Genomic DNA, 60,948 nt, shown 5'->3' with positions numbered 1-60,948 from the left:
ACGTTTCACCGCTTGGTGGCCGTCCTCGGTGAAGCTTGGAAGCACATGTAGAGGCAAACGGCGAAGTGGATGTCCAGTCTTGTCACCGTCAGGTACAGGAGAGAACCAATCATGCCCCTGAACTCCCACTGGTCCACTGCTTCACCATCTTCATCCAAATCAAGCACAATCAAGGTAGTTATCGGTGTCGCCAAGGGCTTCGCGTCGCTCATGTCGAACTTCTTCAGTAGCTCTTTGGTGTACTTCATCTGGTGGACGAATGTATCCTGCTTGCATTGTTTGATTTGAAGTCTAAGGAAGAAGTTGAGCTCGCTCATCATCGACATCTCAAACTCCATGCTCATAGTTTCTATAAATTTGGCCACAAGTGTATGGGAAGAGCCAAAAAGATGATATCATCCACATATATTTGAACAAATAGGAAATCTTTGCCATGCCTGAGAGTGAATAAAGTTTTATCAACTAACCACATGACATACCTATGCTCTAACAAAAAAGACTTAAGCCTATCATACCAAACCCTATGTGCTTGCTTAAGCCCATACAAAGCTTTCTGAAGCTTGTATACTCTATGTGCGTATTTGGTGTATTCAAAACCTGAAAGTTGCTTGACATAGACCTCTTCCTATATGAAACCATTTAGAAAGTACTCTTGACATCTATTTGATACAGCTTAAAATCCTGGGATGCCGCAAAAGCAAGAAGGATCCTAATGGCTTCTAGCCTAGATACAGGTGCAAAGGTCTTTTCAAAGTCTATCTTCTCTATTTGAGTGAAACCCTGAGCCACCAGTTTTGCCTTATTTCTCACTACAAACCCATACTCCTCCTATTTATTTTTGAAAACTCATTTTATGCCTATAATGTGAACATTGAGAAGTGGCTCTACAAGGACCCAAACTTGTTTCTCTCAAAGTTTTTTTTAACTCTTCATGCATGGTATTGACCGAATTTGAATCAAATAAAGCATGTCCAACATCATAGGGCTCAAAAGAAGCAAAGAATGCAGAATCAGAAAAATAAATATGAGAAGCGGACTTGGACCTAGTTACCTTCTCATCGAGATCTCCGATCATCATGTGCGAGGGATGTCACCACTGAATATGTTGAGGGGCCTCACGCCATGAGAGAACCTCCCCCTCAAACATTTCCACATAGTACGCGTGCAAACAGAATACAAAACCATTTGCATTACGAACCCAACCACTAGTACGCGTGCAAACAGAATACAGCGTTACATGGCAGGGTACAACTTATTCAATTACTAACAACATGGTACAATGAAATATTACATAAGGTTAGACAATACATTGGGATACATTGCTTCTAGTCATACTAAATTGACAATACGCTCATAAACTATAACAGCGATAGTACGATACACGTAGCATACGACACATGAATACCTTATGTGGAATATATTGGCGGTAACAAACTTAATGGTCTGCACTAGTTAAATCACCCTTCTCACGAGAGGCAATAATAACTCCTTCCCGAACTTTTGCAAAATAAAATAATCACACCAAGCAATAGATTTCACAGGGAATCAATGTCAAACATCAATGCTACAACTTTTCTAGTTTTCACAGGGAATCCCATGCTCCAACTCCCAGCCATGCCCATGCACTCAGTCCATGCACTAGCTCTTAGCCACCATAAATAGCTCCACCCTCAACCATGGATAGACCACTCATTCCTCCGCTCTCTCGACTGCAATATCTTTCTCAATACTGCCAAACCCACCTAAGAAACATTGGACGATTTTCATGCCCCAAGATGTTGAACCATCAATGTGCTTCTGTGGCGACCCTTGTAGGCTTCACGAGTCCCAAGACATCTACACCTATAGCCTACGCTTCTTCATGTGTGTCAATTACCAGTATGGCATACCTCGACATAGACCGTATGAGTACCCACCGATATAGCGACATAGATCACTCATGTGATACTTTTCATACGATTTCATACATTATCTTACTAATCTCCTCTCTTGTTTCTTTTGTCCAGTCTCTTCCACCTATTTGTGACTTCATGGAATAGCACGACATGGAGCAAAATGAGCCATAGAAGTGGTGGGTCGACATGAGCATACGGTGGAGGAGGGAAGCGTACGAACGCCGGAAGTATGAGCAACAATGGAAGGAACTACGACTGAAACATCAGAAGGATGAGCGTATGAGGAAGGCAGTGGAGTAGTGCACCATGGCTGAAGCATGCGAAGCATAGAGGGAAAGGAAGCAACAGAGGGTCCGTCACACTAAAGCGGAGGGCCCTGATGCCCTGTAAAAGAGCATCTATTGTAACCCGACCTATTTTTATTCCCTAAGGCATTTTAAGTTTAGCAGCAGCACACTATTAGCCCAGTCTTTACGCGTACCATACATACCAATGTTTTTTGTCATCATCTTTTTATGGTTAAGGTCCATTCGCGCAGTGATGATAAGCCTAATGTCTCATGTAATATTTATCACCATATGTAACCTTCGTGTTGTATTATATGATAATTGTGCTTCACAACTACTATAGTTCGACAAATTAGATTTTGTATCCTCACAACATTACTTCACTAAAAAAATTAATTCACACACTTTTACATCAGTTAAATAAAGAAATATCGTCAAAATGACATCGAACCAAAAATAAGGATAGAATGAACCACTCTATGATGTCGTTTGGACAACTATTTATGCAACTAGCATTTTTGCTGAATGAATATGTAATATTTTTCAAATTATTGTATATAAAAGTTATATTAGAAAATAACAATTATACAATACAACACGAAGGTGAGATGAGCTAGACCAAGTTCTTGCTAACTGAATGGGCAAGATGTTCATCTCTCTGGTTATTTAATGCACTAAGCACCGAGATCCATAGATTCTCGCTCATTCAACAGACGAGATTTTCAACGGACGATGATAACCTATATATATTAAAATAAATCTATATTCTTTAATATATATATATATATATATATAGGAAAACTAGTATGTACTCCTGGGTGTATGTACTCCCACCTCTCATATACCACTTTTACACATGAGTTATACTTCTTTATCAGTTTAAATATACTTCATTAGTAATTATAAGATACTACAATACAAATCCCACGAAATTTTTTATGAAATTCCATGATTTTTATCTTAATTTGCGTATATACTTCTTTTATGTATAAAAAAGAGTATATAGCAAAAATGAAAGGCTAACATTGAATTTTTTTTCATACAACTCATATTGGAGTATCTTAGAATTAGTATTAGAGTATACTAAAAATGATAAAAGAGTATAAAGTGTTTGTTTAGGTGGTATATTGCATGTGGGAGTACATACTCCTAGGAGTATAGAATAGGTGTCCTATATATATATATATATATTATATATATATATATATATATATATATATATTCGAGTGGCAGAGTCCCCTCTCCTCTCCATCTCCTCCCCTTCTCATCTGGGTCTAGCCTTCCTCCCCCACCTCCTACCCCAGATCTCCAAGGGCAGGAACTTCCGACCCTCCTACGCCCGCAGCCATGTCGGCAAGCAGCACGCCGGTGGACGCCTCGGGGGAGCCGATACCGACGTCGTCGGTGCTGATGGCGGCGTCCAAGCACATCGCAGTCCGGTGCCGCCCAGAGAACGTCGCCTTCCTCAACTGCAAGAAGAAGGACCCCAACCCGGAGAAGTGCCTCGAGAAGGGCCGCCAGGTCACGCGCTGCGTCCTCAGCCTGTGAGTTCGTGTTCCCAGCCCGCGCGCTCTCTCGCTCTCCTCCCTGCCCGCTTTCCGTCCGATCCCCCTCCTCCGATTGGACTCCGGGCTCGTGGAATGTTGCTTCTGTAGCGCTGTTCGTGAGGGTTTTGATTCGTTCGAGAAGGTGCGTTCGGTGTGGTTTATTGTGTGTCCGATTTTGTTTAATTGGAAGTGAAATGGTCTGGGTTTGTGATGTTTAGTGGGCGCTATCAGAGATAAGTTGATGATTTTGTCAGGCTTCAGCGATTAGACTGCTGAGCTTGGGATGGATCGGTAGTCGCATTTTCCTGGGTCAGGTTATGCACAGGTATAGCAGTGATGGTGCAGGTGAACAGCTAATTGGCAATGGGTATATAGAAACAGAGTGTACTCTTTGGTTATCACTTATCAGGTTGCTTTGCAAGTGGAGTGACTATGCAATCTTATGCTGAGGTTGGGATAATCAGTAGTTTTAGTGAGTGCTGAGTAGCATTTCCTGAGAAACATGTGAAGAAACTTTGCATCCTGTGCAAATATGCTATGCAGAGCTGATATGAGCGGTGATTTGGTAACTGTTGATGAAGATAGAAAGTTGTGGATTATGATCACATCATACAATGATAGAGAGTCCTGATTGCATTACACTGTTGGGAATAAATTGGTGAGGCCGAACTGTTGCATTGTTTAGCTAGCGCTTTGATAAATTGGTATTGGTGCACGCATTAGATAGTTCATTTAGGCATTACAGCCAGCTATAAAAATTGAAAAAAATGTTTCATATCTTTATTCTTTAGGTTAGCTTTATCCAAACAAGAATCACTGTCTTATTTGCAGGCTATAAATACTATGACTCTCTTAGTTGCTTCCCAATAAATCCTAAGATAGGAAGGGTACACTTACATGAAACCCATTAAGTGTCTAATTTTAGTTTTGTCTCTGTTTCTGGTCTTCTAATTTCTAACATTTATCTGTATAAAGTTGTTCTGTATAGGCCGATAGCTTTTGATTCTGCTACTCTCATTTACTACAGCAAGCTTGCATGCACCATATTTTTTGTAGCTTCTACTATATCGCATTCTCCGACCAGTATGCTTAAGTGACTGTACTATGCTTAAGTTGGTACTAGGTAGAAATACGGATACTTGTTATCCGCCATAGATCATATGTTGTGGACGCCTTTGTGGGCCAAACCTACTAGAGCAAGCGGCGCAAGAAGGCCAGCCCTGCGCCTGCAACCATAGCAGAGGCTTAGAGATAAGCCTCTCATATATCCTTTTGTTAGTTCAGATCATTAGCTTAAGCATCAAGTTAATTTAGTCAGTCAAGATTGTGTTAGTTAAGATCAGGTTGTTAGCATCTGTTTGTTAGGGCCGGCTCTATAGAATGAGACACGGTGCAGTCATTGAGATTAAGCAAGAATTACACCCTAGTTCCACCTAAACTGGCTGCTCAGAGCCTCCTTGAGAGGGCGAGTATGCTTCCATCTCTTGCTAATCCTTCCCTCAATCTACTAGCCATATCATCATATTACAGTGCAACTAACCCGAATTGGAAGCGCGAGTAGTGAGCACCAACTGCTGAAAGTTGTGTGCACAAGGCATTCTCTTCCACTCTACTTTGCTACAGAACCACTCTACTTTGTAGGTCATCCTTGTAACTGCGATCCACATTGCTTTTGAGTAAGTTGAATCGAACCAACCAGTTAGCATGATAATGTTTGCTGTTTGCAGCAAAGACTACATTTCTCCCCACTTGTTGATGTGGGTTGCATTTGTTAAATTTTTATCCACCATAGGTACTCGTTCTGCGATTAAAATGTGTGGTCAAGGCCAGAGGACTGAAATCACCATGAATATGGAATGACAAGTCCATAAATTAATCAACTGAATTTAAATATAATGTCAACAAGTGATTCAGGGAAGAAAACAAGTAACAAATTCAATATATATCCACGTCAGCCTACTGGGATGCATGCCTGCTCTGAGATATGATACAAATACAAGTTTATGACATTGGAGTGTTAGCAGCGATGATGGCGATAACACCTCTTCAATAGTAGTGCTAATGTGCATGGTTGTATCTCCCGGGATGCAAGAGGACATGTTTCTCACTAGTATCCAGTAGGGTAACATGATGTGGGATGAAGGAATCATTTTTATTTTGCCTGACTTTCTTTTGTACACTACATTGGTCAGCAATTTAGTGAGAGCAAATGAATTAAGGAAAGATGTTTGGATGTTTTGGTGTATTGCGTGAACATTCAGCCTTGCCACATGACATGTTCTATAGTACGCCACTCACTGAGGCTGACATGTGTGTCAGCAGGTCTTGGGCCCACATGTCAGCAGACATGACATGATGAAAGCAATTCGAATTGGTAACATATAAACATATTTTTTACCTCAAAAACCACCCAGGATTTTTTTTTCTATTGTTTTCTGGGTGGGGATTAGGACAGAGGGAGATCCATTAAGGGGTTGTGCGTCCTATTTTCCCTTGTAATCCTGAATTAAGTACAGATTGCTTTCCAGAGTCTTAAGTTGTTTTTTTAGTAGAGTTACATGTTGTAGGACCCTACATTTCTTTCTCTGCATTGCTTATTTGAATAATATGGTTTCCATTAAGCTTACCACTTCTGTTGAGTTGCATGTTGTAGGACCCTGCACTTCTTGCTCGACATTGTTTACTTGAGCAGTGTGGTTTCCATTAAGCTTATTACTTCTGTCCTTCCTATGCCATCTTGACTAATTCTGTTTCCATTCCCAGGTTGAAAGAACTTCACCAAAAGTGCCCCAAGGAGATGGATGCCTATGCCGGTTGCATGTATTACTACACCAACGAATTTGATTTCTGTCGTAAGGAGCAGCAAGCTTTTGAGGAAGCCTGCTCCGTATCTGAGTAGATCCTTCAGAGTTTTACTTCCAGTGATCTTCACAAATAAGGGGAAAACGCCGACAAACCATCATGATCTCCCATGTTTGTTGCCCTCATGGATTTTTTATGGGTGAACAGCACGGCCCTGAGCTATTCACCCCACTAGTCTTTCTCCCTCAAGATTTTCACCAATCAACAGAACTGTTTGAGTTGGATGCCAAACTTGAATTGACTCAGCCGTAGGCTCTAAGATGATGATGATGACTTTTCTCTCGTTGTGGTTTTACATTGCGCGGACTTGTCATTATTTCAGTCCGAGTGTGTTAACCTGCTGATCTGAACTCACCAGTTCTCAAAATAAGGCCACAGCTACACCACTATACTGCAGCACATTGCCTCAAATATCCGTGGTCTGTACCGATGACTGAGTATCATCGTCTTCTTTGTACAGAGTACAGATGATGAGGCGCTGCACCAGCCTGCCGTTTTTATAGTACGTTGGTGGTTGCAGTTGCTGCTGCCAACGCACGGGTGGAGGCATGGGCGCCAAGAAGAACGGCGTAAATGCGTTTCAGCGAGAGCTGCGTGAGGATATGATGGCCGCAGAAAATATATGATTCCAAGGTACTTCTGACTGGTGCATGAATCACCCATCACAGTTGAGCCTTTTATTGCTTCCTAATAATATCTGTAGCTTCTCCAGATCTAGCCTGTGTGACTTCCTTGGTGACTGAACCTGCCTGTCCATTTTAATTCGACAGGAAAGGAGTAAATTGGAATCATGGTAGGTTCAAGTTCAACGTCGAGGTCTGATTGGAGATTTGGATGTGGTAATTTTCGTAAGAGTTTCTCATGCAAAAAATTCGATTTCGTAGAAATCGTAATGGTTCGTGAAAACAGTTTCTCTGATACGTGAATAATCTCGTCAGAAAGAAGTGCATTGCACATGCGAACTCCCTAACACTAGAGTACTAGACCGTGTATCACGGAAGCAGAGATGGTGCGATCAATGCCCCAGTCGGGCAAGAAGTTTACGCAGAGCTGCACGTCAAGATGGACCGGACTGCCATTGCGTGGCCGCCGCGCCATCGGTCATCGGATGCCCCTGCGCCGGCCGATCCAGCTGCCCGTTCAACAACGAGCCCAGCCATCGACAGCGTCCGGCTCCATGTGAGCAAAGCGCGCCCCCTGCGCTCCGTGTCGGGACCGCCGCCCGCGCCCTGTTGTGCAGCAAGCAGCGGACGGCGTGGATCGACGCGACAAGGCGCGCCGTACGGCGCCGTTCGTGACGGGCCATCCCTCGCATCTTGGCCCCGAGCGGTCACAGTCCTGGCTCGTGGCCCTCACATCGCGGAAGAACATTTTACGAGATTCGGACTCAGGGAAACATTTCCTTTTTTTTTTTTTTCTTTTAGTTATATTTACTAGCTATTGAATCAAATCTTGTAGAGATCTTTCGATAAAAGATCTCATGTAACTTCCTTCCTCACGTCGCTGTTGCCAAACAACGGCGGTTACCTCAGCTGCCGACGCCCTGCTATTGCGCCAGGATGGTTTTTTTTTTCGCCGGCCTTGATCCACGCAGCGACCCGATCAATGGCGAAAAGCAGAAAGCATCAAGGAAGAAAGGGTTACTCCACTTTGGCCATTTTGACCGCTGTTTGGTCTGGAACGACCGTCGGTCATAGCATACTTTGGTGCTAAATTGGTCGCGGTGCACTGATTCTTTTTCGCTTGACTTTGAACATTTCGGTCTGATGGTCCGTCGAACTGAACATCTGGAATGGATTCAACAGTGAGCTCCGGTTCTTCTCTTTACACTCCTCTCCCAACATGGATTCAGCAAATTACTGTGCCTACTCTTCCCAAGTGTGGACACAGATCTACACTACACACCGTATTCAGCTGGCTGTTGAATCAACGGCGGTACAGACGAAATTACTGAGTGACAATCATTCATGCCATTGTTTTTGGCAATCAACACACGTTGTTCAAGGACTTGGGTAGGAGCCCCCAAATCGAGAGCATATCATCAGAGAAAAGAAGCATCTGATGCACATTAAGGCTGACAAAGTCGTAGGTGAGCACTGTTCCATGAAAATGAGACGCCAATGGTGGTGGCCATGGAAGCACATGGCGAGATCACAGGCACGAAGAAACAGATGTGGACACGAGGAGCTGTTGCTCAGTTCTGACCCAAATTGCCAAATCACAATCTTGAGCAGGTCAAAAAGAATCTCAGCAGATCTTGACCTGTCCCAAAGACCAGCCCCAGTAGATCCAACATTGTCTATACTACTACCATATAGCAATATGTATCCAGATGTACCAAAGCATTGGTTTTCTTGGGAGCTTTTAATAAGCACTGTGCAGTTTGTTGCAGAGGATAGGGCAAAACAAATGTCATCCACCCCCCTAGATCCTTCTATTAAATCCCCCATGTTGTTTCCTTTTCATGTCACTTTCTGTGAACCAATTCAAGATACCCAGATATTTTAGGGGAGAAGAAATGTGAGCAATGTAACAAGCCTTTGCATATATATTATATTTTCTCATATGCAGTTTCCTGCATGATTAGGCAAACAGCCAAGCCAAACTGATATATAGCATATTAGCATAAGAAAAGGAAAACAAAACTATCTGACATTCTGCCTTTGTAGGATGGATATGATCTCGGAAAACTGAGGGCGCTTCAGAGGGGAATTCTCCCAACACCTGTTCATCAGTGACCTCAAGAAATGAGGACAGTCTCTTGGGATCTCTGGCCTCAGCCCGCAGGCGGCAATTCCCACCGCTGCTTGCACCGGTGAGTATGTGGAGTACGCCTCCTCTCCGGTGACCATCTCCCAGAGCACCATTCCGTAGCTGTAAATGTTGCTCATCCAGGTCTCAGCAACGGTTTCAGGATCTCCTGCAATGATCTGTAGACATCATAGTAGTAAATTCTCAGCAAAGACAATTTGGGTATAAAATGAGGTACAGTAGAAAACTTATTTCGGGGTATTGTCGATTTTATGATTTTCTTTTATGGCCTGTCTGTTTTGTGAGTGAGTGACAAACAAGGAAGAAGAAAACAATACAAGCGCAGAATTCGTTTCTCACGGTTACAGAACTGAACTACAAAATGGACATGAAATAGTAACTGACTGGCTGATCTACTACAAGGAAACGTGAACTTGGAAAGAAAAAGCAACACTTCTTCACACTTCTCCGCCATGAACACAAAATAGTTTGATCCAACTAATGTACCTGTGAACACACCTAACTGCTACAGAGATCTTAACACAAACCTCTCCTAACTGTTAGCGTTGAATTCTGGGTCATTTCATAATCACAGATGAAGACAAGTTTAAAACGGAGCAACTACACCCAGCAAGAACCTCTAGTACGTTAGAACTGAGCATCTCACTTCCAGAAAGAGTGCTTCTGGACAACAATACGAATTTTCAGTAAATTAAGTCAAGAAAACTAACCTCTGGAGCCAGCCACCGATATCCAGACGTCTCATACTCAGTGACCTCACCAACATTATTACAAGGGGTAACAATGCCCATATCCCCAAGGCAAGCATTCCCTTGCCTGTCCAGAAGGATCTTTCGAGCATTGAGATCACGGTACGCAATGCCATAGCTGTTCATAAAGGCCAAACCATCAGCGATATCAAGAGCAATCCTAACAGTGTCTCGGAGTGACAGTCTTTTGTTTCTCTGCATAATAATATCATGAACCGATCCCCCTTCCATCATCCTAGTCACTACGCAGAGCCCATGGCTTTCATTAAAGCAAATGCCATGGAATTGGAGGATGTTCCTCTGGCCACAGCTCATCAACTGCAGCAAGTCCTGACGGATCTCGACATCGTAAGCACTTCCCATGTCACAGCCCCTCAATTTGTTGACCCAAACCTTCTTTCCTCTATATACCCCCTTGAATGAATTTGCACCAACCCAATCGATGAACTCAATCTCCTCAGAACGCAGCATCCAGCGGCCAAGCTCCTCGCCACCAGATCGAATGGTCTGCCATTCATCTACTGAGACAAAGACTGATGATTGTGGTAGGGGAGTGGGAAGCTGTGGTCTGCGAGTTGGCTCACTCTCAAGTACCTGACCATCATCTGGATCAAACATAGACTCCTCATCAAAGTTCCTTGATCCTTCTTCTTGACAACCACAAAGCCCAAATGGTAGCTTCACACCGCCACTGTTCTTCCTCTGCTTCTTTACGGCAGATTTCAGTGCAGACTCAACCCGGTTCTTGAAGAGCGCCTCATTCCCGGACTGCACAAGTATCATGACAACGCCAAGTGTCAATCCTCTCTTCTCAAAGATCTGGATCTTCTTGCAGCAGAGCACAGGGCTATCAAGTGAGCCTGACATTGACTGCCATGAAAGCGGGGCAATGCAAGCAAAAGTGAGCTGAAAAGCAGTGCCTTCATCACCACCTCCTCTGCCATGAACTTCCTCAATGTTCACTGCAGGCTGATCCTCGCCTGTCGCCTGCTCTACAAGGCGGGCATGCAAGAGGACATCTTTCATGTCAAATCCTGCCTGTGCATAGCTGCGAAATCGAAACTTCTGCTTGTCAGCAACCATTCAGAAAATTCAAGGAGAAATGCACTGCCATCTCAGCTTACATATCAAATTGTGCTTGATTTAATCATAAACACAGTAACAGTTCTTTTGCCAGTCTTGAAATTGACTGGGCAAATTTGTAATCCCTGGAAATTAAACACAAGAAGTTTTCTAAGTGGCCGCTGGATGGCTAAATACTGATGTGGACACCAACTAATCTTGGATCGCAGCAAATTTTTGCCACCCAAAAAGGCACTGGCAAGTCTGACCTCTCTATATAGTTGCAGAATTTCACCAAAAGAGGCAAAAAAAAATTGTGCTGATTAATGCCTCTTGCATTGTTGTAAATTTGGACGCTAAAAAAATGTGCAAAAGGTGGCAACTTTGTGACACTGACCTGTTGGGGAGAGCGTCGAAGTGGCGGCGGAGGTCGGCAACGAGCTTCTCCGGCAGCTGCTGGTTGACGGCGCCGCGGGAGTAGAGCTGCGCGAGGCCTCGGAGGAGGAGAGGTGGCGGCTTCTCTGCGCGCGGCGAGGGGTCGCGGGGAAGGCCGCCGCCATCCAGGTTCAGCGTGTTCTTGAACGCCGCGATGGCGCTGGCGAAGTTGCGACCCAGCCGCTGCCACTTCTTGGGCGCTGCCGGCACCGAAGTCGGCTGGCCGGCGCAGGCAGAGTCGGCGCAGGTCGGGAGGGAGTCGTCTGAGCGACTGTGGGGCTTCATGAGAACCTGCTCCACCATCTCCTCGTCGGTACTCGGCCGCCCCGACCAGCACTCCAGCGCCGCCGCCATCGTCGGAGACTTGGCTTCTTCAGCGGTTGAATCTTCGCTTCCCTCAGGAAAGATGCGAATCTTGCGGCAACCGAAGGTGGATCGTTTGAGTAGATTTCTTGTTTCTACACGGCTGAATTGATGCAAATGGAACAGAACCAAGATCTTGCTATGGTAGTTCTTGGTTCTCTAACTTCTGCTTTGGAAGATTGGGCCGAATGACCAGAGAAAAAAAGGAGGATTTTTTCTGGATTTCTTAGTTCTGAATTTACTATCTGCAGGAGAACACTGAAGGAAGAAGTGTTTACAGAATGACAAGAAAAGCAGCAATAAAGCTAGATCGAGTACCAAGAGAAACAACTTGAAAAATGTTGTTTTTTTCTGCTGATTTGTGGGGAATCTCTGGGCCAGGGAAGATATTCTTCTTTTTGAAAGATCAAAGAAGAGATTTTTCTGGTTACGATGTTTGCTCTACATAAAACTAGTCTTGCTCCGAACCTCTCAGCTCATATGGGGGAGAAAGGAAGGAGCAGACAAGGAGGAGCGGGAGGCAAAGAAAAAAATGATGCCATCTTTTGTAGTACCAGGCTACCAGCGCGCTATGAGTGAGGGCCCTCTGGACCATGGCAGGAAGGGAGAGAGATAACATGTATCATGGAGAGAGGTGGGGCTGGTGTACTGCGAATAATTTATGGAGGTGTTTGGTCTGTTCATGTGATCTTGCTGCCATGCACAGGGCACAAAAAATGAATTAAGATGCAGTGCACAAGAGCAAAAATGAACTAAGGATGCTTTGCAGCTTGCAAATGGCAGCCTTTCTTTGCATGGACCATGCACACTGCGTACACTCTGTAAGCTGGGATTTTTGGTCCAAATGTTAAATGTGAAAGCATGTAGATCCTCACAGTTTTATTGTATTTTCTTACTTCGAAGAAATTACTAGATAAGCCATTGCTTCTGCACTATTTTCTACAAAAACATTGCAACCAGTACAACTTGTGATGATACTCTTCGGAGTTCAGAGTAGCATTTCTGCAGAGGTCTTACCCTTACCGGCAGAGCAGTGACAGCAGCAAATGATACTATACTGCCAGCATGGAAATTTCGGACTACGGTAAATTCGCTTCATCTCCTGATCCTTTATGGTATCACGAGAAAGGAAAAGCCTCTCTGCCGCAGCGGCTGTACATTGCCATTTGACCTTTTTCCGCTGCAGCTGGCGCTGCTGCCACTGCCGTTATGCCGACTTGGACGCTGCGTGAACCAAAATTTTCTGTGTCTTTTTTTTTCTCATTCACTCTCCGGGAGTAGCGTATAGACTGTAAATTGCAGCACGACGTGACACGATTGCTCAGTATCGTGGTATGCTTGTCTGCAGATCTTGGAACGAATGAGAAGGGTCACATTGCTTGGAACCGGAAGAATAAAATCATGTCACATACAGTAAGGCCTATGTCGCTACGTCATTTTGCTGCTTATGGAAAGCTCTGGCTGGGAACCCTAAATTATGGAGAGCTATACCACCAGAAATTTCGCATGGAGGGGGAGAGCTACTATTATAGACTAGTCAGCATGCCCCGCAGGCATGGGATCAGCAGCAAGATTCCGTGTCCAATACCTGCGAAAATGCCAATTGCAAAGCTCTGTCATCTTAGCTCCAAGGAATCGTTTTAATACTGAACTCAAATTAGGATGAAACCATACAAACTTATGGTCAATCAGGCATGCTGATGGGGTACCAGATACATCGGACTTGGATCAAGGGGCTACAGTGTCTGCATTTATGCTGGTGGTGTTTGGCCCTTTAGACCATGTCAAATTATATTTTCTTCATTTCGTTATCTTTCTGAGAATCCTGTTTTGAAGAAAATAATTGAAGAATTCATTCGATAGAAACTGTAAAGAGAAATCGTTAAAATACTAAATAAAAAAATACTTTTGTAAAAAAAATTTAGTTGTAAGAAAAATCATTGGAGATACTCTTAGGGAGACTCAATGGATTGACGTTCCACGATATGACCACGCTTGTGATAAGGAGCATTTCCCTTCACCTGTCCATTCGCTGCCGCGACACTGTTCCCAGCTGCCACTTGTCTCCGTGCTCTCATCTCACCAGAAACATGTGTCCCGGGCTCCCGGCCCCAACCGAACCATCAGATGTTGTTTGCTCTGCCTGCCCCGCCCAGTCGCGATCTATCTGGAATTTGGCTACCATGCATGTCGGCCTAAGATCACTAATGGAGAAGTGCTTACCAAAAAAGAAAAAAAGAAACGTTGGTGAGAGGAGTACTGATCAGTGTGGTGTTTGAGGAGTTAGCGAGCTGATTATGCCTGGTGAGGCCAGATTAGCAATTGTTTTTACCAAACCCATCATGCTAATCGGATGATGGAACGATGCCTTTTTGTGCTCTTGTGGACTGGCCCCCATCCGAACCAATCCGCCTGACGGGGTGTGAATGGCCTGTACTGAGATGCCAAATTTATCGGCCTAATTAAACCCCAGAATCCTTCTGCATGCTGAAGAGCGCGCGGTTGGTTCTTTATGCAGCAACAGTACAAGCAATAAGAACCGTACTGGATGGCCGGATCATCACACCATAGATGGTAGCGTCTCCAGACACCTCCACTGCCTGTAGAACGTACTGGCTAGTGTGATCTCCACACGCTAGCTATCATATCCAAGTAAGAAATGCAGCAGCTAGCTCGCTGCTAAACTAGCAATTAGTACTTGCGAAGACGAAAGATTTAGTTTAAGGCCGTCTCTGGTCGCGTCTGACACGCTCTTACGCCGCCAATAGAATACGTTCTCGATAGACGGAGAACGGGACGGTGTGCCTGACGTCTGTAGCTGCTCGCAACTAAGATCCCGTTAAGTAAAGCTCCGGCTTCCAGCTCCTCATCACCATATTTTAAGGTTATATAGATTATAATAAAATAGTTTAAATTACTAATTTTATTTAAAATACAAATAAAATGACTCACTCAAATACTCTTAATATACTCATAACTCTAATTTCATAAATCATATAGATTCTATAGTTTTTGCGGTCAGCTACTGTTACCTGTTCATCCTACAGTGCACATGTCTCGCCCGAGCCGTTAGATGCCATCTCAACCATCCAAGACTTTTCGCGACCCTTCCACGCACAGCCAGCTGGACGCCATTCCCCATCGATGCTTCCCGAGACCTACCTCGCCTCTCCTCCTCCTCTGCGCACCAACCCAGCTTCGAAACCTCACTACAACGCCCAGATGTCGCACCTCCCCCGCGCAGTGCCGGAGCTCAGCGCTCGAAGGCCACGCACCGCCTGCCTTCGGGAAAGATCAAGCGACCCCCCTCCCCCCCCCCCCCCGGTCCTCATCCATCCAGTAGGAGGAGCACTGTACTTCCGGTCCGGTCCAGCGGTTGAAATGACGAGATCTGACGGTGTGGCACGGGCCGGTGCTGCTAAAGGCGGGGAGAAGGACGAATCCAATGGCGGGGAGCTAATTTGGCTAGCGGGAGACGAGGAACCGGCGCCGGCCGTCGGTAGATGTCGAATCGGCGGCGGCAGGCAGGAGCTCATCCCTGGTGCGCAGCAGGAAAGGGGCGGAGAAAAAAATATAGGGCACCCCGGTCGTCTTATATACCCGTCGCTGCAAGCTCGACGCGGCGTTCCCCGCGCCTAGGCGGCCGCCCAGCGCGCGCAGCCCGCCTACGCGCGCTTAATCGCGCCTAGGACCGCCTAATCCCGTCGCCTTGGGTGTAGGCGACGCGGTCACCGGGCGCTTAGCGCGTAGGCGGGCTAGGCGGCCGCTTTTTTAAACACTGGGTGCTCATGGCCAAATTTGGCCCCGCTCAAGCTGTGGAGAGGCAGCCTCATTTGATGGCGACGAAGAGAAGCCTGATGGTAGCGGGTCTACTGTGGCTTCATTTGGTGTGTGGCGATTGTAAATCTGAGAGGATGAGGGTAGATGATGGGGGTGTCGGGAAAAGAATTTTGACAGGGAGGAGATTAGGACAATAAAATGTAAGGTTATTGTTCGTTCGTGATTTTTTATCTAGTTTTATGTTAAGAGTTGTTTAGAGAGATAGATGGGGGAGGTAGGAGGGGGTGATGTACAATCAGTCACCAATTCAGCCTTTTATACCAGAAAGATCCATTCAATATTCATGCTGTTACTCTAGCGAGGTAAATAATCTCATGGATTTTTCACTTGTTTCTGCAAGCTGCTTTTTGTAGAATGATTCAACTATTTTTTAGCCACCTCTTTCTTATGTCACAGACTGGCATTAAGAAGCTACCTGTTAGTCATTTTATGAGCAGAGTTTTGACAAAGATTACCGTATTTTTAATACTTGGTCCTTTTTTGGGGCATCCTGTTTTTGCCAGTATATCTAAATAATTTTGCCTTTTGCTTTTGCTCCTTGTAAGCCCACGATATGCATTGAGAGAAAGAAATCACTGAATCGTGATAAAGGTGCCGACCACAAATATGAGACTTCAAATACGACGGTAATATACAGTCATTCAATGTGTATATTTGAAACTAAAAACAGTTTGATGCTAACTCTTATAGTATAAGAACAGGCAGTGAACAAAACTCGTAAAGGATCAGCTGGTGTCGTGCCTTCAATGATGCTCCTGAATACATTTTAGGAAATGCATGTTTCATATACTCAGGTTCTGCTTGGCCTCTTCTTCATATTTAATATTGAGATCTGCATGCAGCCCCTTATGTTTCCATCAGTTCCTTAGGATGCACCTTTGATGACTGAAGATATGCATGAAGAAAGGCTCCATGCAGCTGAATCTTTTGGTAATGCCATTGTAAGTTCTTGAACTTGCCGTTGTATGCATGAATGATCATCTAGTAGTCTACCTAAATCATATCAAAGTCTGGAAAATTACATAGCATCCCTCTATTCCTGCAGGGTCTATCAGGTCAATTGGAAAGGGATATATTATCGTCCGGTAAGATTTTCTGGGAACAGCATGACATATTTATCAATTACATAATTGCTTGTTATTTCCATCTTCAAAACAATTATTTTACTTCATCTTATTTATGAGCAATGACTAGAGCCTCTTTCAAAGACAAAAATACTACTTTTCCTTTTTATTACTTGTATCAACTTCTTCATCTGCTACTGATTAGGAAGCTCTGCTCCATACTTAGATATGTCTGCTTTTAAAGCTGCAAACCCAGACGCTGTCTTTGAAGATTTTATTCGGTGGCATTCACCCGGTGACTGGGTGGGTGAGGACAAAGCTGATGGTAACTCAGGCTGGCCTCCCAAAGGATAGCTTTCTCAACGTATGTCTGAACATGGGAATGTGTGGCACAAAATCTGGAATGATGCTCCAGCATTGCCTGTCTCCGAACAGAAGTTTCTGCTTGATCCCGTTCAGGAAGGAGAGAAGGTAATTTGCTTGGTTACTAAGGGCCTACTTGGTTGGGCTTTTGGTTTTTCTGGCTTTTGGCTTCTGACGTTTTGCTATTGGCTTTTGCAATAAATTTTTAGCTTATCAGTATACTAAAAGCCAGAAAAGCTCGTCTCAATTGGTTTCTCAGTTTTTAGTTCATTTCCTCGTAAATCAGCTTTTCAACTTTCCAAAAGCCAGCTCATAGCTGGAATGTTTGGTTCGGCTTTTGGCTTATGAGAAGCAGAACCTTAGAAAAGACGAACCAAACAGGTCCTAAATATGTTGGAGCAGGAGTTTTTGCGTCAAAAAGTCTCTCTTCAATTGTAAATGACCAATATAATTGCTAATAGTGTGCAAGTTTATGTTACATTGATGAATAAAAAAAGAGCAATTACAAATTTATCGGCACATGTTTTTTTAGATCAAAGATGGAGTTTTGAACTACATCGGTAGGGCTGGACAAAAAGCTCGCGGCTCACGAGCTAGCTCGGCTCGTAGTCCAAACGGGCTGAGTCTGAGCCACATTGCTGGCTCATTTGTGAATTGAGTCGAGCCTTTGTTTGCTTTGCTTGCTATGCGCAGCCTTTGTTTCTTTTTTTGGGCAAATTTTCTGAGGCCATGTTCCTGATTTCTTTTTAATCTCCTATGTTAGGAATTCACAACTAAGGAAAAGGTGGGGATGCATGAGAGAGAGAGATGCTGTATCAAACCTGTTTCCTCCCCCTACTGCTAATCAGTCATGGAGGGAAGTTTTGAGCATGAGAAATCTTTTGAACGGCCATGAACCCATGCAAAGGGAAATCATATTCTCGGTCCAGGAGAGAATAAGCAATGGTCACTATTCGAGCCCAACCCCATTATGTACAGATGATGAACAAATCCAGACACATAGGATGTATATATCTGGGACATCTAATGATATTTGGGCTGCATTGTCTGACATCCTGGGATTGACCTTCACATATGTATAGGGTGCAATGGTGCAGAGATCTACCAATTTATAGGTGCATTGTTTTTTGGATGTACCGGAGCATTGTATCAGGACACAGCAACGATGAACAATACTCTGGTGGTGGCTTGCGGGTAAGCACAATGTTGACATCAAACCAAAGTATCAATTCCTCATTCATAAAACTAGTACTGGGATCTACATGAAGGCAGGGATGGATTGACGTCTTGTGGCAATCAGAAGTTTCTTGAGAGTTTACAAGCGCTGTGCCGGGAGCATTGGGTGAATTCTTTGATTTGGCTTTGGTGTGAATGGTGGACTTGCAAGTGGCAATTTACATGAAGATGATGAACTTGATACTTGTTTTACTTGTGTAAGACCATCTCCAATAGCTACCTTAAATTTTCATCCTTAAAATACTATTACAGCATCTCCTATCACTATTACAGCATCTTCTATCATCAACACTGTAGCAGTACTGCATCACTGGATACAAGATCTGTTGGAGATGAATTTCTAGTGCTACAGTGCACCGTAAAGTACTGTAGTACTGGAATTTGCAGATTTGGAGACTCCGTTGGAGATGGCCTAATGTGATACCGATGAAGATGTACTAGGAACCCATTGGTTGTCTTGTTTTCCTTGTGTAGTGTGACATGGGGCGTGGGATACCAATTTTCATCTCGGTGGCTCATTACGCGAAGACTTGTGTTCATACTTCATACAAAAGAGAGAACTCTGCCGTCCCTAGTAAATTTTGCCCATGACAAACAAACGTCTCTTCCAATTTGCCATGCCCTTGGGCCTTGGCAATGCAGATTTGTCCCTTTGAGGCTTTAAGGGACTTCCTACTGAACAAAAGAACTTCAGAATTTCTAAGCAAAATACTTTGCTCCAAACGAAGCCTCACGTTCCAGGCACAGTTTAGGGCTCCAAGCACGCGGTGGTACCACCACTCAACAATGGGAAAGCATAGCAAGTGCAGCAGCCGGCAGTCAATTGATACTCGCCTCCAAGCAAAGAGTAAAGCAGATCAGAATGTAATTAGGCGGCAAAACAACTTAGTTTGTTATCACTACCTGGGCAGGCATGGATGGATCTACAACCCCCCATAATATGTATCAATCTACAGCAGGGTTCGAAAATTCGTTGAGAACTGTTCGGTATTCGCGATATTCGGCCAATGCGCTGCAGTCCGCATTCAGAAGTCAAACAATACTTGAATTTGAATTAAGAAAATAAAAATTCTATAAAAATTAGAGACAATTCTAAAAATATCTGTGAAAAAAATTCAAAAAAAATGTTGTTTGTATTAGGAAATATGTGGTCAAACATTGAAATTTCGAAAAAAGACCAAAAATACAGAAAAGTTCAAAATGGGTCAAATGTATAGTGCAAACGACCCATTTCGGTCTAGCTCAATGGATAAGGGCAGGAGATCCTTATTCTCTTCCCTCAGTCCCCTCGCGTCGGCCAACAGCAAAAATCGCACGAACTCCACGAGCCCAGCTAGATCCACCACGGAGCTGAAGAAATCCGGTGGAGAAAGCAAAGAAGTCGGTCGGTACGAGACGTTTACCGACCGCATTGACGTGGTTTTCGTGATTTGCAGGGGGAGTCGCGAGCACCTGAATCCGAGAGATTTTTTTGCGTAATGTGGTAGATTTGGTGGAGCCGAACGATTTAGTGCTCGATGCGGTCGGTTTTAGCTCTTGTGCACTCGGTGTATTATTAATTTCTTTTTATATTGCAATGACCGCGTGTTTTTTCACAAGTCCGTAGATGCGACTGGCTATAGCTAAGATGCCAAGTATTTGAATAAGGTATATTATTTTGTCGAATTGATAACTTAGTATCGTAATTGTTGCATATTTATTTGATTGATTCGTTTATGTAGGATATAAAATCAATGGTGAATGATGTGAGAGTACAAAATATTATACAGATCATGACCGATAACAGATCTAACTATAACAAGGCATGTCAGGTTCTCAGAAGGGAGTATCCCGCTATCATGTGGCAGCTTTATGTGGCGTATACAATAAATTTAATATTGAAATCAATTGGTGAATTTAGAGACCATAATATTGTCATTGAAAATGCAAGGTCTATACCACGATGACTTTATAACCATTCAAAGCTCCATGAAATGATGAAGACCGTGATTGGTGGAGAGTTGGTGAAATGGAATGCAACAAGGTTTGGCATAAACTATGTATTTCTTAAAAGCTTTCTACGTCAAAGGGATAGGTTCATACAATGGAGGACATCTAGTGAGCTGTAGCAGTCCTGCTATATTGTTTCTGACATTAAGAGATATACACATTCTTGCCTATCCAGCGTAACATGGTGGGACAACCTTAAAATAGTTGTCGGTTCCATTTAGTCATTGTATGCCTTCCTCTGATTTGCTGATCAAGATAAGATACTGACATTGAGTGAGGTACTCTTGAGATACAACATTATCAAGCAAGAGCTCATATTGAATAAGGAGAACAATCCACTCTGAGATTGGATGGAGACCGGCAGATCAAATGCTACCACAGAGCTTGATGAGGAGGACACATATAGTGACATACCCTTGCCAACTCACCTGGTGACAGACATCGTGAACTCACATAATTTGTAATGGTAGATTGGGGAACATACACTATCACAATGGATTGCTAAAGTGGTAGGTGACACACACACACACAAGAAAGAGGAAGAAGCAAATTACGCATCCAATGTGCACCTTCACGCCCATCCTCTATCGTTGTTCACGTGCAATTCACTTTTGAGAGTCAGGTTACGCATGCCACACAGGACCAGGACCACGGTGTCCCATCCTCACGAAGGCATGTCATACAGGGTGGCCATGATGGACCACAAGATAATGCAAGCTCTTGCAGCAACTATGGTATGAAGAGTAGTTCTGGATCATATCCGTACCACTATCATGTCCCCGATGCTCAGTCAGAGCCTCCTATTCAGTGGGTCTATGAGTGGCAAGATCCTAAGTTTTATGCCATATTGCAAGGACAATGGTCAACCACTTCTGCATGGTCTGAGCAAAGTTGGGTAGAGTTTAAGGCAGACTTGCTATCTACATGATAAATAATGCTCATGTCCACCGAGGATTACAATACAACTGAATTTAATTGGCCCGTTAGAAGCTAGTGGTACTGAAGGTGATGCTTACATTCTGAAACAATTTTCTAATTTTCTATACATAACAAAATATTTGATAATTTTTTCCATCTCATAGGTTGCACATGGCGTTGATGCAATGAAAACTACAGATCATCACTTTTGGTAAGTGTGGATGGCAATATGCTAGTATAAAGTGAGCTCATGAGGCATGCGATTGTGTTTTTAGCTTTGTACGAACAATTCGATATATTCGTTAACTTGATGTGCTACTTATGTAATGTTTGAATATATTGGATGAAACAATCGTATGGCTATGCTCGCTCTTGTAGCACTCCGTCACAGGTTTGTGTTGGTGTTGATCTCAGGCTAATCGAGAGACCGAATCTAATGAGAGTCAAACTCCACGATGTGTCCTGATCGGGGGCGCCTAACTGACAATTGGTTAAGGTCCCTTGTGGCCTAGCGCTATAAAAAGGAAGGGATGAGCCGATGTCTAGGTGTGGTCCAATGATCTCCTAGTCTCCTTCTCACCCCAACAAACTCGATCCCGATCGATCTCTCGCTGGTGCCCACGGGAAGGCCGACGCCCTTTGCAGGACGACAACACCGCCAGTTTTCTCCCAACGTCCACAACATCAACCTCATAGTCAAGCCGGCGATCGACCACACACCGGCCACATCTACACCGACTACGTGAAGACCCGATGGCCTCCTCTTCCAATGATGGTAAGTTGAGCCATAATCTCTTTGACCTTTGGTGTTCATGCGTTGGGCAATTCATATTAGATTTAACATGGTATCGAAGCCTAATTGCTCTAATTCATGAACCCTAAGCTTGATCAAGTTAGAATTAGCCCCTGTTTTACCCTTAATTAAGGTCGAATTATTCATGTTTAGTCTCGAGTTAATCCGCATTACACATGTTTAGCTGCAAATTGATGATCTCTAGATTTAGATTAGTGCATTCTTCATATGTATCCCTATTAGATATCCTTTTTTATGCTCATGTGCCTACGGCTCTCAAATAGCTCATGTTATCACGTTGGATTCACCTCGGTTAGCAATTAGAAGGAGGGGATCAAGCAATTCAGTCAAACCCTAATGAAGATCACCTCCTAAAAACCTAATTTTTCCCCAAATCACTCCCAAACTCTAACCCTAGAAGATGCAATTGGGACCCTTACCTTTCGAATCTTTTAGTTGTCGTCGCTGCCTCACGGTTAGCTCCTGCCATCTTCCCCGCGGCAAGAGACCCACTTGTCGTCGTCGCCCTCATGCGCATCAGCAAATAGAAGAAGCTCAGTAGCACCGCGCCGTGCACCTCGACGTCAGGGACTCCCTCGCCCCATCGACAATGGCATCCCGTGCCGCCGCTCTCTATCGCTCACGTGTTACTCGGGGAGAGAACGAGTGAATGAGCTGGGGTTAGGGTTATGGTGGTGTTCCAGCCGGTTTTGTTCTACCAAAAAGCTTGCTCGTCCGTCGGATGACGATCAACGGCTGGCATCTCTCCAGAGACATAGTCGGGCCGCTGGGGAAATGGGTCGCTCGCGGGGGAGATAACGGGCCAAGCCAATTTCAGATAAGTTTGGGTAGTGTCCTGACCCGTAAATAATTGGGTTGGCTTTATGTTTTTGGGCAGATTAGCATTTTTTCAATGCTTTTCAATTAAGTTTTATTTCATATTAATTAATGTTTATTGCCCAAAATAATGATGTTTCCGCTGCAAATTAAGTGATGTCTCTAATTAAATGGAACCAATGCGAAGTCTAATTAGAGCATTTTATGATGGCATTTAATTATATTCTGACCAACGTTGTTTATAATTATGTGTCATTAAGTTAATCTATTGTTCTTATTTCATTTTCTGCCCAACGGTAATACGGATTAGAACAATAAATTTGCATGTTGTTAATCACAACAACATAGGGTTAATTACATGCATTATATTATGTTTTTCACTAATGTTTCATGTTTTAACTTCAACATTGTCAGCATTATCAGTGGCATTGAGTAGCTGAATGGGAACAATTTCCCATCTTGGAAAGAAAGAATTGAAGTTGTGCTCGGCATTCTCGATCTCGATTATGCCTTTAGGATGGACGTTCCCCATTGCTCCCACCATAGGTGAGGACAATTATGATGACAAAAAGAAAGAGTATGATGTCATATCTGCTAAGTGGGAGCGTTCATATTGTCTATCCTTAATGATTATTAAAAGCTCAATCTTAGAAGGGATAAGAGGAGCAATCCCTAATGCTACAAATGCTAAGGAGTACTTAAAGAAAATTGAGGATCAATTCAAAGGGCCTCAAAAGTCTATGCAAGTACACTCATTAAGAGGCTTGTAAATGACAAATATGATGGATCAGGAAGTATTAGAGAGCACATAATGAAGATGACCAATATGGCTGCTAAGATTAAGAAAATGGAGATGGAAATTTCTGATAGTTTCCTTGTCCATTTTATTATGACCTCTTTACCTCCTGAGTTTGCACCATTTATGATTAATTATAATGCTATGAAGGTAAAGTGGTCTATTGATGAACTAATGGCCATGTGTGCCCAAGAGAAGAAAAGGCTAAAGGCTGAAGAGTTCATCACATCAATCAATTCAGTCCTGGCAAAAGAAAGTTCTAAGGAGATCACAAGCCTAAGAAGAAACTACAATTTTCCCCTAAGCCAAACAAGATAGGGGGCAAGGGGCCCAAGACTCCTGCTGCTCCTGTTCCTCCTAAGGAAGCTGATCCAAATGGGTGCTTCTTCTGTGGGAAAGGTGGACACCTCTAGAAGGAATATGTCGGCTTCTTAAAGTGGCTCAACAAGAAAGGTAATGATGAAGTTGCATTCATAGATGAATCTCTTTATGCTGATTATGCTATTAATTCTTGGTGGATTGATTCTGGTGCAATTGTGCATGTTACCAATTCACTGTAGGGATTCGTTACGAGGAGGACCCTAAGAAGAGGGGAAAGAAGAATTAGAGTTGCCAACGACATAAAGGCTGAAGTTGAAGTAGTGGGATCATTTCCATTAACACTAGATAGTGGCTTTATTCTTCAGCTTAATAATGTAAGTTATGTCCCTTCTATAAGGCAAAACTTGATTTCCATTTCTATGTTAGATGATGATTGTTTTCATTGTAATTTTGGGAACAAGAAGTGTGTTATTCAGTTAAATAATGTTAATATTGGTCTTGCCATCTAACAAGACAAGCTTTATTTGCTATCTCTCAGTGATTCCTCTGTATCTATGAACATTTGTGATGTAATTACTAAGCGTAAGAGAAGTGATAATGAGACTTCATCGAAATTGTGGCACTATCATTTATGCCGCATTTCGAGGGGGGGGGGGGTGAAGCGTCTCATTAAAGAAGAGATCATCCACCACTTAGACTTCTCTGACTCAGACCAGTGCATTGATTGCATTAAAGGAAAATATGTTAAGCAAATCAAGAAAGAAGCCACACGAAGCACATGAATCTTAGAATTAGTTCACACTGATATATGCGGTCCTTTTCTTGTGACGTCAGTAGATGGTTTTGATTCTTTCATAACATTTACTGATGATTTCTCACATTATAGATACATCTATCCCATTAAGGATCGATCTGAGTCACTAGATAAATTTAAGATATTTAAAGCTGAAGTTGAAAATCAGCACAATTTAAAAATTGAAGTAGTAAGATCAGATTGTGGGCGAGAATATTATGGGAGACATGCTCCTTATGGCCAAATTCCTGGACCTTTTGCTAAGTACCTTCGGGAAAATGACATAGTAGCCTAATATTCAACACCGGGTGAACCTCAGCAAAATAGAGTAGCTAAAAGACGTAACCGTACTCTTATGGATATGGTATGAAGTATGCTAAGTTACTCCAGTGTGTCGGTCAATTTATGGATGAAACCTTTAAAGATAGCCGCACATATAATTATTCGAGTTTCTAGTAAATCGGTACCTAAGACACCTTATAAATTATAAACTAGGAGGAAACCAATCTTAATTATTTACGTATGTGGGGCTGTCCAGCTGAAGTTAAAATTTTCAATCCAAGTATTGGGAAATTAGACACTAAGACTGTTAGTTGCCATTTTAATTGGTTACCCTGACAGATCAAAGGGGTGTCGTTTTTATTGTCCAAATAAGTTTACTAAGTTTGTTGAGACAAGACATGTTGTGTTCTTGGAAAGCGATGATATCAAGGGAGTACCGAGCCCAGGGAAATAAATCTTGAGGAGAAATGGGTTTATGTTCCGTCACCTATTTTCCAAGAGACTATTTTTTTCCTGTGTCTTTGGTGGTTGCACCTTCAGTTGAGAATACTGTTGTTGCACCTCCAATTAAGGTGGTTGCACCTTCAGTAGACAACACTGTTGCTGCTACTCCAGTGGAGGACTCTGTAATTTCCAATACAACACCTAATGAAGAGCCTCAGCAACCCCCTTTAGTAACTAATGAACCTATTAAAAGACCACAGCGGGAAAGAAGATCAGCCGTATCGAGCGACTATGTTGTTTACAATAGTGACGATGTGAATGACACAGGAAAGGTTGATGATCCTACCTCATATAAGGAAGCCCTAAAAAGTGAACATTCATCTAAGTAGCTTGATGCCATGAATGATGAAATAAAGTCTATGAGCACTAACAATGTATGAGACTTAGTAGAGATTCCTGATGGAGCCAAAACAGTAGGCTGTAAATGGGTCTACGAAACTAAATATGACTCTAAGGAAAATATCGAGAAGTTCAAAGCAAGGCTCGTAGTAAATGGCTACACACAAAGAGAAGGCATTGATTACAATGATACTTTCTCTTCTGTCTCAACTAAAGATTTGTTTAGAATAATTATGACGTTTGTAGCTCATTATGATTTAGAGTTGCATCAGATGGATCTTAAAACTGCATTCCTTAATGGTGACTTGCATGAAAGTGTTTACATGACTCAATTGGAAGGTTTTATTGTGGAACCCAAGGAACATATAGGATGTCGACTTAAGAAATCTATTTATGGATTAAAGCAAACGTCTAGACAATGGTACCTTAAGTTTGACCAAATAATAAGAAAATTTGACTTTACGGAAAATGATGTGGACAATTGCATATATGTTAAGTTTAAGGGGAGCAAGTTCACTATCTTAGTTCTCTATGTGGATGACATCTTATTGGCCAGCAGCGATAAGGACATGCTATATGAGACCAAATGATTTCTTTCTACTAATTTTGATATGAAGTATCTCGGTGAAGCCTCTTATGTTTTGAGCATTGAAATTCATCGAGATAGGTCCAAATGAGTATTATGATTATCACAAAAGGTATACATAGATAGAGTACTAAAGAAATACAATATACATAAGTGCTCTGCCTCACCTGCTCCTGTTGTTAAGGGTGATAAGTTTGGAACATTCCAATGTTCTAGGGACCAATATGAAGATGATCAGATGAAGGCGGTTCCTTACGCTTCTGCTGTCGAAAGCATTATTTATGCTCAAGTTTGCATGTGTCCTGACTTAGCTTTTGTAACTGGGATGCTTGGCAGATATCAGTCTAATCTAGGACCAGATCACTGTAAAGGAGTTAAGAAAGCTTGGCGTTATATGCAAGGTACTAAGCACTTCATGCTCACATATAGAAAATATGATAATCTTGAAGTTGTGGGCTATTCAGATGCAGACTTCATGGGATGTATAGATACTAAGAAATCCACGTCAGATATATATTCACCCTTGCTGGAGGAGCTATATCGTGAAAAAGCTCCAAACAGACACTTATTGCATCATCGACAATGCAGGCTGAGTTTGTGGCATGTTATGATGCTACATTGTAGGTTGCATGGCTTAAGAACTTTATTCTCGGACTTAGAGTGGTAGACAACATTGCTAAACCACTTATGTTATATTGCAATAATGAACTAGCAATTTTCTATACGAGTAACAACAAGTCAAGTGACGCTACCAAACATATTGATATTAAGTATCACGTTGCGAAAGATAGAATCCAAGATCAAATAATTAAGGTTGAGCATATAAGCACTAAGTCAATGCTCACGAATCCGCTAACTAAAGTCTTACCACCCAATGATTTTAGAGATCATGTTGGCAGCATGAGTTTATTTGAAAGCGTTTGATTCTAGAATTAGAGGACCATTATACAAACCAATTTCTTAAGTATAAAGTTTTCCATATCAAGATAGAATAGTGCACTATAGGTACTGGGGTTTCAAAGGTATTTCATTAGCCATTGTAACACATTGTCTTGGTATACAGTTGTATTAAGAATGGGCTTATGAGATTAGTCTTATGATCAAGAGGGAGAATGTTGGTGTTGATCTCGGGTAACCGAGAGACCGAACCTAAGGGGAGTCGAACTCCACGATGCGCTTGATCGGGGGCGCCTAACCGATAATTGGTTAAGGTCCCCTGTGGCCCATCGCTATAAAAAGGAAAGGGTGAGCCGACGTCTAGGTGTGGTCCAACGATCTCTTAGTCTCTCTCTCACCCCAACAAACTCGATCCCGATCGATCTCTCGCTGGTGCCCACGGGAAGGCCGACGCCCTTTGCAGGATGACGACACCGCTAACTTTCTCCTAGCATCCACTACATCAACCTCATCGTCAAGTCGGCGATCGACCACATGCCGGCCACATCTACATCGACTACGTGAAGACCCCGCGGCCTCCTCTTCCAATGATGGTAAGTTGAGCCATAATCTCTTTGATCTTTAAGTGTTCATGAGTTAGACAATTCATATTAGATCTAACAGTTTGGAGTCAAGCCATAGATCCGGAAGCAGGACTCCCACTCCCGGTATTGGCGCTTCACCACCAGGTCCTCAACGCAGTAGATGAAACGGAAATGCACATCCTGCAACCATCAACAGAGAGGTTGTGTATGTTTGAGCCGGAATCTTTCTGTACAGGGTATGATGTTGGTGGTAGCTCATTTTATCTGATCTGTTTATAATAACAGAAGTGTAGTTTTATAATATTCACTCTAGATAATTTTATTCTAGAAGAAGCAGCATCACTAAGATTGATCAGTTGATCAGTTCCGGTTTTCCCAACAAACACAATGCCACAAGCAATTTAATTCATCGATGATATGATCATCGATTATTAATGGTACCACCAACCAATTAACTAGAAAAAAAAGCATGGTCTCGTAAAAGGAAAAAGAAAAAGGAAATTACATGAAGCAGTTCAGTGCATGCATGCATATAATCATACAAATGAATGAGCTCTGCAGGTGCAGGATCGAATGGATTACCAAAGTTCATACTTGTATCGAAGCATGCAGTGTACTAATTAAAGTTAAATATTAAGCCGTCCAAGTTATATGTAACCGCGAATTAATCAGCAGCCCCAGCCCATCTCCGACGAAGACGGGGAGGAGCCGGCGTAGTAGGCCGGGTCGGCGAGCAGCTCGGCGATGAGCTGGTCCACCCCGGTCTCCTTGTCGCAGTCCAGGATCGCGTCGATGAACGCCGCCGCGCCGTCGTCGTCGCCGCCGCCGTCGTCACCAATGACACTGTCACCGCACACGCGGCCACCGCCACCGGTACTACTGCTCCCAGCCTGTGCGCTGCCGCCGCCGGTGGCAGCCGCGCCCTCGTGGTACTGGACAAGAACCTGCTGCGCCTCGGCTGCGGCGTCGTCGGCGAGGAAGTCGCTCCACCTGAGCTGCTGGCCGTGGTCCGGAGACGGCGCGTCCGCGTCGACGCGCGCGATGGCGACCTGTGGCGGCTGCATGCCGGCCGCGTGGAACGCGGCGTCGTGGACGAGCGGCAGCGCCGGCGCTGCCGGGTTCGGCGCGTGGAGGTAGGAGGAAGCGTTGGGAGGAGGCTGCGGCGGGCGGATGGCGAGCGCGCCGATGCTGTGCATGAGGTCGGCGATGGGGCGGTGGGTGATGGGGTCGATGCCGCGCTGCCGCAGCTTCTTGCTCAGCTTCGTGTTCCAGTAGTTCTTCACGTCGTTGTCCGTCCGCCCCGGCAGCTGGTTCGCGATCAGAGACCACCTGCAACCAGCCCCATTTCGCATGTCCCCGGAGATCAGTACATCGTCGCCGTGTGAACATGCCAATAGCCAAAAAAAAAAAAATTACTAATTTTTTAGTTGCAAGCTTTTTCATCTTACTTCGCGGCGGATCTTCGGGGAAAGGGCAGCCCTTGCTGGCTGCCACTCCTTTATAACCCTTCTTTATTTTTTGCAACAGAAAGAGAAGAAAAGGGAGATAAAATGGAGAAGGGAGAAGATTAGCCTTCCCTCTATAACTTTATTACGTCCATCACTGTTTTCAGTTAGCAGTAAGCAACATAGCATCTGAAGATTTCCATGGTAATTAACAGCACTAACACTACGAGTGCTCGTACCTAATTTGCTTTGCTACGGAGTTGCAGATCAAAGACGTTTCGCCTGCTATAGTTGAGAGTGTCTTCTATTTAGTCTCCAAGATCTGTCCCCCTCCCTTCTCTTTCCCCGAAGAGCTCGCCAAAGGGAGGGTGAAGGGGGTCGGCCACTTAGTCCTTCTTTTAGCCCTAAGTTTGTATGTCGCCTTTGCTTCGTCGTCGTTGCTGTTGGCGTGCGCGTTAGGTTCTCCTTCCTTGCCTCCTCCCGCCGGGTATGTGCCTCCTCGTTAGTCATGCCGGGCTTCTGTGCGCGGGTGCGGCACGGACGAGTGCGTGGCTGTGCGCGAGGGGCTGGCTTGTCTCTGTGGTGGTGTGGCACATCTCGCTCGGTGGCTTCAACGCGTGGATGAGGCACGCAATCCCACGCGGGCCTACGGGCTAGGCGGCTCATGGCGTCGGTATTGCAACCAAACGACAGGGCTACTATTTGGAGTTCGACCGAGTATCCCTGCTGATTCGTTGGCACAATTTGTTCTTTTCTCGGTGTTTCTGCGGATGCCGATACGTATGTGTATGTCTTTGTGTTTAGTATGTTCGTATAGAAGTAGGCCCTCGGCAAATCTCGTCAAGTCGTCGGTGTGCAGTAATTGGTTTGAGAAGTGCTGGATTCGGGAGTTGGCGGTGAGGAGTTTGTAGCAACTTTGGGAAGTGGACTGTGCCTATGTCTTCCTCCTCTCCGGTGGCGTCTTCGGCCTACTTGAGCTCACCGACATTTGTGTTAGGTTTGTTAGTAGGGTAACTGCGTTTGGAGGGATGCGTCAGCTCCCTGGGTGTTAATTTATGTCTTCAAGTCGTCAGGGCTTGCTCCGGTAAATCTCGATCTTCTCTCAGGTCGCCGGGGCTTGCTCCGGCGGAGTCTGATATGTTTTCCTCAACTACATTCGAGGACGAGGTTCCTATGGGTGGGTTGTACCGTGCTTCCAATTTATCTATAAACCTGGCCCCATTCGAAAAAAAAGACATTTTGCCCCCAAAAAAAATCAAACACAACGAAGAATACAGTTAATGGTCACATATACACAATGCGCACTGCATTGTGTATGTCACTCACAGCTCTTCCGCTAAAGGTTCAGTCCTCTCCACGATGTAATCATGTCAATTTCCTTGTCAGATCAAGATTGGACCCATCGGCAACGTCGCTGATGAGGAAGCAGTTGATTCTGCACACTAGTTAGGGGTCGTTCGGTAGCTCTCATTCTGCATGAGAGCGTTACCAAACACTCTATCGGTAAATCGATTTCGCATCAGAATCAGAGGGTATCACTCCTACATTTTTTACTGCGAGGTGGGAGTCAAAAAATCTAACTTTCATCGATTCTCGGGTGATTTTCCTCAATTTTAACATAATCTTCTCTCAGGAATTACCTCCACCACTAACATACCAAACGATTTCACCAACAGATTCACTTTTAATATAGAATCAAAAGATTAAAGAGCTCTACCAAATATACCCTTACTTTTCATGCCAAAGACCTCGCAGGCTACATCTACCACCCTGTCACAGTTATTTTTTGCACCATGCAGTTGTGTTATTTGTCTAAAAAAATTCCTAGCAATTCAAAACAGCTCAGATCTTCACCTCTGTTTAACCTATCACAAATTTGCAACACAAATGAAAACACTCGGAATATCATGAACATGGAATCGGACCTTTTAATTTTCTCTTTATGAGAGCTAGCATGTGAGTTTTCGGTGCAATAAGATGGATCGACCTTATAGGCTGCTTATACACGAGAAACCTTATGCTAGGTCTAAACATTTGGTCTTATTTGAGAAGTAAAATGTAGCTGATCGCTGAAAATTAGGGTGCAAGTCGATACTCAATGGGTAATTTTGAGTTAGCACTTAGTTCATTTTTCTCATAAATTAATTCGATAAGAGTTAATCTTTAATTTATTTTTTAATTTTAGATCGATCCAATAACTCAGAAAATATAAAACTTGCATCTTACTGAAAATGAAATGACCAGACAAACAGAGCAAACGATGGTGATACAACCTGCTTCCGAGCATGGCATGGAGGGTGACGATGAGCTCCTCCTCCTCCTGGGTGAAGTTCTCGTGCTTCAAGTTGGGCCGCAGGTAGTTGGTGTACCTCAGCCTGCAGCTCTTGCCGCATCTCTTCAGCCCTGCATGCAGCCCATCCCCTTCTCATCAGCCAAAACAAAAACGGCACGCAGATTACAGATCCTTTGGTGACATGTGAAATGCAGGTGTGCACATGACCTGCCCTCTGGGGGACGGTGGTCCAGTTGCCGGTGCCATGGGTGGAGGTGAAGGCCAGCAGCTTGGCGTCCTCCTCCGGCGTCCACGGCCCCTTCTTCACGTTCGCCTTGTCGCAGCACGGCGGCCTCCTCATCGATCGACCCCTCGCTCTCCCTGCCTCTACCAATAAACGGGACACGAATCTATCAGATGGTGAGCTCAAGAGCTCCGATGCCTGACGAGATCACTGCTGCGAAAAGGTGATACATATAGAGAAACAAAACTCTGATGAAAATTAAGCTCGCTGCAGGCACGGTAACAGCATGCTGGGGAGGTGGAGGCACGCGACGAAGGCGTGAGCTCCTCCCCCGATTTAACTAGCGCTGGCGTGGTTAGTGTCAATCACGCACAGATGTTTCTCTTCATGCATTGGATTAGGAGGCCATTTGATTTTTTGCCACCTTGCTATTTGGTATAATAGTAAATTTGCCACTAGATCTATTGTTATAGGTTCAAGAGGGTTTATTTGTCATCTTCAACAAGAAGTTATTTTTCTGGTAAAGTAGTAAAAAGTTAAATATTTCGAATTAGAGAAAGAAACTATAAGATTGTCCTAGTTTAGGGAGCCGGCAGTATAATAGGGCGCGTGTAACTGCTTTCCTCCGGCAAATCAACAGCTTAGCGCGAGGGGGTTTAGCCGCGGGTTGGTACGGGAAATCCATCGTGGGAGAGGAGCGGCTTGGCCATGGTGGTGTTTAAAATCTTCACGAGTTGGACATGATCGTTTTCACGACATCAACGCCGCGAAATCGGTTTTGGCCTGGGAGCTGGGGAGGGGATCATATCCCGAGCACTGCCCGTCGCTTCTGTACGTACGTAGGAAGTTGCGAAATATATGATCTGGCCAGTTGTAAAATGAGATGAAAGAGAAAAAATGACGGGCTCAGCTCGTCCAATAATCCAAGCCCATGGCAAGGTGGGCTTGAGCCCGGAGCTTAGGAAATTCGCTAAGGGATAGCCCAGTAGGAAAAGCTTAGCCGGGGTAATATTTTGCTATGTAGCCTAGCCCATGTGCAGCCACGCAGCATCCGTCTACAGATCCACCGCACAAGCCCTTTCAGGTTAGACTACCCAAATCATATTCCTTTCATTTTGTTCCCTTTCCAATTCTCTTTTCCGTTCTCATTCTCTTTATTTCCTCTTATCTACAACAACTTTCCTTCGAGGAGAATCGCGAAAGGAACGGAGAGAGAATCTCATCATGAAGGGAATGACCCTGGAAATCCCGTCGCGAAGGGAACCATAAAGAGAAACTGTTAGGAGCGCTGAAGGAAACGAGAATCCCTCACGATGAAAATATGTGTCGTAAAGGGAACCTGTTTGAGTTTGGTCTTACAGCCGTGAGCCATGGCACGCTTTGCACAGCGCCGCCGTTCCTGGCTTCCTGCCCTTATGCAGCGGCGTAGCGCTACCGCAGCTCGGCCGCTCGGCAACTCGGCAGCTCCTTCGCTCGGTAGCGCGGCAACTCGGCAGCTCCGCCGCTTGACAGCGCGGCAAATCGGCAGCGCAGCCGCTCAGCAACTCGGCAGCTCGGCAGCGCGACAGCTCGGCTCCTTTGCACTGCACGGTCGCCCGGCTCCTGCCGTGTTGTGCTGCTGCCAGTTTACCGGTTAGTAATCTACTCTAATCCCTCTCTTGTAATCCTCATGGTTGTAGTACATGTTCATAGATTTCACACAGGATAAATCTCCAACTGAAAGTATTTGATATGTTATCAGATTGGGAGGTCAATAGTCTAGGATTTTTGCATTTGATCCATGAAGAGAAGTAGAAAATTAACCACTGTATAGGAACTTGTTTTCTAAATAGGTTAATTAGCTGTTTAAAGTTCAAGTATTAGGGCCTGTGGCCTAGGTGTTCACTTTGGACTCCCTCTGTTCTCAAATACTATGTTGTACACTTGTACTCAATACTCCATAGAGATTAGAGGTATATATTCAACTTCTCTAAAGCAATGTAATTGTTAACTTGTTGTGTAGGAATTGGAAAAGTAGAAATACATAATGAAGAGGACTAAGACATTGACATCTTATTATTCAACACAAGCACAATCAAATGAAGTAAATCAGCCCCCTTTAGAATCAGTTGAAACTCAAGGCCCTAACACACAGCAAAGCAGTCCTCCTGTTCAACTTAATCCATATGGCATTGTTGCTGATCTTGGGCTTCGAAAACCAATTGAAGACTTGGATGTCAATATTAGAGATGCTGCTAGAAGGGAGTATATGCAAATGGGTCCATGCCAACCAACTAGTCAAGAATTTCCACAGAGAGTTTTTTCAAGTCAAAAGAGGAGCTTTCAGGAATCATGGTTCAAAAGGCATGATTGGTTGGAATATAGTGTTGCTAAAGATGCAGCCTTTTGCTTTAATTGTTACCTCTTTAAGCAACCAAGAGCTGAAAAATATGGCATCAAATCCTTCACGGGTGTGGGGTTTAGAAACTGGAAGACCGCAACTAAAAGTTTTGACGTCCATGTTGGTAAAGTCAATAGTTCTCGCAAGAAGGCATTGTGAGGATTTCAAAATTCAAAGACAGGTTGTGGATTATGTCATGGCTACCGCCCCCAAGAAGGAAGAGGAAGACTATAGAGTTCGAATTACTATTATGTTAGGTATTGCAAAATTTCTTCTATTACAAGCTCTTACTTTTCGTGGGCACGATGAGTCTTCTAGCTCAAAGAATAAGGGGTATTTTCTAGAAATGCTGAAATGGTATAAAGAGAAGGATGAAAAGGCTGCAAAGTTTCTTGACAGTGCTCTGGAAACAATTTAATGACTTCACCAGAAATACAAAAGTAGTTGTGCAAAGTTCGTGCACAAATGACCACCAAAGCCATTATAGATGATATTGGAGGTAGACAATTCGCCGTGCTTGTTGATGAGGCACGAGATGCATCTATCAAGGAGCAAATGGCCGTGGTTTTGAGGTTAGTGGCTGCAGTTTGTAATTTCTAAATAAAGGTTTGTCACTAATAATCATGCTTGTATTAATTATGTTTTCTCTCCTCATGTAGATATGTCAATAATAAAGGGCATGTGATAGAGAGATTTCTTGGGGTTCAACATGTTTCTGACACGACATCAACTTCACTAAAACAAGCTTTGGATGGCATGCTTCTTAAACATGGATTATCTATGTCTAGATTGAGAGGACAAGGATAATGTCTAGATTGAGAGGACAAGGATATGATAGAGCATCAAACAGGAGAGGACAATTTCATGGGTTGCAACAACGTATACTAGATGAAAATCCATATGCCTTTTATATCAATTGCTTTGCCCATCAGTTGCAATTGGTGATTATCTCAGTTGCCAAGTGTTGTTCTTCTGTTTTGGATTTCTTTAACTACATCACTTTGATCTTTAGCATTGTTAATGCTTCTTGTCAAAGAAGAGATAAATTGGCCCAAGATCACCATGATAATATTCTGAACAAATTGGAGGCTGGTGAAATTTTCACTGGAAGGGGGAAAAATCAACAAACAAACCTTGCAAGACCTGGTGATGCGCGTTGGGGCTCACATCATAAGACATTGTGTCGTCTTCTTCTCATGTGGGATTCGGTCCTAGAGGTATTAGAGAATTTGAGCGATGATGCCACTAATGAAACACAAAAAACCACAGCTTCAGTTTTGTTTGAGAAAATGGAGAGTTTTGAATTCATATTTATATTGCATCTTATGATTAAAATATTGGGCAAGACTAATGATCTATCATAGTGTATGCAAAAGAAAGATCAAAACATTATACGTGCTGTAGGATTGATTGAGATCACATTGAATACAATTCAGAACATTAGAAATCAAGGTTGGGATGAGCTTTTCGAAGAGGTAAAAACCTTATGTCTCCGTCATAATATCAGTATGCCAAATATGTTAGACAAAATACTAGTTAGGGGTCGTTCAAGGGGCCGTGGCTGTAGGATGATAACTTACTATGATCATTTCCATCATGAAATATTTATTTTCGTGCATTACAAAATTATTGTTGAGTTGAACAATCGTTTTGCTGAAAGATCTACTCAGTTATTGAGGTACATTGTTTGTCTTGATCCGAGGAATTCTTTTGCCAACTTTGATGAAGACAAGTTAATTGAACTTGCTAGGATATATGCTTCTAACTTCTCCGAATATGATTGTGTAGTCTTTAGGGACCGACTTGGCACATTTATTGCTGATGTTAGAGATGATGTAGATTTCACAAACTATATTGATCTTGAAAATCTTGCTGTTAAGATGATTCAATCTGATAGACACACGGTTTTTCCGTTGGTATATCGTCTTATTGAATTGGCCCTGATTTTGCCGGTGGCAACAGCAACTATGGAAAGAGCCTTCTCAGCTATGAGCATTATTAAGACTAAATTATGAAAAGGATGAATGATAAATGGTTGAAACATCGTATGGTATGTTATATTGAGCGAGACATATTTGCAAGCATTAAAGATGAGAAGACTTTAGAACATTTTCAAGGGATGAGGTCACGTAAGAAACAACTATCCCGTGCTAGTGGTAAGTTCTAGTTTGTTACAAATATAAACTTCATGCACTTTTATACAAATATTTTAGTTTGTATTTACATCATTATGTTGTTCTTATAGGTTTCGGTTTTTGTCCTACTATTGATGAGGGAACGGCAGGCTAGGATAAGAGTGTATCTTTGTTATTTTGGTACTCAAATTGTATCTTTACTATTATATGTTGATTCTGTTTTTTACAATTTCCATATTATATTGTATTGAACCAATGAGACTAAGTTTCATACTAATGATGTATTTATGATATACTTTTATTATGCTGTACTGTGGGTATAAATTGACATTAGTTCTACACTGTTAAAGTTTAGCCTGGGGCGTGATCAAATCTGGTTCCGCCACTGGTACGGTCTAAACGTCAGTTCTGCCCAGTAGTGGGGGAAAATGATCAACTCAATCAAAACACGATTAGCGAAAGTGAAAAAAATTGCGATCGAAACCAGGACTAGCGAAAACGAAAAAATTACATCTTTTATCAGAGCCAGGTTTCGATCCTGGGACCTGTGGGTTATGGGCCCACCACGCTTCCGCTGCGCCACTCTGATTTTGCTGATAACATCGTATCGTAAAAAGTTATACTTTATGTTTCCTCCCGCCGTCCACACCGACACACTGCGCTGCGATCCACCGTCCACCCGGCATCTCACCGCCAATAGAGGACGAAAAAAAAAATCCAAAAGCGCAAAGCACAAAGCACAAAACAACTTAAAAAACAAAGGCGCGGCGAGGAGCGCCAATCCGCGCGCGCCAGGCTACGCGTCCCCAGGAGCGCGGCCATCCTGGCAGGACGCGTGTAGCACCCGCGTCGCGCGGCGATAAATCCGCCGCCCGCGCCCTGCGGCATGGCTCCTCGTCTGCTCTCCGGCTGGTCCGTCCGGAAAAACATCTGTGTGCTTGCTCTAGTTCACACTTGACACTTGCTGATTGAGAGCTGGTTCTAGTAGTTTCGTTTGCAGATGGAAGACTCGGTGGGCGAGGAGGAAAGGAGGGAGCAGGAAAAGACGGTGGCGCAGGCGGGAGCGCGTCAAGAAGGAGTAGAAGCTAGTGGTGGTGGTGAGCCAGGTGAGGATGGCGGGTTCCTGAGCGCCGTGGCGTCCAAGATAGGCGCAGCGATGTCCGGGACAAATGACAGCGGCGGCGAGGTCAATGTGACCGCGCCGTCTAATGGTGAGGAGAAGGAGAAGGAAGACGGCAATGGCGGCGGCGGAATCTTCCATAAGCTCCTGTCCAGCTCGCCCCCTGCTTCGTCGCTAGCATCAGGTAAGGACTAAGGACCCGTTATCGATCTGTTCTCCAATCTCCGTAGCTAATTAGACCAGGGAAGTTTGCATTTCTGTATATCTGTTTTGATGGATTGATTGATTCGTGTAGGAGCAATGGAAACAGAGGAGGTGAATGGGGAAGAGAAAGATCAGGACGCGGTAGGCGAGCAAGCCGGGATTCTGAGCGCTATGGCTTCCAAGATCGGCATGACCATGTCTGGCGCCAATGGCAATGGCAACCACAACAGCGAGGACGACGCCAAGATGAGCAATGGCGACGCTGTTGATGGCAGTAAGGGTGAGGAGAAGGAGAAGGGGGACGAAGCGAATGGTGGTGGGAGTCTGAGTGCCATGGCCACCAAGATCGGCATGGCCATGTCTGGCGCAAATGGTGACGGGAACCATGGCGGCAGCGGGGACGACGCCAAGACGAGCAATGGCGAAGCTGTTCATGGAAGTAAGGGTGCGGAGGAGGGGCACGAAGCGAATGGGGGTGGGATTCTGGGAGTTGTGGCTTCCAAGATCAGCATGGCCGTGTCTGGCACCAATGGCAACGGAAACCACAACAGTGAGGACGATGCTAAGACGAGCAATGGCGAAGCTGTTCATGGCAGCAAGAGCGAGGAGAAGAAGGGGGTAGAAGGGAATGGCGGTGGGCTCGTTGAGCAGATCATCTCCAACCTGCCCTCAGGTAATTCTACTGCATGTTCAGATGATTTGAGTTACGGAAGGTGCACTTTTGTCAATCTTTCTTGCCATGATGCGTTGAACTGACACAATCTCTCTGCTCTGTTTTCGCCGTTTACTGCAGGTGATCAGGCGCCAGATGCCGATGAGGCTTCCCTGCTTATCGCCATTATTGAAGACTAGCTCCATGCCCCATAAGCCCTCGGTCCTTCTCTTGCGAAAGCATGTGTAATTTTATATTTTAGACTAGTTAAATGCTCGTGTGTTGTGAGGAGTATTATAAATTTTCAAAAAATAGTCATTCAACAGTAAAGGGACTCAATTTTCACAAAATAACTTAGGGTTAAAAATAATTTTTGAAATTATTATGCCACATGAGAGGAATATTAGTGAATTTTCCTAGATTTTTGAGAATTGTTTTGAGGCCTTAAAATTGCTAGAATTTCTAGGAGTAGCCCTATTTGGAGATTTTTATTTTTAAATCAACAAGGAATATGGATGTGAATTCTTTAAAAAATGTATTCATCATGAATTATAAACCAACATAAAAAATTTCGTCTTTTTTGAGCATGGCAACCCTACTATCCAAATAGAGAAAAAGGAAAGGAAAAAAATGGAAGCCGACAACTACTGTTTATCTGACCCAGTCATCCGCTTCAGATAGGAATGTGGGGTGAGGAGTCACGGATGAGTGGATCGAAGCGGACGGCATCATTCGGCTATTTTTTAGGGATCTGACGATTCCAAATCTAGAGGAATATTCGGTGGAGGTGGATGACACTATCCACCTTGAGTCACTCAACCAAACACCCATGGGATGAACCCATCCACCCTGAGTTACCCAACCAAAGACACCCTAACATTGCTGTTTCACGGATTCGAAACATCTGGCGTTCGAATTGTATTTGAAATTGTGTATGTAATATTTGTGAGCGTGCCAGTATACAGAGTATACAAAAGACAAGAGAATGTAATAATCGAAAAATATGTAACTTTATTCATTCATGTCGAAATCATAAAGTACAGTTTCTCATATACATTTTTACTCCACAACGCACACGCTATCTGACTATGTGATATCCTGGCGATTGCTTCGTCTTGGTTCCCGTGGCCTCGTGAGGCCCTCCGATTAATTACGCTTGTCCTCAGGCTACCTTCGGTTAAGCTGCACTGGCGGTCGTCATATCAAGGTCATCTCCGAGTCTGCAAGGCTGGAGTCACACACAACAAAGACCAAGCAAAGTGAGCGTTAGAAATAAAAGCGACGAAGAACGGGATAATAGTCTAGCATGAGCTTTTGGACTGTTTATGTATCCCAGGTCATCATCGGCCACGTATTACCTTAGAATTGTGTATGTATGTATGAAGAGGCAAGCCAGGAGCGCGGCACGACGCGTAGCTTCGACTGGAAGTGGCAGCATGGCCACAACCAGGAGCTCTGACACCGTGCTTGACTCACTAACTCCCTCTTCAAGCCTCGGACGTACCCTCATCGGCCGACCAAAGGCAACGTGCCACAAAGGTAAACGCCACAAAGGCTGGGTAATAACATGTGAGCCACAAAGGCATCAACCATAGCACCGGACATCCTTAAAAATGATTAGGTATCTGGCAATAATTCGATATTGGGGCAACAAAAAGCCCCCCCCCCCTTTTGTATTCTTTTGTATCACATAATCACCACCAGACAACAACCATAGTGCCGAACATTCTATGAAAGGATTAGGTCTCTGGCAATATCATAACTTAATACTGGGGGCAACCAAAAGAAACCCACACTCTGAATTCTTCTGCGCCATATGATCACCAAGCAGCCGGCCAAAAACCCATTGACCATGCCATTGATTTGTCTAAGAGCATAAACATTGCCACCATACCATCAGTTCACAAAAAGGTAATCTCATCTGGTGGTCATCGGCCAAGCCCAAAATCAGTAAAGCCATCCTACCATCAGGCCAGCCAACAACAGCAGCATTAGGCAATGATCAAGACAAGGGCAAGCCCATACTAGCCACATATCAGTGGTGACAATCATCGCATGGTACATCAACAGCATATCGATCGGTCCCGACGAGCACGACGGCACAAAGGCCGGGCTATCACAGAGCATCAACATGAAGCATAGTGGCCGGGCCTCAGGTTTTCATCACCGGCCAATCGGACACGCAGCATCATAACCCGAAGGCTGGCCATCATCACTCATTCAAGAACAGGAAGGGGAAGGAGGGCCTCAGTTTTAACATCATTGGCCACGACAAACTCTCTATGATGGAGCAGCAGGAACACGGCCGTGAGCACGACATGATGGTCGGCCACCATATGAACCCTCACGGCGCGATGACCGAGCATCACAAAGCAACGAACACACGACAATCGACTAATAGGGACAAGGCTGGGCCACAAGCAAAGCGCAACGACACAACATAGACAGGGGGAACGCACCGGGCCTCAGTTTTAACATCACCGACTGCGGGAAAAAGCACGATGGCACGAAGGCCGGGCTATCACAGAGCAGAGGGGGGGGGGGGGAAGCGCAACGGCACAGCTGGAGCACCGGCTACGACTGCAAGGCCGTGCATCACAGAGAAAAGTCACGGCCAGGGCTCACCTTGGGTCGACGTCATGGTGGCGATGGAGACGGATCAACAGCACGTTCTGATTAGTGATGGGGAAGCAGCAGGAGAGACACCCTTCAAGGCTTCGGCAGAGCACAAGGGCGATGACGCGAGGTAGCGGCGAGGTGGCGGCGCAAAGTGGCAGGGCTCCCGCGTGTTCTCCAAAACTCTCCTCCCTCCCCCAGGTACCCCCCTCCCTGCCTTTATAGGGGCGGCCTAGGGTTCCCACGAGAGATAAGGATCCTTTAATCAAAGAGATCAAGCCCAATCCGTTAGGGTTCGGTTGGGATTTGAAGAAGGTTGCGGCTGCCAGACTCTGATTCAAACAAATTCGAACCAAATCAAGTTAGGGATAGAGGGGGGAAGTGGTGCTTGGCTCAGCCAGAGAAAATGGCTCGGTGAGATCGTCCAGAGAGGGAGCAGCGTAGCGAGTAAAGGGAGAGCAGGTGGCGGGGCGGCTCGGGCTCCTTGCGGCGGCGCCCGCTCGAAGAGGAACAAGGCCAAGACACCGCGCCCCCAGGCCAGCTCAGGTGCTGGGAAGGAGAGAGCGAAGGGAAGAGAGAGTAGCTCGGGCGCGCGCATAAGCGGCTCGGGCCGGCTCGACGCGATGCGGGAGGCAGCGCGCGCGAGAGAGGCGGCGGGGAGAAGATGAACAGGAGCCAAGCTTGGGGGTGCTCAGGCGGAGGGGATAAGGAGGCGGGGGTGGGGGGGGGGCGCTCAGGCTAGGCTAGAGGCCGGAGAAAAAATGGGCAGAAAGGCTGGGCCGGCCCAAAAGACAGAAAGCCGGCCGCGCTGCCCTTTTTTTTTTCCTTTTTTTTTCTTTTTTATGTATATGTACACGTATACGGGTGCAAATATTCACCAAAATGGCATCATACAATTGCCTGCGGAGATGGCTTGCGAGACACTGGTTACAACCGTACACTTATACCACCCGACATGGTACTGGCGCTTAATAGGTGGCCACATCGAATGGAGTAAGTCAGTATGGCAACCTAATTAAGAGTCACACAAATAATATGGCAAGAATATGTAATTGGTTTGAATTAACAAATTCAGGAAACATACAATGAAGATAACAATATCAAAATGAATTGCTGAAATAATATGACAAGAAAGATGTGCAAATGAGAAAATGATGGAAAACATAAAAGATCAAAGAGAAGCTATATTATCCTCACCTCAAATGTGATGTAGCACCCCAGCAAATGGAAAGAATTTCTGTTACATTCTAGAAATAGAGCAACATCACATATAACAGAAAGTTAATTAACTGGGCCAAGTGTGACTCCTCCCCTGTAGCATGGTGAAGGCAAACACAACAGGCATTCATGTCTACAACAGTGGGAGCACGCTTCAAGGAAGGTTGCTGGTTGTTGGTTCAAGCACGCTATGTAGCAAGGTTGTTGGTTGTTGCAGGGGTGCTTCAAGCGTAGGGCAGTTAACCCCACGGAGGTGGGCTAGGTCCTTGACGCATGCTACGGTGAGCACAGGGTCGAGGGATTCCTTGACCTCGACGGGGCTTACGCACGTGTCGATGTCTGTGGGCGCTTGAGTGAGGACAACACAAGTGAAGCACCTTGGCGACGTGGCCAGGGTGCGTATGGCGGCGTCAAAACAAAGCTACGTTGGGCGTCACTGCGATGGAGGTAGGACGCGACGAAGGAGGAGAGGTGGTGGTTGGCGGCAGCGTATTGGAGGCGGAGCTTGATCTCGAAGTCCATGCATCTCGCTGTCACCGAGCGCTTCCATCTCTTGTTGGCAATAATAGCCATGGAGTTCTGGACACTACATTGCAGCTCGGCTCGACGATTGTGGTAGGCGTATCATGGATGGGGGCATCTAGCGCGGTAACTGCACGAATCACAACGGAGGGGATGGGGCGGTGACAAAGCTCCGCACAAGGTATCGAGAGGAGGGGCGATGAGGGATCTAGGATCTTGGGTTATGTGGTTTTTTGTTTTCTCGATTTGTTCGGTTTTGTATTATATGGTAGGCACGAAAAAAGATAGGCAACACACGAACCAACTTGTGCTTTATATAGTGGAGATTGTAAAATTAAGGAAGGAATGGCACAACATATCAGTCAGCAACTTACATATTGTGACAACAATATAGAAACCCATTGACTGCAGATGTCAATAAAAATATAAGACAGATTGGAAGAACTTTGTCAATGGCATGAATATTGACTCCGGTAGGCCTCGTAGGTGCTCTAGTTATAACTATGATGCCGGGTAAGAAATTGAAAATAGAAAAAAATATTAGGTTACAAGATTTCTCAAGAGATGTCAATATCTGAATGTTGCAAATAACCGGGTTCTTCTGCCAATGCTGCTTATACTTGCTATAAAAAGGGTTCATTTCAAAGTGACAACACTCATTTCAAGTATGCCGATCAAAGAACTTCTCAATCGCCACTGAGAAGGCAGCAAAACCCACACATCCAACGCATGTAGCTTTAGGGCCACCTACAAGAATATACCAATGCCCTTAGGGATAGATTTTCAAATATAGATACATCAGGGCTTAGTATAGGAACTTAGTACTGTCCTCATTCTTATGATTTAATAGCATAGCTAGTTAGCTAAACAAAAATAAAAGAAATAAACACAACTTTAGCTAAGCAGGTATGAAAAATCAAGGAATTGAAAAATGTATGCGTGATCAGACACAAAATTGACAGATATATCTCCCTACCCCGGACTATGATCAGAAATGTAGCTATATGTGACATAGCATTAATTTGCCTATCTGAATTCTGATACACAGGCAGAGTCAGAGAGTTGAGAAGTAAACTGATAGAGATGTCAAAGATACCCATCCACCTTAACCCATCCTAAAATAGTTGCAACCTGAGTTTTTAGTTCAAGGAAATTATCTTGAAAGTTGAGAGCTTAAGTCGATACTTGGTAAAAGTTAAGTAAATTGTCTTGGGATGTAATTCACAGCAGAGCAATGGCAGAATTATTTACCTCTTACAGCTAAAGTTCCTCCTGTGACACAGCCAGCTACCGCTGTATTGGTGGTGTCATGCTTTGCCCGAGCCTGCCGGTGCATGAAAATTCATAGTCAAAATAAGTATAAAACATGTACAAATATTCATGAATGAGAACATATACACTATATATACCTTCTCTATGACACATTCAGCTGCGGAGAAAATCAGCCCCATGACTGCAAAGGTTTTGGCATTGCTTATGCTTCTCCTGCCCATCTGTTTTGCCGTGTATACTATTTGTTGCCTTCCAGTCATCTCTTCTGCTGTTATTGGATTGTCCAAAGCTCCAAAGAATAGCCCCATAAGTACACCAAGACCACCTCCTATTGAACGAAAAAGGATTCAGAGTTAAACCAGCTATTCATAGGATACATCCACACAAACCAAACAGAGGAAAGAACTAGCAGTCGACCCTCCAGGCTATCATAGGGTAAAACAAGACAAGATTTTCAGTAGTAACCAACCACATGATATGGCTGTTATTCTGAAGGTATGAAACAATAAACTGTAAGCAAATACAGATAATTGGGCTATATAGATGATAAAGGAGTACACATTATGGTCATCATTAATTCTGTCCTATAACTCATTTTGCGAAACACACCTTGTGCACAAAAAATCGAACGGTTACACCAGACTAAATTCATGAATTACGAGCCTTTCTATATTGACTGAAGCTTTTGAAACCAAGCTTCGTTCCATAAATCAAGCATTAGATCTCCTTATAATTTCTTATAGCGAGTAAACATGGAATGAATCAGATCAAACCTGAATAAATTTAAGCTTGCTTTCCCCTGATTACTGCATAATAAATATCACATTGTATTTCCATTGCACATTTGCACTATGCTTCCAGCAATACTGAAGCTAAAGAAAAGAAAGAAAGAAAGAAGGATGTGCACAGTTGAATGCAGCCTTTCTATTTTATAATACTCCCGGAGAATTCTTCGCAACCTACTTGAAATATTGTTGAACCACTTCTATGAGTATATTCCATGACCAGATTTGAATGACACAACACAAAAAATCACACCCCAATTCTCTTAGGCAAGTTCACTACAAAGTACAAAAAACAAATATACATACTCCGTTAGCATATACCATTTCACATAAAAGAACATTCAAAGGGGATAAGAAAGATTCTATTTGATCGCCTCCAAGGATTTCCTAACATTTCTGAATAGACAAGCAAAGAGCATAAAAAATAGAAGTGCAACACCAAATCGAAGCATTAGCACACATCAAGTTTTCCCCCTGCAATTCCTCTAAACAGAAAAGAAGCATGGTATCTTTTGTTTCGAACTCTTTGGACAAACAGATAAACAACTAACCATCTGCCTCCATCACCCACAAGGAATAAATAAGAGACCTCTCAACTTTCAAGCACCATTCAATCTCCAAACCTCCAATGAATCAATATTTAAGCATGGCTACTGATAACTTCGTCATAACTAAAACCCCAAGTTCATTTAGCCCCAAACCCCCAACAGACCCCAGAAGGCCAGAACAAAAACTACATCTTGTGCCAAAATCAAAATTTGCTTGCAAAACTGCGCCTTTTGGAGACGAGTCACTAAGTTAGCGGAGAATGATATATGGAGTCGGAGCTTTTGAGCAGTGTAGTTACCCATGACACCACTGACGACGCTGCGGACGGCGCAGTTGTTCCAGATGTCCTGCCCCTTTATCTCCTCCACCGTCGGCATCCGGATCGGCTCCACCGCTGCCGCCTGGCTCGCCGACTCGCCACCGGCTCCGGCACCCGCTGCGGATGGCTCCGGCGAGGCCATCGCTCACAATCTGGTCCCCCTCCCCCTCCTCTCGGCCGAGCTAGCAGCAGATGGGCCCCGCCGCACCGCAGGGAGCTTGCGGAATGTTCTGGAAGGTTCGAGAGGCGGGTGATCGGAGAGAGACCGGCTAGTGTAGTGCACCCCGGCGGCTTCTCTTTCTTACCTCCCCTTCAAGAAGAGGAGAGGAGGAGGCGGCGGCGGCAAGGCAATCAGATGGAAAGCAGAGGCGGGCGTCCGCGCACGCCCGCACGTGCTTCCTCCAGTACTAGTCCGTAAACAGTGCAGCGTTTACGTATTCCAATGTTGCGCCAAAGCGAGGTACACGTACACGGTATGCCAGCGTAAACTCACAACCCGCCAAAGCCAGGTACGCATCGGGATATCATCCCACCACAAGGCCCTTCGATTCGTTCAGTTCCCTTCTCAAGTGCACAACGAAACATCCTCTGCCCGCCGCCGCCGCCACCCTCGCTCCAAAACCCAACCAAACCCTAGATCCACCGCCCCCGCCTCCGACCCCGACTCCGGCGAGACCCCAGCCTCTGACCAAGTCGCGACGATGCCGAACCTCGAGTGCCGGATGTACGAGGCGCGGTTCCCTGAGGTGGACGCGGCGGTGATGATCCAGGTGAAGCACATCGCCGACATGGGCGCGTACGTCTCACTCCTCGAGTACAACAACGTCGAGGGCATGATCCTCTTCTCCGAGCTTTCCCGCCGCCGCATCCGCTCCATCTCCTCCCTCATCAAGGTCGGCCGCCTGGAGCCCGCCATTGTGCTCCGTGTGGACCGTGACAAGGGATACATCGACCTCTCCAAGCGCCGCGTTTCGGAGGAGGAGGCGCACGCCTGCGAGGACAGGTACAACAAGTCCAAGCTCGTGCACTCCATCATGCGCCACGTCGCCGAGACGCTCGACATCGACCTCGAGCCGCTCTACCAGCGGATTGGCTGGCCGCTCTACCGCAAGTACGGCCACGCTTTCGAGGCCTTCAAGCTCATCGTCGCCGACCCCGACGCTATCCTCGACGCGCTTACCTATGAGGAGAAGGAGAACGGCCCAGACGGTCACGAGGTTAATTCCATTTCCTTCCCAATCTACAAATCACCATCGTGACCTGCTGCCCATGAAATGGCTGTTTATCTCTCTTGATTACCTGTGTGCTTTATCTTGACTCTGAATAGACGCAGGACTGGTATGTTTCGTATTCATAGACTGATGACTTGCCCCCGATGACGTTATTTGCGTTTCTGCATGTTTAATTGTTTATAGAACGTCTTCCTGGGACAACCGAATACTGTTTTTTAAGAAACTTAGAGCATCAGTGATTTGTAGTTTGTAAGTAATTTGTAGATGATGTAGTCTCTTTGTTGAATTTGCCCCATATGAAGCTTGTCTGCTGAATGGTTAATCCCAACTTTGTGGCTCTTGGTATGTAGATAATGCAGAGATAATTAGTTGGCTGTGAGATTTTGACGCTTGACATCTCTAAGTTCAAAATAATGCATGTTGAATTAGTCTCTATATTTTCTATGGGAAAAGAAATATCACTTTTACCACTCTTGTCAATCATCATTGTGATCTGGATAATCCTGCCTGTGGTTACTTAAGTTGATTTGAATATGATTAGATGTGGTGGCTGACTACTTGAGTAAGTTTAGATGTTACAAATTTGTTCCATGCCCTTATTTGACACTTAGCATTTTTGTGTGTAAGCAAGTTGTCTGCCTCGGGAACCAGTAGTAGCTTATGTAAAATCTAGAGCAGTAGCTTGTTGATTTTGTTGGATTAGTAGTAATTTTTTTAGATAATGTAGTTTTTCTGTTAATTTTTCCTGTATGAACTATGAATACTTTTCTGAGGAATGGTTAATCCCAATCTGTCGACTCATGGTATGCAGATACCTCCCACTGCCGATATATTTAGTTGCTTTGAGATTTGTATACACACATTGTTTAGTTGGAAGAATGCTTGCTGACTTAGGACCTGTGGAGTTTACATGATATAAACTCTAGTTTAAACTAAGATGACCTGTATGCCACTATGCCTTTCAGATTAGAGGTAACTGATAACTGAATATATTGACTTGAGACTGGTCAGCAGTGGATAAACAACTGTATGCCACTATGCCTTTCAGCTTGTCGTTTTGGACATTGACACGGTCTCCAATACATTCCTTTAACCATTACTTTTTTCTAAGCATTTGTTATTGAAATATATTAAAATATTGTTTATGATATATTAAGATTATTTTTCTAACCATTACTTTCATGTATATCCGTGGTCATAGTTTCTAAAGTTTGACTGCACACATCCTTACACCACATCTATTTGCAAAAGGAAGGAGTATTTGACACAAGATGTGCTTAAATTTACTGGCAGGTTGTTAAGGTGGTGCCTGCTGTCACCCCTGAGGTTAAGGATTCTCTTGTGAAGAACATAAGGAGGAGGATGACACCACAACCACTTAAGATCCGTGCTGATATCGAGATGAAATGCTTCCAGTTTGATGGGGTGCTCCACATTAAGGTTCCAGTTACGCCTATTGCTGCCCTTGTGATTTAACAGAGCAATTTGCAAAAGCTAATTGTAATTGTACTTGCAGCAAGCCATGAAGAAAGCTGAAGCTGCTGGCAATGATAACTGTCCTGTGAAGATTAAGCTGGTTGCTCCTCCACTTTATGTTCTGACCACACAAACTCTTGACAAGGTTGGTATTCTCTTCAGAACTTAATTCATGCGGGCTACTTGTTATAAGCTGTGTGCTATTAGATGTTGTCTTTTGTGATAAAGCCCTTTCTCCTCAAATCTTTACATTCAAACACATTGTTTAGACTTGAAAGTGCATATTTCAATTGATCCTCATATATTCTGGAAGACAGAAACAATATGCATCACCATTAAGGTTGCACTTGGTGCTAATAATAGTTGCCGCCTTGTCAACCATTACTGTGGTGCATGTTATATTTAGCTTTGTTTGCCCATACTTTTGATCTTCTACCTTCTCACCGGAAAAGGGCCTAGTTTGCTGGTTCGTTTTTTGCTGGAGTTAGTATTGCACAAAATGCGGTGAACGGTAAGCTGTCAAGTTGATAGTGCATCATTGTATGGTTCAAGACTTTTCATGGTTCAAATAATTGCACAAATTGTATCCCTTCATTTGGAGTTATTAGGCTAAGCTTTGATGAATGATCCTCTATGATGGTTAAGGATGCTATTTACTATGGCTTGTGGTTAACAAATTGTATATTTGCAATCCGGAAAGACCTAAACTAACCATCATTTACATTGGTTATTTAAATGAAATGTCTCAGATTTCCTCGTGTGGTGTGAATACTGTATTATGGTGTGATAGCTGTAGAAGCATGTGGCAACTGTTAAGTTGCTGCTAGCCTATAGCTTTATGAAAGAACAATTTTTTAAAAAAATTTGCTGTTATTTTAAGTTTCAATCCTAGCATTATGGTTAAGGGAGTCTTCTTCTATCCAGAAAATAACGAACGTTTTTTTCTGCATTGCCTTTGAACAGGACCAAGGCATTTCAGTTCTCACTGATGCAATTAAAGCTTGTACAGCAGAGATTGAAAAATACAAGGGAAAGTTAATAGTGAAGGAACCGCCAAGAGCTGTAAGTTCTCTTCATCATCTGCTAATTCTTTTGCATTTCCTGTTTCAAGCTGTATGTACTTACTATCTTCAAAACAGGTAAGTGAGCGGGAAGATAAGCTATTCCTTGACCAGATTGATTCCCTGATGGAGCAAAATGCAGAGGTTGATGGTGACGATGACAGCGAAGGGGAGGAAGATACAGGAATGGGCGATGTTGACCTTAATAATTCTGGTGTCAATGCATATTAAGGCTCCACTGATTGATTTGGATGAGATTTGCTGTATAGCACCAGCTAAGATCTGAAGTCCTGTTTGAAAGCAATTCTTTTCATTAGGTTTCGGTGGCTGACCCCCCTGTGAATTCATTGAAACTTGTTACCAGCGGTGTTCATTTTTTGGGGCTCAGCCAGTGTCGAGAAAGCTTTTACTTTGGTCGAGCAGCACCTACTTTTCACTTGGGAGGGAAACATAGTTCGTTGCTATACACGAAGTGTTTTTTATTCGCTATTTCTACTGCTCTACAGCCTACAGGTGCTGTTTCCACACGCGCTCTTTTATTTTTCCTTGTCGCATTATATGGAGTGCCCGACTGCTGGCTCTTCCAATTGTCTTTGCAGACTAAACTGCAATTGTACTGTTTCGGTTCAAGGCTTCGTGCTGCCCTCTCTTATTGGCTAGGGATCTAGGGTTGTGGTCATCTGATTTACATGAGTGCTCGTTCGTAAGATACTACCACTCCAGAATGGCGTTGCTCCCATCGTCCTGCTGCGTCTTGTTCATCAGTTATGTTCGTCTTACCAGCTATCCTTGTCCATCAGTCTGTTGCTAACTACATTTTCATTTGTCAACACCTGGCTAGTCTAATCGTTACGCATATACCGTGAAGCTCAAGCATTACTAATTGTATGTTAAACGAGTTTCTCAGATTTGAAAAAAAAATAGATTTGGCATAGAGAGAGAGAGGGAGATCACCTACGGGCTGCGGCTAGTTCCCTACCGGTCTTGCAAGTCTGCACGGCAAGGAAGAGAAGACACAGGCGCAAGTGGTAGAGCCCCCCACTGCTCCTGGCCAGCAGCGTACACGGAACACGAGGCAATGCTGCACAGTCGCCACCACCAGCCGCCGCCGCCGCCTTTCGTACCTGGCCTCCTCCTGCTGCTCCTCCTCGCCGTGGCGCCGAGGCCGCCGCCGGCCGCCGCGGTGGGCGTCACCTGGGGCTTCGCGTCCTCCCACCCGCTCCCGGCGGCGCAGGTCGTGCGCGGCCTCCTCCTCCCCAACTCCGTCCCGCGCGTCCGCCTCGCCGCCGCCTCCTCCGACGCGCTCTCGGCGCTCGCGGGCACTGGCGTCGCCGTCACCGTCGGGGTCCCCGACGCGCTGCTCCGGCCCCTCGCCGCCTCAACCAAGGCTGCGGCCGCCTGGGTCCACGACAACGTCACCCGCTACGCCTCCGGCGTGCGGTTCGAGTAAGAGCCCCCGAGCCCCCCTTCCGATGCACGTTTTTTATCGGCAAATCAAAATCAGTGGATGCATTCATCGCGCCTGATGTTATACTGGTGTTCTTCAGGTCATGAAATTGGAGGGGACTCGGGAGTGTTTTGCTAGTGTACCGTACTAAAAGAAACAAAGCTTAAATTATGGTTTAAGTTGACCAGATTCTTATGCCCCTATATTTGGGCATTAGTATGGGCAAATAGGCCCTGTTGATCCCAGTTGACTCGATTAATCAATATGACTAGAGGTTGGCAACTCGTACTCACAGCCAATCTCCTAGTAAACTATGCCTGATCCCACGTGTTTTTGTCGGAGGATTGGTTACTGGAATTTTACTGTGGGTGTCATGGTAAATTGGGTTGTGCATGTGTTGCCTTGATCATTGACTAACTTAGCAATGCTAATATCTGACCCATCTGAATTGAAGAAGGAAGACATAGCGTTGTATTAGTTGACATTAACTTGGTATATGTGTGTCTGTTGCAGTAGTTCAATGGAATTTTCTTATAACTAGGTATTTGGAGCTATTTTTCGTGAATGAAAATATGAAAAATCCACAAATGTCAGTACCTAAGTGCTGATAGGTGTATATAGTTGGGTTTTCTTGGCGAATGCGAGTTGAAACATGATAAACGGGCTTGTCTCTGGACCTACTAAATAATTTGATGTGGCATGTATTATTGTTGAGAGCAGCTTTCTTCAATGGATAGATGGCGAAAATAGATGTACTCCTTGGTAACAACTTTCAACCAGGGAGGATATTTCTGTTACAGTTTGGTATTCTTCATTTTCTATTCAGCTTCACATGTAGCAGAGAAATATATCTATCTTACAATTACTATGTACAAAACCTAGATCTTAAGTGTCTGAAAGAATATATAGGTGGGTCTTTAGTGCCGTGTGGACTTTGCTGATGATACCTTTTCTGGTAAACGAATATGTTTGATTTCTGTATAAAATTCAAATTTATAGCAGTGTATTATACAGTTAGTATCATGAGTACACTGTATGTCTGTATCCCGCTGCATAGATGATGTGAACCATGGATTCAAGTAATGATACATAATCTGTGTTTGATTCATATGTGTTGCTATGTTCCAATTCTGGTTTTGTGATTGTCCCTTGGATAATATAATTGACAAGCAAATTGACTTTACAGGTATATTGTTGTTGGGGATGAGCCATTTCTTCTAAGTCATGGACAACCTTTCCAGCCTTTTGTAGTTCATGCAGCAGAAAATATTCAACGAGCGTTGGTTGGTGCAAAATTATCTAGCAAGGTGAAGGTTGTTGTACCTTGTAGCGCTGACACATATCAGAATGCATCTACCCTGCCTTCAAAATCTAGCTTCAGACCTGATGTTAACAAGACCATGGCAGAACTCCTCTCATTTCTTGCTAACAACAGTTCTCCATTTATGGTCGAACTGAATCCATTTTTGAGCTTTCAACAGAACAAGAATCTGTCACTGGACTATTACCTATTCCAGCTAATGTCACATCCAATAAAAGATGGTCAAAACAAGTATGACAACTACTTTGATGCAAGCATAGATGCTCTGGTTACTGCTCTGACCAAAGCTGGCTTCGGAGACATGGACATCATTGTTGGGAGAGCAGGATGGCCAACAGATGGAGCTGTGAATGCAACTTCTGCTATTGCTCAATCGTTCATGACTGGCCTGGTCAATCACCTGGCCAAAAAGTCCGGGACTCCACTTCGCCCAAAAGTGCCTCCAATTGAGACATATCTCTTCAGCCTTTTAGACGAAGATCAACGCAATACACAAAGTGGAGGTTATGAAAGACACTATGGCATTTTTACCTTTGATGGCCAGGCGAAGTACTATGCCAATATAGGTCAAGGTTCTAAAGCTCTCAAGAATGCCCCTGATGTGGACTACCTTCCATCAAAATGGTGCGTGGTAGACAACAACAAGGACTTATCCAATGTTTCTTCCAGTTTTTCTGCAGCGTGCTCCAATGGCGACTGCACTGCTCTGTCACCTGGTGGCTCCTGCTCGGCTCTTGGATGGCCTGGTAATGTGTCATACGCATTCAACAATTATTATCAGCAACATGATCAGAGTGAGGAGAGCTGCAACTTCAGTGGCCTAGGTTTGATAACCACTGTTGATCCATCTGTCGACAACTGTCTGTTTCCTCTTGCGATTCGTACTTGTGCTGCTTCTTCCTTTCATCCAACACTGGTCATGGCCATGTTGCGATTACTAATTGTATGGTTTTGCATTTGCAGCTAGTCTGATGTAGCTGCCTAGCTTTATATGATGTCTTTGAGGCCATATTGAGCCTTCAAGATGCTCTTTGGGCCTCTTGTAGCATGTACTCCGAAGTCTCGGTGCACCATCAAACATTAGTATTCCTGTACCGGTATAGTTTCTGATGTCGCACTTCTTAGAGGACTATTCCTGAAGTGTAAATGTATCTCAAATTAGTCGGGAAAAATCATAACATCAATTATTATAGACAATTTCTTATATGCCACTAAAACTTATACTTTTCTCTAACATGCCATTCAAAAAATTTAGTTTCCTTCTATGCCACTACTTCAAATTTTCGATCCCCTTTATGCCACTTCTGTTACATCTGACAGAATGGGTTGCCTTTAGAGACTTCAATCTTGTCAGGTTTTCGTTGTAATGGCCATTTTGCCCTCTATTGACAGACCGACTGACCTGCACCCTTGGTCTAGTTTGATCCCTAAATCGATTGTATCACCAAATTCAACCGGCCGCAGAGGCAATGCATCGGCCGATTGAACTGCTACTAGTGGAGGGTAGCTGAGTTTGGGCCCAGTGTCGATGGAGAGTGAATCGGAGATGCGTGCGCACAACTCCCGGTCGGTGGGGGCTTGGCGGAAGGCAGAGGTAGTCGGAATAGTCGAGGCGTCACTGGAGCAGCTTCTTGGCCGGAATTCAGGTTCCCCTTCCACGGCTGGGTTTCCATCTCCGTCTCCAGCGCTGAGGCCTCCTCGCTCGCTAAGTCGGACCTATCGTTGCTCGAATATGTCCTCTCCGACGGGCTGGGGCACTCTTTGATGCCATTTACAAGCCCACGGAGCCACCCTAAACCCAAGTTTGGAGCCACACGCCACTCGGAGGAGCCTGCCCCTGCTCGAAGGAATCCACCATAGCTCCTCTACTCTTGAACAGGGGATGCTTGGAGGCAGGGACCTACACGTTGTTCGCCGCCACCTCTCCCACCCCCTTCAGCTCATCGCAAGAAGAGACTGGGGGCATTTGGATTTGGGATGAAGAAGACATGATTTTGGAGGTAGAAGAAAGGTTTAAGGGCATAATGGTCTTTTCATGTCTAAGTTAATGGTCATCAGGCAGAAATGGCATAGTATGGCAAGAAAAATTAAATTAATGGCATGTAAGGGAAATGTATTTTTTGAATGGCACGTGAGGGAAAGGTATAAGCTTTAGTGGCATGGAAGGAATTTTCTCGTTATTCTAACATGTTCATTTTAGGAGAAATACAATCTTGGTTTCACTACGTCTTTAAAAAAGAAGAAGAAAGACCTAAGTTCCACTTGCTAAACTCTGATATCCTTGTTATGCATAGCAGCACTCGGATCTCGATCAAGAATAATGTCATAGATGTGTATCTTATAGACAATCCAAAATAACAATGATGATGCAATCATGACAAGGAGAGAATTTGACTAGTTCCTAAGTTCTTTAAATACAACTTCAAAAGAGTTCAAGTGCTATGTTGTTATCTCACAACCCTCTCGAACACTTATGATCTCTACTACTGGTCATAACAATCTAACTATAGACTAGAATGACAATTAAGCAACGTGCAATATCAATGAAACTAGAAGAATGAGATAGCAAAAGGGGAATTTTTTTTGAAGTGTGACATTTGCTGCAGGGTATGATTTTTTTTTTTTTGATTTTGTTGTTGGACACTGGTCAACAATGGTAATATGCTACCGCACACATGACCCATTATAATAGTATTGTCGGCCTAGAGAGGAGAGAGAATCATTGTGAAAAGATGAGAATGCCCTTGTTTGTTGGCTCAATGAGTCGGATCATTTGCGGTTCGATTCCACCCAATGCTCTCTGGCCGCACCGTTGTCATCATCTCCCCGTACCTCCCCACCTCGACCAGAGACGGTGAGAGTTGAAGATGGTGGTGAGCAGGCAACGGTGAATGCAACACCGATGGGCTCCTGCTCCCAGTCGTCTGCATCGGGTTCGTCCTTATCCCACTCGACAATGTCGGCGCACTCTGGGTCACACCAAAATAGATCTGCCTCTAGTCCCTTGCTCCTATTGCAAGACGTCTATGGTGGAGCAGACCGCCTCGATGCCTTAGAACCATGGGAGGAAGTTCTACAGATGCAACAAGCTGCAACATGTAAGTAATGGTCACCAATTTAGGGATTTATCCAATTTGAGGATTTTTGAGGATTAGGGTTTCGGTATTTGAGGATTCAGAGGTTGTATCGATGGACTCTTTCAATATGCTTGCAAAATTTTCATGTGGCAAGATGAGTATGCAGTTTGGTTGTTCAAGGAGGGATTCCTGTGTGTTCCAGGAGAGGACAAGATCATGGTGAAGGCCGCGCTAGATGAAGTGAAGGCATGCATGGGCGAGATGAAGTCTGCATTGTTAGCAATGAACGTTGTCATCAAAGTGATGCAGACTGAGTTGAAGGCCTTAATGGTGAATAAGAATTCTGACATGATTGAGGGGAAGATGGCAGTGGCGTCTGTGTTTGTCGCTTTGTTTCTTTTGTTTGTTGGTGTTGTTCTGATGAAGTAGGCTAGGACGTTGATTTCTGGTTGTTTTGTTTGGTAGATATGTGCCAATATGTAATGGTTGTTGATGAAGAACTAGTTATGTAATATTCTAGATTGTCTGTTGGTTATGCAAGAACTTGAAATGTTCTAATTTTGTTGATGCAATGGAATGCCGGTCAAGAACTTGAAATGTTCAAATATTGTGCATCACAAAAGAAAATGATGACAAAATGTGATAAAAAGGTCAATGCATTCAACCAGAACGGTTCAAGTATCCATTACCCTACAAGTCCTGATCATCTATTACAAGTTCTGATGATCCATCACATGTTCATGCATGCATTACAAGTTCTTATCATCCATTACAGGTTCATTATATAAATAAAGTTGGCATCCATCATAAGTTCATACCCAGCTTAGCATATATCCAAGTTTTGCATGCCCTTGCCCTTCTTTGTTGGTGACTTATCTACTGAGAGCTTGCCTCTAGGAAGAGTACCTTCTGCCTCCTAGTCATTGGTCCAGGGCTGATGTTCACATCTTGATCATTATTCACTTGTACTGCTTTTGTCTTCTTCTTTCTCTTCCTCTTGGGCTTTTCTGGTACAGGGGGAGGGGCATATGGATCATGGATCGGTTCATTGCAAGTCTTCTGTAGATGGCCGAATGCTCCACATCTCTTGCATTTGTGCCTCCTTTTGCTTAACTCTTCTTCTTCAACACCAATATACCTCCTAATCCTTGGCCTCCTAGCTGCCCTTTTTAGGATAGGTGATGATAGTTTGAACCCTATGTCCACATTCTCCCATTGACTTTTATCTGGTAGAGGTACTACATAACCTGTATATGTTGCCTTGAACATTTCAACAGAGTGGTACTTGTGGACAAAATCCTCTAAATCTATTTCCCTAAGCGACTCAATGAAGGAAACTGCATGTCTATATGGTAGCCCTGTTAAATGTCAGTCATTGCAGCCACATTCCTTTTTGTTAAGGTCAACAATATGCCTCCGAGTGTTCAAGTCTCTATTCACCCCACCAATTTCCCCAATAAAAGGTAGACTCTTGTGGATATTGTAGTGCAAGTTTCTATTGGCATATAAGAGTTTCATGACATGTGGTAAAATCTTACCTTTCAGCTTCAGAGCAAGCCTTGCTCTTGTGCAGAATCATTCCATGATCATCTACCTTATCTTGTCCATTAGCTCCACTATGGGTAGTGATTTGTCATGTCTAATCCAGTTGTTGAAGTTCTCAACAATGTTGTTTGTGGCATAATCACACTTGCAGAATGTAGAGAACATGCATCTTGTCCATAAGTGCTTGTGGTGCTCTTCACTCCACTCCATGGCTCTTGGACATACTTGCTTCATGGCATTGTAGTGCCTATCAAACAACTCTTTTATATATGCTCTTGATGCAAGCCACAGATTCCTCTCAAAACCCTCTCCTTGGTGCCTCTTTTGAAAATTCTTCACAAGATGCCTCATGCATTCTTTGTGCTCCACCCTATTATTAAACACCCTTGTAACTACAACATCTATCCCCTTGAAGCCAAATATAGCTTCAAAATTGTCTTCCTAGCCACCCCAAATCTCATCAAGTGCCATCTGCCTACCATCCCATACTATATAGTAGGATAGGTTGATACAATACTTCTCTTCTAATGTTTTCTTTAAAGCAGCAACTCCCAAGGTCCGGTCTTCTCTAAATTTGTTGATTACTCTATCCTTAACCCAATGATTAGTTGACATGCAATTATTCTCTAATTTGCTTGTGCTAGCACATGTATGCTAGTATGGAATCTTTTTGATCTGCAACACAAACAATCATAGAAATATTAGCTATACAGTACACTCAAGTGTGCAAATTTAACCCAAAAAAATTACCAGCAATAGGTACATACCATACAAGTCCTACTATCCTGCAACCTAGATGCATTAATCTTCCACTTCCACTTCTTGGCTTTGCACTATGCCATATACCTTGTAGACTCAAAATAAGGAGCTGCAAGTTCCACCTCATTCAACACTGCATACTGCCTAATACATTTCTTGAAACAATCACCATCTTCAAAAGTAACTCCCTCTGCAATCATAGGATTTTCAACATCAGTCACATGGGTAAGATGATCACAACCTTTTTCACCATTCACAGCTAGGTCATCTACATCATCATCATCAGACTCATGTATATAATCTGGATCATCAACCTTATCATCTGACACTAGGTCCTTGTAATTATCCTTCTCATCAATGACTCTCACATACACAATCTTATCAAGTTCACCCCAAGGGTCAAGCGGTGGTTCTTTGGCCTTTGTTGCTTCTTTGGGTTTGGTTGAGGGATTTGGGTCATCATCAATTTTTTTCATCAGTTTTGGATTTGTTTGAAGGCTGTGGCTGATCATCTTGGCTTTGTTGTGTGGGTAGTACCAATGTTAGCTCTGAGCTTACGGTTTGCTCATTGCTACTGACATCCACAATGCTGGTTTCATCCACACAAGAGCTAACAATAGTAGAGGACTGTGTAACTGAACATTCACTCACAAAAAATATCCATTGGGAGCTTCCTAATTTTCTAGTACTGTTCAAATGCATCGAGTAAGGCATTGTTAGATTTTATCTCGGCATACCAATTATTTCGTTTGTCCTGGAATGTAACAGTTAGCTCTTGATTGCTACCATGTTTGACCTCCTTATCAAGTTCATTCATCATATCGATAAAGATGATCGTATCCTTGTCTAAAACCCAACTAATGTTGCTTGTCACATGATAATCCTGCTCACCATCACTCATCCACTCTACATAAGCTGCAATTCTAAGAGCAACTTTGCAAGCAGAGTTCAGATCCATCCTAACAGATATGCATTGTATCAGAAAAATGAGAACTACAAACAAGAAAATGGGCTTTGTCTACTACACTTCCAAATCTAAAGAAGGAGGAGGACGAGGAGGAGGGATTTGCTTACCCGACAGGCACCCATTTGAGTCTCGGCAGTTTGGAAGGCAAGTCCATGTTCCGTAATCCACGGGGACCGGGCAGGGCCATCCTCCTTGCACGCTCTCACTAAGACATCCTGGTTGCGGCAGGGAAAGACGAGGCCTTTCTTGGTTGCGATAGTGAGGAGAGAGCGGCGACGTTGACTGAGATGCGAGTATGGTTTGGGGATTAAAGATTCAAGACCGGGAGGATAAAGCCGGCTCGGCCTGCTTGCCATCCGACTCGATCAGGCATGGTTCTGACTCGAACAAGGTTAAGGGGAACCCAGTGTCATTTTCATAACAATTCTCTCTCCTCTCCAGACCGGTAATACTCTTATAATGGGTATAATGTGTGGTAGCATATTACCACTGTTGACCAGTGTCCAGCAGCAAAATAAAAAAATTTGTATCATGCAGTAAATGCCACACTTCAAGCATATCCAGAGCAAAACTTCCCTAGCAAAAGCATAAACTAGAATAAACTATTCATTATGAAGTACATGATACATGATACAACACGATTGATCACATCGTACCTGATGGCAAATCGAGACGATGCTCCAGAACTTGGTCTAATTTGACCTTAATCAATTATGGCCTACTTAGAGCGACCTCTAATTAGAGAGGTCTAGTTCGATTGTTAATCTTTTTTTGAGAAACAATTAAATTGTTAATAGCTAATTAGCTGATTAGACTAGTCTAAAGTAATCTAGACAATTAAACTACATCTAGTTGGGGGCTAGTTTTCACCCAAATTAGCTCTCAACTCGAGGATTGGTTGCATCTAAGGTGGCAGGTTCATGCATTTAAAGGCCCTGGAGGTGGTTTCTAGTCGAAATTGGTGCTAGAACTAGAGCCAACTTACACATATATTCCACAACAGAATCAGGTAAATTGCCCTTTTTCATTAAAAAAACTCACTATTTGAAAAGGACAGTTCTATATATATGTAGGATGTCCTATAGATAACATTCTTTGGGAGAAATGTAATTACAATTTATGCACTTGCAAGTAGTGTACAAATAAACTTGTAGCTGCTTGTACCTGAGTAAGTGTAAATGAACATTTACTTACAAGTGTTTCATGCGCACTTACAAGTTGTAAGGATCGAGATACCCTAAGGAGGGGGATGAATTATTGTTTCTAAAATTAATCAGCTCAACCCAAATTAAAAACCTAAACAATTTATATATTAATGTGCTTTGAGCTTTTCTATTGTTTTTACACTACCACAGTAGAAAAGGTAAAACAAAGCATAAATGATACAATAAATAAATATGAAATGTAAAGGTACCAGAATCCAAATGAGGCATGAGACTTTTCCTCGTTCGAGGTTGCTCCCGGAAAGTGATATCTTAACATAAGCATTCAAAGAACGTCCTTGCAAGATACCCTGCTCAAGCCCCATCTTGATCCAACTCACTGCCTCTCCACTAGGTTCACAGGTCTAATTGATATTTGTTATTTTGTTTTATCCAATTATGCGTGGATAAGTTACAAGGATCTATAGTGTTATTTAGTATTTTGCATGTGCTTTACCCAATAAACTATTTTATCTCGTAAATTTTTTTAGCTTATATCATAATATTATTGATTACACGTGTGCTACAAGTACACGCTTACTAAGTAGAAGCAAAATGCTGTCAAACCGGTATGGAACGAGGGGACTCAGCTCAAAATCTCATTCAAATTAGAAGCGAGAAATGTACATACTAAAAAAATGAGTAGCAAGAAATGAGAAGAAAAAATAAATGATAAGCAAGAGATGTGCATTCAAACTGGTGTCGTCTTGACGTGGCGGCCAGTGCCACGAACCTGACAGCATGCATGAGTGCATGTGCCTTACCACAGGGTGTATTAATCGTGGCCTTAACTAATTACACGCATGATAATGCGCTTGAGCCTTCATAATTTATAAGTTACAATATATTCACAATCCACTTCTTTTCAATTATGCAGTAGATTAAATCGTGCCCTTCCACATTCTGTGAATCCTCGCTTGGCTATAGTTAGGTTGTGCTTGGTTGAGCCGAGTCTTTTGATTTTTGGTTGAAAAAGCTGGATTCTAACTTTTGTTTGATGATTTTTTGCTACTG

At 43.9% G+C, this 60,948-nt stretch overlaps 8 protein-coding genes and 1 non-coding gene across 15 annotated transcripts; 5 read left to right on the top strand and 4 right to left on the bottom strand.

The window, feature by feature from the left end:
- The first annotated feature begins 3,408 nt into the window (after positions 1-3,408).
- LOC133916309 (NADH dehydrogenase [ubiquinone] 1 alpha subcomplex subunit 8-B-like) lies at positions 3,409-6,874 on the top strand. The gene is made up of 2 exons (XM_062359929.1): positions 3,409-3,726; positions 6,493-6,874. Exons 1-2 carry the CDS (start codon positions 3,530-3,532, stop codon positions 6,626-6,628), a joined length of 333 nt encoding a protein of 110 aa, XP_062215913.1. The 5' UTR covers positions 3,409-3,529; the 3' UTR covers positions 6,629-6,874.
- A 2,238-nt stretch (positions 6,875-9,112) lies between these two features.
- On the bottom strand, positions 9,113-12,714 carry LOC133916308 (serine/threonine-protein kinase STY46-like). Of its 2 annotated transcripts, none has more exons than XM_062359927.1 (4): positions 12,291-12,714; positions 11,572-12,230; positions 10,074-11,160; positions 9,113-9,521 (listed from the first exon to the last, which is right to left on the bottom strand). In XM_062359927.1, the coding sequence occupies exons 2-4, from the start codon at positions 11,961-11,963 to the stop codon at positions 9,237-9,239; spliced, it is 1,764 nt and encodes a 587-aa protein (XP_062215911.1). In that variant the 5' UTR covers positions 11,964-12,230; positions 12,291-12,714; the 3' UTR covers positions 9,113-9,236. The 2 variants fall into 2 exon arrangements, with proteins under 2 accessions (XP_062215911.1, XP_062215912.1); XM_062359928.1 differs by having other exon boundaries at positions 12,304-12,714.
- A 2,418-nt stretch (positions 12,715-15,132) lies between these two features.
- On the top strand, positions 15,133-19,417 carry LOC133916307 (uncharacterized). Of its 6 annotated transcripts, XR_009909477.1 has the most exons (8): positions 15,135-16,114; positions 16,358-16,438; positions 16,514-16,606; positions 16,674-16,753; positions 16,858-16,897; positions 17,103-17,347; positions 18,003-18,672; positions 18,749-19,417. XR_009909477.1 is itself a non-coding variant. In XM_062359925.1 (5 exons), the coding sequence occupies exons 2-5, from the start codon at positions 16,710-16,712 to the stop codon at positions 18,319-18,321; spliced, it is 648 nt and encodes a 215-aa protein (XP_062215909.1). In that variant the 5' UTR covers positions 15,133-16,606; positions 16,674-16,709; the 3' UTR covers positions 18,322-18,724. The 6 variants fall into 6 exon arrangements, 1 of the variants encoding a protein (XP_062215909.1); XR_009909476.1 differs by having other exon boundaries at positions 15,134-16,438; positions 16,682-16,753; positions 18,749-19,416; XR_009909474.1 differs by having other exon boundaries at positions 15,134-16,438; positions 18,749-19,416.
- Positions 19,418-28,579: 9,162 nt separating this feature from the next.
- On the bottom strand, positions 28,580-32,192 carry LOC133914371 (myb-related protein Zm38-like). The gene is made up of 3 exons (XM_062357486.1): positions 32,060-32,192; positions 31,833-31,962; positions 28,580-29,443 (listed from the first exon to the last, which is right to left on the bottom strand). The coding sequence occupies exons 1-3, from the start codon at positions 32,190-32,192 to the stop codon at positions 28,783-28,785; spliced, it is 924 nt and encodes a 307-aa protein (XP_062213470.1). The 3' UTR covers positions 28,580-28,782.
- A 4,915-nt stretch (positions 32,193-37,107) lies between these two features.
- Positions 37,108-37,179, bottom strand: TRNAM-CAU (transfer RNA methionine (anticodon CAU)). Its single transcript has one exon. It is a non-coding gene; the product is annotated as a tRNA-Met (tRNA).
- Positions 37,180-37,484: 305 nt separating this feature from the next.
- Positions 37,485-39,159, top strand: LOC133914370 (uncharacterized). The gene is made up of 3 exons (XM_062357485.1): positions 37,485-37,894; positions 38,006-38,587; positions 38,708-39,159. Exons 1-3 carry the CDS (start codon positions 37,591-37,593, stop codon positions 38,764-38,766), a joined length of 945 nt encoding a protein of 314 aa, XP_062213469.1. The 5' UTR covers positions 37,485-37,590; the 3' UTR covers positions 38,767-39,159.
- Positions 39,160-43,212: 4,053 nt separating this feature from the next.
- LOC133916306 (mitochondrial import inner membrane translocase subunit TIM22-4-like) lies at positions 43,213-46,208 on the bottom strand. Its single transcript, XM_062359924.1, has 4 exons — positions 45,827-46,208; positions 44,332-44,522; positions 44,174-44,246; positions 43,213-43,669 (listed from the first exon to the last, which is right to left on the bottom strand). Exons 1-4 carry the CDS (start codon positions 45,987-45,989, stop codon positions 43,584-43,586), a joined length of 513 nt encoding a protein of 170 aa, XP_062215908.1. The 5' UTR covers positions 45,990-46,208; the 3' UTR covers positions 43,213-43,583.
- Positions 46,209-46,364: 156 nt separating this feature from the next.
- On the top strand, positions 46,365-50,105 carry LOC133916304 (eukaryotic translation initiation factor 2 subunit alpha homolog). The gene is made up of 5 exons (XM_062359923.1): positions 46,365-47,064; positions 48,373-48,519; positions 48,596-48,700; positions 49,519-49,617; positions 49,695-50,105. Exons 1-5 carry the CDS (start codon positions 46,549-46,551, stop codon positions 49,845-49,847), a joined length of 1,020 nt encoding a protein of 339 aa, XP_062215907.1. The 5' UTR covers positions 46,365-46,548; the 3' UTR covers positions 49,848-50,105.
- Positions 50,106-50,242: 137 nt separating this feature from the next.
- On the top strand, positions 50,243-53,665 carry LOC133916303 (glucan endo-1,3-beta-glucosidase 9). The gene is made up of 2 exons (XM_062359922.1): positions 50,243-51,062; positions 52,250-53,665. Exons 1-2 carry the CDS (start codon positions 50,695-50,697, stop codon positions 53,349-53,351), a joined length of 1,470 nt encoding a protein of 489 aa, XP_062215906.1. The 5' UTR covers positions 50,243-50,694; the 3' UTR covers positions 53,352-53,665.
- The last annotated feature ends 7,283 nt before the right edge of the window (positions 53,666-60,948 follow it).

Source organism: Phragmites australis, chromosome 4 (assembly GCF_958298935.1).
Source record: "Phragmites australis chromosome 4, lpPhrAust1.1, whole genome shotgun sequence".
Lineage (NCBI taxonomy): Eukaryota > Viridiplantae > Streptophyta > Magnoliopsida > Poales > Poaceae > Phragmites > Phragmites australis.
The sequence above is the reverse complement of the archived record's forward strand: the minus strand, read 5'-3'. Positions and strand labels throughout refer to the sequence as shown.

Excerpts from the sequence above, each read along its gene's own strand:
- LOC133916303 (XM_062359922.1), top strand. The coding sequence starts at position 50,695 with ATGCTGCACAGTCGCCACCACCAGCCGCCGCCGCCGCCTTTCGTACCT. Across the intron at positions 51,063-52,249 it reads GCCTCCGGCGTGCGGTTCGA|GTATATTGTTGTTGGGGATG; the intron begins GTAAGAGCCCCC and ends TTGACTTTACAG.
- LOC133916304 (XM_062359923.1), top strand. The coding sequence starts at position 46,549 with ATGCCGAACCTCGAGTGCCGGATGTACGAGGCGCGGTTCCCTGAGGTG. Across the intron at positions 48,701-49,518 it reads CCACACAAACTCTTGACAAG|GACCAAGGCATTTCAGTTCT; the intron begins GTTGGTATTCTC and ends GCCTTTGAACAG. Across the intron at positions 49,618-49,694 it reads TGAAGGAACCGCCAAGAGCT|GTAAGTGAGCGGGAAGATAA; the intron begins GTAAGTTCTCTT and ends TCTTCAAAACAG.
- LOC133916309 (XM_062359929.1), top strand. The coding sequence starts at position 3,530 with ATGTCGGCAAGCAGCACGCCGGTGGACGCCTCGGGGGAGCCGATACCG. Across the intron at positions 3,727-6,492 it reads ACGCGCTGCGTCCTCAGCCT|GTTGAAAGAACTTCACCAAA; the intron begins GTGAGTTCGTGT and ends TTCCATTCCCAG.
- LOC133916308 (XM_062359927.1), bottom strand. The coding sequence starts at position 11,963 with ATGGCGGCGGCGCTGGAGTGCTGGTCGGGGCGGCCGAGTACCGACGAG. Across the intron at positions 11,161-11,571 it reads TTCGACGCTCTCCCCAACAG|CTATGCACAGGCAGGATTTG; the intron begins GTCAGTGTCACA and ends TCGATTTCGCAG. Across the intron at positions 9,522-10,073 it reads ATCGGTGGCTGGCTCCAGAG|ATCATTGCAGGAGATCCTGA; the intron begins GTTAGTTTTCTT and ends TGATGTCTACAG.
- LOC133914370 (XM_062357485.1), top strand. The coding sequence starts at position 37,591 with ATGGAAGACTCGGTGGGCGAGGAGGAAAGGAGGGAGCAGGAAAAGACG. Across the intron at positions 37,895-38,005 it reads TGCTTCGTCGCTAGCATCAG|GAGCAATGGAAACAGAGGAG; the intron begins GTAAGGACTAAG and ends TGATTCGTGTAG. Across the intron at positions 38,588-38,707 it reads CATCTCCAACCTGCCCTCAG|GTGATCAGGCGCCAGATGCC; the intron begins GTAATTCTACTG and ends CGTTTACTGCAG.
- LOC133914371 (XM_062357486.1), bottom strand. The coding sequence starts at position 32,192 with ATGAGGAGGCCGCCGTGCTGCGACAAGGCGAACGTGAAGAAGGGGCCG. Across the intron at positions 31,963-32,059 it reads CACCGTCCCCCAGAGGGCAG|GGCTGAAGAGATGCGGCAAG; the intron begins GTCATGTGCACA and ends GGCTGCATGCAG. Across the intron at positions 29,444-31,832 it reads CATGCCATGCTCGGAAGCAG|GTGGTCTCTGATCGCGAACC; the intron begins GTTGTATCACCA and ends GGCTGGTTGCAG.
- LOC133916307 (XM_062359925.1), top strand. The coding sequence starts at position 16,710 with ATGAAGAAAGGCTCCATGCAGCTGAATCTTTTGGTAATGCCATT. Across the intron at positions 16,754-16,857 it reads AATCTTTTGGTAATGCCATT|GGTCTATCAGGTCAATTGGA; the intron begins GTAAGTTCTTGA and ends CTATTCCTGCAG. Across the intron at positions 17,348-18,002 it reads CCGTTCAGGAAGGAGAGAAG|GAATTCACAACTAAGGAAAA; the intron begins GTAATTTGCTTG and ends CTCCTATGTTAG.
- LOC133916306 (XM_062359924.1), bottom strand. The coding sequence starts at position 45,989 with ATGGCCTCGCCGGAGCCATCCGCAGCGGGTGCCGGAGCCGGTGGCGAG. Across the intron at positions 44,523-45,826 it reads CGTCGTCAGTGGTGTCATGG|GAGGTGGTCTTGGTGTACTT; the intron begins GTAACTACACTG and ends TTCGTTCAATAG. Across the intron at positions 43,670-44,173 it reads AGGAACTTTAGCTGTAAGAG|GTGGCCCTAAAGCTACATGC; the intron begins GTAAATAATTCT and ends ATATTCTTGTAG.